The 57,014-nt window shown below is 39.9% G+C and overlaps 2 protein-coding genes, 1 long non-coding RNA gene and 4 pseudogenes across 3 annotated transcripts in view; 4 read left to right on the top strand and 3 right to left on the bottom strand.

Moving 5' to 3' along the window:
• The first annotated feature begins 1,536 nt into the window (after window positions 1-1,536).
• Window positions 1,537-4,368, top strand: LOC121759749 (outer envelope pore protein 37, chloroplastic-like). Its single transcript, XM_042155434.1, has 6 exons — window positions 1,537-1,952; window positions 2,570-2,659; window positions 2,846-3,022; window positions 3,294-3,388; window positions 3,657-3,777; window positions 4,081-4,368. Exons 1-6 carry the CDS (start codon window positions 1,569-1,571, stop codon window positions 4,210-4,212), a joined length of 999 nt encoding a protein of 332 aa, XP_042011368.1. The 5' UTR covers window positions 1,537-1,568; the 3' UTR covers window positions 4,213-4,368.
• An 11,898-nt stretch (window positions 4,369-16,266) lies between these two features.
• On the top strand, window positions 16,267-20,578 carry LOC121757754 (annotated as a pseudogene).
• A 3,661-nt stretch (window positions 20,579-24,239) lies between these two features.
• LOC121759306 lies at window positions 24,240-29,150 on the top strand (annotated as a pseudogene).
• A 21-nt stretch (window positions 29,151-29,171) lies between these two features.
• LOC121759307 lies at window positions 29,172-32,874 on the bottom strand (annotated as a pseudogene).
• A 2,664-nt stretch (window positions 32,875-35,538) lies between these two features.
• LOC121758469 lies at window positions 35,539-37,115 on the top strand. Its single transcript, XR_006041474.1, has 3 exons — window positions 35,539-35,695; window positions 35,857-35,913; window positions 36,880-37,115. It is a non-coding gene; the product is annotated as an uncharacterized LOC121758469 (long non-coding RNA).
• A 5,719-nt stretch (window positions 37,116-42,834) lies between these two features.
• LOC121757752 lies at window positions 42,835-44,348 on the bottom strand (annotated as a pseudogene).
• A 12,409-nt stretch (window positions 44,349-56,757) lies between these two features.
• The window catches only part of LOC121758154 (polygalacturonase-like), a 1,492-nt gene continuing 1,235 nt past the window's right edge, over window positions 56,758-57,014 (bottom strand). Inside the window, exon 3 of the mRNA XM_042153588.1 lies at window positions 56,758-57,014. This exon is cut by the window's right edge and continues 18 nt beyond it. Within this exon, the coding sequence (XP_042009522.1) occupies window positions 56,846-57,014 (169 nt within the window). The 3' untranslated portion in view covers window positions 56,758-56,845.

Raw genomic sequence — 57,014 nt, 5'->3', positions numbered from 1 at the left:
ATAAGGCATTCTCCGGATAATTCAAATCGAAGCAATTGGATGTCCAACTCGGGCCTATATGACCGATCAATAGAAATACTCCACCTTTGGGGTGTTCGATTGGTAAGATTAAATCTCATGATTAAATATGTATCATGTTTGGTTCATAAGATTGAAACCTTCAACTTAATCCAAGATGGATAGTCTCATGATAATTAGTCATAGCCTCCCCCCTCTAACTAAAATAATCGCACAACTTAATCCTAGATGGATAGTCTCATGATATTAGCCATGCCAACCGAACGCATACTATTCCATTCACGATACTATCCTTTTATACCTTTTTACTGAGTACAAATGTCATATTACCATAAGTCTGACAAAGATTTTATTATATTTGAAGTACTTTTGCACTATTTTCAGACATTTTCTACCCTTTTTTACTTTTTAGTTTTACGAAATCTTTATTTAACATTTCTATCTAATTAATTTTCTCTATTTTCTTTCCTTTTTATTGTTTATTTAATTTATCATTCATCTCTCCCATTATCCATTTATTCTTAATATAGTTTTTTTTAACTATAAACTCAGAGCACAAAACAAACTAAAAATATTATACTAAGAACTTTTAATATATACTTTTAAAATAAATTAAAATAAAAAAATTATAAATTTTTATACATGACCGTTTTGGCAAGATTTATTACTATGAAGATAAAATTATCGTTGTTCTTAATAGCAAGAACAAATATGAACACTATTATTAGGATATGCTAAGATAAATTTTCTTCTTGTACAATATTTATTTAAAAAGATTGGTTTTAATTTTTTCCAAAAACATATTTTTATAGGGAAATTTATAAAAATTAAATTACTATTATTTTTTTAAAAAAATTTATTTCTAAACAATACTCCTTATGTCCCACCGAAGATTACCCACATTTTTTTAGTTTGTCTCACTCAAAATGACTTATTACTAAAAATAGAAACTTCTTTATCTCTACTTTATTCTCACTCTTTTACTTTATCCTCTCCATCTCTAACACACAAAATATGCAAAAAATCTCGTGCCGCCCGAGGAGGGGTCATCTTCATTAGGACGAAGTGAGTATTATACATCAAATTTAAATTATATCTAATTCCATGCTAATTTAAGAGTATATCTTTTTTAAACTAAATAAAATTGAGAAAAATAAAGAAAAGAGGAAGAGAAAAAATTAAATAAATACTATAATAGAAAGAATGAATATAAATGTTAATCATAAAGATTGAAAATAAGTACCAAAATATCTCAAATATAACTGTTGATTATTTCATCTAAGTACAAAACAATATTAGGTACTTCACTAATGTTCTATTATAAAATTAATATAAAAATATGCAATTCATACTCTACTACCTTTTTTGACGTACCATTTTTTCCAAATTTTTGACGTACCATTTTTTCCAATTTTTTTAAAACTCTTGTTCAAACTGACTGTTCACACTGACTGTGACACCGAGATAGTATAAATTTCCACACATTTATTTTGAATAAAATCGTGACAGAAACAAAACTAAAGAAAAATTAAAAACGTTATCCAGCAGTGATGGTGGAACCAAAACCCGAACCGCCGTCCATTTCTGCCCCACCGCCGCCGCCGCTAACAGCAGACGGCGGCGCGGTGGCCCCAGGCCAGGGAAGTTTCGGCAGTCTCTTCAAAATTGACCGGCCGAAGTTGCGAGTTACATCCGAATACGATAGCGAGAGCTCCGTTTTCTTCAACAAAATATCGTGCAAATTACTCGACAATCTGGCCAAACTCAAGCTGTCTTTTCAGAACGCCAACAATGGGGAGGTTCTGGAGCCCCATCTGTATTTGAAATCCAAATTCTTTTCGCTACAATACGACGTCGAAGAAAACGATGCGTTGCTCAACACATCCTTAGAAATCGCACCTGGCTTGCAATTCAGGGCTGCAACCGAACTCAAGGTTTGATTTCTTTTCTTGGAAATAACGCCTTCAATCATACTCTTTTGTTGTTTTTTTACAAAAATTTTAAGTGTAATTTGTTTGTATTTGTGTTATTCTGAATGTGTGATGGTATAGTTGGTTTAAGTATTCCATATATGTGAAGAGAAGAAAAGTGGTTAATTTTATTTCATCTGTATAGAAATAATGTGTTCTACTGATATCTGCTCTTTACTTAATTCTTGGATAATCAAATTCATTTCCAGTTAAACTTTAGTTTTGCTGAAAAAGTCTTGCTCAATTTATTGGTGTGGTTTCATCCAATAAGGAATAGTATTTTGTAATATAGAAAGGCTCTTATACATTTTAGCAGTTTTATTAATTGGTCTTTCAACTGCAGTTTGGAGATTGACAAAGCAACAAATGGGCGGAGTCCATGTTTTCTTAGTTGATAGAACTTTGAATTTCATATTTCCTAGATTCTTAGCATTAGCAAGCGTGGTTAGATGGCTATATAACGGAAGCAACGGTCAGATGGATAGAAAAGCATTTCGGCAATGTTTGTGTTATACGCAAGAATCTATTATAAGTATGTTGTATGTTCCCTATTTCTTACAGTGCTTCTGTATTACTTTTAGGCTCGGCAAGGAGAAGTTGCAATGGTTGCAGATCTTGCAGGTCCGGCATACAAATTTGAATTGTCATCTGCAGTACCATCTATCGGCATGGTTAGAATGTTTTAGCGCTCCTACACTTCTTTTTAATAAAGCAAATGGTTGGTTCTTGTTTGAGTATATCATACGCATGAAATTTTAAAATTATAGTGTCATGACTGTTAAGAATATAAGATTGGTCACTTTGTGACCAGAATAACTTCTCATCACAGTTTTTTTTTTCTATTGTTGGAGTCGCAGCCGAGAGCAACTTTGAAATTTCCTCTTGGTGAAATTTCACTTGAAGAGAAAGATGAGGAGGAAGAGCAGCAGAAGAGAACTTTATCACTGAATGGTACTGTTAAAAGTCATATTCTGAATGGAGTTTATACTGCCCGGTTCAGTGATGAAAATCTGGATTTACGATATGCGTACAAGGTTATTTCCTTTGGAATTGTTTCTTTAAGGAATTTACTTTCATTTTCTTTTTTCACTTTGTCAAGAAATTTATAGTGATGAACTGAATGTCAACACTGGTTTTGAGAATTTATTCTTTTTCAGTTTTCCACTGAAATAAAATTTTTCAGTCAATTACTTGAAAATAGTATGTTTGGTTAAATTTTATTATGCCTCACAGAAATGTCAAGTTTGATTTCCATCTTGCAGTCTCGACAGTTTCTTGGTTAATTGTTTTACATTCTGTGTCCAGGATAGTGAAATGACGTTTATTCCAAGCTTATCTCTACCTTCAAATGCTTTGTCTATTGCATTTAAGCGGAGATTCAGTCACTCAGACAAGTTGAGGTGAGATCCTTAATCCTGCTCTGCACTATCCCTTCCCCCATTGCCTTAACTTTCTGAACACATACGAGTTTTTAGAAAAATCGAAAAATGTTTTCCTTGGTGCCACTGAATTGTTTTTCTTAGTAAGTACTATAAGATATACACCTGGTGACAATCAGGCTCACTATCATTTTACCTCAAAACTCTGTTATACTTGAACAACTAAATTATGTATACTGGTTAGACTGCTAATGTTTGTGTAGTAATATTTTTATGTGTTATTTGTTAGCTACTTGTACAAATTCGACACAGACAGTTGGAGTGCAGTATATAAACACAGAGTTGGGAACGATTACAAGTTAAAAGCTGGTTATGATACTGATGTACGCCATGGTTGGGCGGCACTCTGGGTAACTTTCTCATTTATATATCCTCAAGTTCTGAAGTTTAAGTGACTTTAATGTTCTCATCCTTCCATTGTCGATCATGCTTGCGACTCACGGATTTGAAATATATGTATGAATTCATTTAACCATGTATGATAGTGAAGCTTGGATTAAAAACTTGTAGCTGTAACTAAAAATGAGATAAGTTAAGCTTTATAAAGTGATTGGGAGTTTCATAATTTCATTGTAGGACCCCTTCATCATACATTAACACGTTATTTGAGCTCGACAACCTGAATTTGTTGTGTCTGATGATGAACAATTTAGGTTGGGAATGAAGACGGCAAAGCCAAGACTGCCCCGATGAAGATGAAAGTGCAGATCATGCTCCAAGTTCCTCAAGACAATATCAAATCAACGGCTCTGATGTTCCGAGTGAAGAAGAGGTGGGACTTTTAAATCTATGTAGTGAGAGAGCATCATCATTTGCACCAAATTTCTAGTCTTGAAAATACTCCCAGCTTTGCTAAATTGTAATATCTGTTGCAGTGCAAGTATATATACAGATATGTGGGATGCTTTTCATTCGTTTTATATGAGTATAGGTATTTGATATGGAGTAACGATGATTGAACACAAAACTAACGAGAACAAAGCAAAAAAAGAGGACATTTTTATTAATTGTGCAACTCCGTCTCCTTGCTAAAGCTACCATTAATATAACTTTCAAACTTTCGTTTATAACACATTTTTTAATTAGATCTTATTTATTTATGTATTTAATTTAATTTGGGACATAATTAAGTTACACAGTGCATTTCTAGTGTTTTGGTAAAAATGCCCCTAACTTGTGTTTTCTATTTTAATTAAAAAAACTCCCAAGATTGAAAGGAGTTCATTTGTACCCCGTGGTACTCCACAGAATATCAATTGGGAAAAATATTAAGACAAAACAAATTCTTAGATCCTTCTACTTTTATCATAATTTTCATTAGATTCTTGTACAATTTCTCATTTTTAATAAGTCCTTATACTTTTATCATGATTTTCATTATATCTCCATACAGATTTTTCGTTTTGATAGGTCTTTTTATTTTTATCTTGGATAACATACAATCTATATTTAATGAAACTTATGGAACTTTTAGATTTTTTTTAATTTAACTTAGCCTCATCTATAAAGACACTACTCCAATGGCGGAGGGAGTAGGGACAAAGGGTTTTTTTTTATTTGGCTACTCCAAAAACTACGCGGCCAAAAACTAATGCCCCCCTAATCCATATTTGGCTATTCCTCTAATAAATACTGGAAAATAAATAAAATACATTTAATAAATCAAAAAGGGGTAAAACTCAATTTTAATTCAACCCATTTTTTACAGAACACAATAAAAATAACAAACCTATTGCCATCCCCAATTGAAAACCGCCGACTGCTTCTGCTTCTTGCCTTCTTCCGCCGCCGACTACCGCTCTCCAACTCCGGTTTCTTGCCTTCTTCCGTGACTTGCCGCCTCAATTTTCATCATACACTTTGTTCTTTGTTGAAAAGGTGAGTGATTAGGAATTTAGGTGTAAAAGTTTAGTTCATTAAATAATTTAGGGATTTTGGCAGCTTGTGCAAAATAGAATAATGTTTTACACTTTATGACTCTCTCTTATTGTCTTGGAATTGGGGTGAATTGAAAACAGCCGTGCTTCCAATTATTTGTGGATGAGAAATTCTCAATTATGTATTAATTTAGGGATTATAGAGTATTAAATGCATAAGTATTTGATTTTAAATAGCTTAATTGTTGTTTTGGATAAGCGAGGCGATTCTTTTTCGCCCTCGTTTTAGAAAAATAATACTATAAAATATTTAGAGTGGAGAAAAAGTAAAGTAAGAGAAAAAATTTATGCAAAGAAGACTCTCCTCTACATAATTCTATCTCTTACTTTATTCTCTCTCCACTCTAACTATTTTATAGTATTATTTTTCCAAAACAAGGGCGAAAAAGAAGCGTCTCGCTTATCTTGTGACAGAGGGAGTATCATCTTTGTTACCCAATAATCTCAATAAGTTGGAGAAAATATTGAAGCTTTAACGATATTAAAACATCGAAGTTTATGGAGAAGAACTATGTGAATTTTCAATCGATGATTTATATTTAATGCATCAATTTATAATCATATTTATATTTAATTCATCAATTTATTATCATAGGCTAACTAATATAATGAAAAATAAAAAAGTTTATTAAGTTTAAATATAAATTTGTATGTTATTCAAGATAAAAGTAAAATGACCTACTAAAACGAAAATATGTATGAGGATCTAATAAAAATAGTAAGATGAATGTAAAAGACTCTAACAAAACTAAAAAATTGTAAAGGATCTATAATGAAATTTATAAAGAAAGTATAAAGATGTAGATAACAAAAAAATTGTAGGAAAATCTAATGAAAATTATAATCAAAGTATAAGGACGAATAATGTGTTTTGCCAAATATTCACATTCCAGGGCTGATAAAGCATGTACTCTTTTTTTTTCCCTTAAGACTCGATAATTAAAGCATGTATCACCTAGCTAGTAATTTATGAATTTGTGCACAGTTATTTTATATTTTGTGTAATAAAATATAGTTGGAATTCATTGAGATGTGCGCATACGTGAAACGTGATTAATTCCTCACCTTCTAACACTAATTAAGTTTAATTTTAGTATACTTGTCTCCGCCCTCATTTCCATGTTATTTCATTTTTGTAGGATCAATTACAACTGGTTTCAAAAATTTATTTTTATTATTTGATAATTATATACATAATTTTGTCAACAATGAAATAAAATACAATGGGTCCATTTGTTTGTTAGAAAAAAAATATTATTGGAGATTGTGATTCATAAAAATATAATTCCAGTGGATATGATTCTGGATGGACTTATCTTGAATTATTTGAAAATATTAAATAAAATTGTAAAGACTTTGAGTTTATAGCAATTAAATTTAATTAACTAAGTGACATAATAACTGAAAACTAGTAGACGTAATAACTGAAGTAAGAGGTTTTACTTAAACCTTTAATGGAAAAAATAATAATAACAATAATACTAATAATTCAAAATTACAATAAATTTTGCTGTACAAGGATTAATAATTAATTAATAAAATCTTATTATAATTTTATATTATGAGTATACTTAATTGTAATAATAATTATTATAATAATAGTAATAAAAATATATTTGTTATTATATTATTTAATATAACTTTTATTATGTTTTTTTTTCTCAAACACCATCACGGCGGGGGGTTAAGGCGGACCCCCAACCTGTATATATCAAAAATCACCAAAAGCACATACATCAGACGAGCCCAAAAGTGACTCGGTCCGCACGAGAGATACAAAACACAAGAGCTAACAAAGTTACTATGGTATCCCCACAGACCGGGTACTAACCATCTAACTAAAGAGAGGATAAACATAACAAAGCTATACATCATAAAAAGAACAAGGATGATGGCCAAAAGCGGGCCAAATCCAAAGGAAATCAAAAAACCATAAATCAAAACCACGAACCAAGTGAAGAAGTCATCCATCTCGATATCTGAATCTGAAGTTCGGATAGCCCAACTGGTCCATCTTGACGAGCGACTTCAAATACCGAGGCGCTGAATCCGCATCAAAGAAGGTGATGGCAGGGGTCTGGACCCCCCTACCTGCCAGAAAGTCTGCTGGCCGGTTGCCCTCTCGATAGATGTGAGAGAACATGAACTGTATCTGTGCGAGCAAAGTACGAATGCGAGCCATGTGATGTCTCACATCCGCTGCTCCTCCGCATCCTGAAGTGAACACCGCGACCACTGCTGCCGCATCCATCTCGACCCAGACATGCGAGGAGAATTGCATAGCCAGTGTCAGCCCGTGAAGAAGAGCTAAAAGCTCCGCCTCGAAGGCCGACCCAGCTGCGAGAGGCGTACAAAAGGCCCCCAAGAGAGAACCGTTTGAGCCCCGAACCACTCCCCCACCGCCTGCCTGTCCCGTCGAGCTAGTAAAGGCCCCGTCGGTGTTCAGCTTCACCCAAGGATCGTCGGGTGGATGCCAAAGCACTTGCAGGGACCTCAGAACTCGCCGGCGAGGAGGAGCCAAAGGCATGAAGTCAACGGCCGGGGTGCAACCGCGCCAATGAAGGGGGACTAGCACACCCGCCGCCACCAAGATCCGCAGGTGCCGAACAACCTGCCAAATAGCATGTGAAGAACGAAAAGAAATGCCGCGATGCTTGCAGCTATTCCTCTCCGTCCAGATAAACCAGTATACCAAACAGGGAATGATGAAGCTGATGTTCAAGACGGTGGCCCTGTGAGAGGACCTCCACCAAAAACCTAATCTATGTGCAATGTCAGTGCACGTGTGAATGTGTGTGCTGATGTAAGGGAACCAGCCATCAAAGTAATCCCAAACCGATCTCGCCAGAGGACTCGACACAAACAAATGCTGAAACGACTCGACTGAGAAAGAAGAGACACAACAGAGACACTTGGATGCAAGAGAGATACCCCGAGCCTGAACATAACACTCAACAGGGAGCCTCTGGAGGAGGAGGCGCCAGATGAAGACAGAGATGGTAGGGGTCAGCCCAGCATTCCAAACCATGCGAAGTCCGAAATGTCTAGGGGACCGTGTCCGGATGAGCTCCCAGGCTGAGGCCGTCGAGAACTCGCCATCGCCAGTGAGGCTCCATCGCATCACATCCCGCCTGCCCACCTCAATCGGAACAGCCCTGATAAGATCCAAAACATGCAAAGGCACACCATACAAAGCCAGATAATCATGCAGTTTTTCAACATGCCAAGTATGATCATGCCAGAACCTAGAAACCTCAGCGGCAGGAAGATCAGTCCCGGGCGGACAATAGGTCCTAAGGGGAAGATCCCCGACCCACACGTCATCCCAGAAACTAATCCGCCCTTCGCCGAGGGACCACCTAATGAGACCATGAACCTGACCCCTAATGTCCGTGAGACGATGCCAAATAGGACTATCATGCACAGAGTAAGGAGAAATGAAAGCACGACCAGCATGGAAACAATACTTGCGCATGGTGAACTGCGCCCAAAGAGAATCCTGCGCAAGAAATCTCCACCAGAGCTTGATGCTGAAAGCTTTGATGACCTCACGGAAACGACGGATGCCGAGGCCTCCCTCATCCATCGGCAGGCATATCTTCTTCTTCCAGCTAACCCAGTGAATCTTCATCTGCTCCCCAACCGTGCCCCAAAATAACCGGGCCAAGATCTGCTCCAACTCCCTCATCCAATACTGATACGGCTTCAGGACCTGGAAGATGTGAAGAGGGATGGTGACAAGGGTGCTCTTGATCAGAGCGAGGCGCCCTCCAAGAGAAAGATGTCTGTGAGACCAGCTGTGAATCCGGTCCACCATCTTCTGTCGGATATCTAAAAGGTAGGCGGCCTTCAGCCCCCCCTTATAGATAGGGACACCAAGGTAAGTAAAAGGGAGGAATCCCTGCTGGAATCCAATCGCCTCTGCCACCTCAGCTGCCCAAGCGTCGAACTTCTCAAAGAGGTAGAAATGACTCTTTCCCCTGTTCACCATCTGACCCGACACGACAGAATAGTGCTCGAGACAATGAACCAGCCTCTCCACGGACTGTCTGTGTGCCCTGACAAAAATGATAACGTCATCGGCATAAGACAAATGGGATATGGCCGGCGCGCGCCTAGCACATCTATACTCAATATCGGGATATGTGTCAACAAGCTTGTTCAAGCTCCTCGAAAGATAATCTGCAGCAAGCACGAACAGCGACGGCGATAACGGATCTCCCTGGCGAAGTCCCCTCGTAGACTGAAAGAAACCTGCCGGAGCCCCGTTCACGAGCACTGAGAACCAGCAAGAAGAGATGCATCGATCGACCATACTCACCCACCCCGGCGGGAATCCCACCCTCTCAAGCACCATGAGGAGGAAAGGCAACTGCACTCGATCATAGGCCTCAGCCATATCTAGCTTGAGGGCCAGATTAGGCGAGATTGCATTCTGAATGAGCGACCTGCCGATATCGTGAATCAATTCCTGAGCCAAGAACACGTTATCACTAAGCAAGCGACCCCTTACAAAACCGCTCTGGTTCGGCGCCACAACCTGAGGAAGCAGCGGCGCCAAACGCGATGTCAAGATCTTGGAGATGATCTTGTTGGTCACGTTGCAAAGGCTGATTGGCCTGTACTCTGCCCAGGTCGCCGGGCTTGCCTTCTTCGGCAAGAGAATGATGGTCGTGGCCGTGAAGCTGCGGGGCATGGGAGCTCCAAAGAAGAAGTCCGCCACTGCTGCCACCACCTCTGCTCCTACGATGTCCCAACAGTGTTGGAAGAAAAGAGACGAGAAGCCATCCGGTCCCGAGGCGCTGTCCCCACTGATGCCAAAGACCGCCGCCCTCACCTCATCATAGTCGGGAACTGCACAGAGGCCCTCGCGGTCCACGGACTCTGGGAGACCGCGCAAGAGATCAAGGTCCGGCTGCTCCAAGTGCTCAACGTCTGACGTGAGAAGCCGCTGGAAGTAGTCAACCGCCGACTGTCTGATGTCCTCCTCCGACGTGAGAGTCTGTCCTCCTGCCTGAATGGCGTGAATCCGGGACTTCACCCGCTTCTGTCGCACCCACCCATGGAAGAATTTGGAATTCCTTTCGCCTTCCGCCGCCCACCGAATGGCAGCCTTTTACTTCCAGAAATCCTCCTCCATCCTAGTGCGGAGTACGTAGAGGGTGGTGCAACGGCTAAGCTCACTCCTGTGGGCTCCTGTCGGGTCCCCGTCGTAAGCAGCCTGCGCAGCGGCAACCGCCTCCTCTGCCTCCCTCAGCTTTTCAAAGATGTTCCCAAAGACCTCCCTGTTCCATCCCTTGAGAAAACCCTTAACTCTGCTGAGTTTGAACTGAAGATTAAGCATGCCGAAGAAGCCCGTCTCCGCCGTCCACACTCTGGCAATCTCATCCCTGAAAGTGTGATGCCGCACCCACATGTTCTGAAACCTAAACGAAGGCCTCGGAATCTGAGTCGTGAGCTGGCACCGCACTAGCAGAGGGGCATGATCTGAAGAGATCCTAGGCAAATGAGTCACCCTAGTAGCCGCAAAGGCGGTCGTCTAGTGCTCCCCAAGAAGAACTCTGTCCAACCTCTCCCAGAGCCCACTCCTCGTCCATGTGAACGGTGGGCCATCAAAGCCTGGGTCCAGTAGCTGGCAGTCTGCTACGGCGTCGGCGAAGTCCATCATTTCTCTGTGCCTGTCAGTCGTGCTGCCCTGTCTCTCTTCCTCCAACAAGAAGATATTGAAGTCACCACCAACAAGCCAGGGGGCCCCGTCAGTGGCTAGAGAGATGTCCCTGAGCTTATTCCACAGATCGTATCTCCTCTCCCTCGAGCACTTAGCGTACACTACGGAGAGATAGATTGAAAAAGGGAATATCGCAGCAGTAACTCGGACGTGAAGGACCTGCTCAGAGTCGTCAATGACCTCGACCTGCCAGTCCCTGTGAGAGAAGATCCAAATCTTGCCACTTGTTCCCTAAACTGCAACCCAAATCGCCTACTAAAGAAAGAAGGCTGGGGATCCGTCTGGGGCTCAAGCACCTCGGCAAACAAAACACTGTACATATCTATCATATTTTGAAAGTGCCCTGGGTAGAAGTGTTCGCTATCCCCTGGGCATTCCAAATCATAAAGTGAGAAGACATGGGAAATTCAGTAGGCTCCCGAGGCCGAAAGCCTCGCCTTCTTCGATGAACCCTCTGCGGGTAACTTTTATTATGTTATCAGTAAATAGTTTATTAAAAATAATTTATTTATTAAAATAATGAATCAGAATAATAATGTAATGAAGGTTATCAGGTTCTTGATAATTTTTATTATTATTATTATTATTATTATTATTATCATTATTATTATTATGATAATGATAATGGTGTAACATAATAAAATTATAGTATTAAATATTTAAATATATAGAATCCTAAAACTGAGAAAAAGAATACTTAAAAAAAGTTGAAAAATTATAATCAACGTTTCTTATTTTTAGGATTCTAATTACTTTTAATGTTTAATTAAAAATCAAATAAACACCGAAATTTAAATATCAATGATTCAGATTACTTTTTTCAGACATAATATTGACAAATAAACATGTTCAATTAGCTTTCCTATCTTCACTTAACACTAATCTCTCTTATCGAAATTAATCGAAACGTTTCATTATGTCGCTGAATAAGGGTTTCTCTCGAAATACTTCTATCTGTCGTGTTAATACGGAGATAACTTATTATATACTTACTATTTCAATTTTAATTTGACCATGTAAGTTGGTATAGACTGTAGTATGCTTGCAAAGGTGGTGCGAAGGTTGAAGACGAAGCACCGAATGGCCATGCATGTAAATTGTAAAATGCAAAGCTTCTCAGACCTCAGCCATGGAATGAATCTTTACAATGACTTCGTTTCATGTTGTATTTGTTCTGTTGTGTGTATTGTATTGTATTTGTATTCATACTTGACCTTATCAATGTCAGCATAAATATCAAACCTACCATCTAGTTATAATGATATGGATATTATAAACTACTCTACTCTTAATTTTTTGCAAGTTAGGCACGCCGTTTTATTATAATTCTCAACCATATTCCTGTTGGGGTACAAACCCATCCCACATCGGATGAGTAGGGGAAGTTGGAAGGTGTATATAATTCATGTCCAACCCAATTAGTTTGAGGCCTTTTGGGAGTGACCCAAAAACAAATCCGTGCGGGCTTGACCCAAAGGGGACAATATCAAACTAATGTTGCAGTCGATGATCCTAACAAGTGGTATCAGAGCCCAGGTGGCTATGGGTTGTGCCTGGATGAGCCCCGATTGGGGTCGGGCCCTGAATGACTCGGGTTAGAGTCGGGCCCAGGATGACCCAGGGGCCAGGGCTGGAACGACCCATGTTCGTGTCGACTGCGTTCCCGATGTGGTCTCGGTTTGAGGGGAGGTTTGTTGGGGTACAAACCCATCCCACATCGGATGAGTAGGGGAAGTTGGAAGGTGTATATAATTCCTGTCCAACCCCAATTAGTTTGAGGCCTTTTGGGAGTGACCCAAAAATAAATCCGTGCGGGCTTGACCCAAAGCGGACAATATCAAACTAATGTTGCAGTCGACGATCCTAACAAGTGGTATCAGAACCCAGGTGGCTATGAGTTGTGCCTGGATGAGCCCCGGTCAGGGTCGGGCCCTGAAGGACTCAGAGTTAGAGTCGGGCCAGGATGACCCAGGGGCCAGGGCTTGAACGACCCATGTTCGTGTCGACTGCGTTCCCGATGTGGTCTCGGTTTGAGGGGAGGTTTGTTGGGGTACAAACCCATCCCACATCGGATGAGTAGGGGAAGTTGGAAGGTGTATATAATTCCTGTCCAACCCCAATTAGTTTGAGGCCTTTTGGGAGTGACCCAAAAACAAATCCGTGCGGGCTTGACCCAAAGCGGACAATATCAAACTAATGTTGCAGTCGACGATCCTAACAAGTGGTATCAGAGCCCAGGTGGCTATGGGTTGTGCCTGGATGAGCCCCGATTAGGGTCGGGCCCTGAAGGACTCAAAGCTAGAGTCGGGCCCAGGATGACCCAGGGGCTAGGGCTGGAACGACCCATTTCGTGTCGACTGCGTTCCCGATGTGGTCTCGGTTTGAGGGGAGGTTTGTTGGGGTACAAACCCATCCCACATCGGATGAGTAGGGGAAGTTGGAAGGTGTATATAATTCCTGTCCAACCCCAATTAGTTTGAGGTCTTTTGGGAGTGACCCAAAAACAAATCCGTGAGGGCTTGACCCAAAGCGGACAATATCAAACTAATGTTGCAGTCGACGATCCTAACAATTCCAGAACCTTCTCACATACATTTTTTAATCAAGTCCCAAATAATTAACTTTATTCCCTTAATATTCAAATTATATGACGCAACACAAATTACAATTGCTGAATTTGTTGTAATCGGACGTGAAAATATGTCCACATGTGACATTTTTTGGGATAATAAAATTACATGACATAATGTTAAGGATGATCTCCTTAACGTCGGATTAACTCCTCCGTGAGGTCGCGGGAATCGTTTGCCCGTCGATCGCACACAGTAAGAATTAGGGTTCCTCCGTGAAGTCGCGGGAATCTTTGCCCGACGATCAACAACGACAAGATCTAGGGTTTGATATTGAAGAAGAAGAGAAAAGCTACGTGAATAATATTCTATTTCATGAATGATGATTATGAAATATTCCCACATATTTATAATGTGGAATCCTCAACAAATAAATCTAATCTAATCTTAACCAACTAAGCAAAATATACTATAAAGATATTAATTACTAAATTGTGGGAGATATGGAAGATATGTCTCGTATCAACTCCCCACGGTTGAAATCCACCTTGTCCTCAAGGTGGAAATCGCGAAGCAACAACGAGAGTTGAAAGCCAAAAATTGTTGAGAGACGTATGAAAGCACCCGTTGTTAAGGATAATCTCCTTAACGTCGGATTAACTCCTCCGTGAGGTCGCGGGAATCGTTTGCCCGTCGATCGCACACGGTAAGAATTAGAGTTCCTCCGTGAAGTCGCGGGAATCTTTGCCCGACGATCAACAACGACAAGAACTAGGGTTTGATATTGAAGAAGAAGAGAAAAGCTGCGTGAATAATATTCTATTTCATGAATGCTGATTATGAAATATTCTCACATATTTATAATGTGGAATCCTCAACAAATAAATCTAATCTAATCTTAACCAACTAAGCAAAATATACTATAAAGATATTAATTACTAAATTGTGGGAGATATGGAAGATATGTCTCGTATCAACTCCCCACGGTTGAAATCCACCTTGTCCTCAAGGTGGAAATCGCGACGCAACAACGAGAGTTGAAAGCCAAAAATTGTTGAGAGACGTATGAAAGCACCCGTTGTTAAGGATAATCTCCTTAACGTCGGATTAACTCCTCCGTGAGGTCGCGGGAATTGTTTGCTCGTCGATCGCACACAGTAAGAATTAGAGTTCCTCCGTGAAGTCGCGGGAATCTTTGCCCGACGATCAACAACGACAAGAACTAGGGTTTGATATTGAAGAAGAAGAGAAAAGCTGCGTGAATAATATTCTATTTCATGAATGATGATTATGAAATATTCCCACATATTTATAATGTGGAATCCTCAACAAATAAATCTAATCTAATCTTAACCAACTAAGCAAAATATACTATAAAGATATTAATTACTAAATTGTGGGAGATATGGAAGATATGTCTCGTATCAACTCCCCACGGTTGAAATCCACCTTGTCCTCAAGGTGGAAATCGCGACGCAACAACGAGAGTTGAAAGCCAAAAATTGTTGAGAGACGTATGAAAGCACCCGTTGTTAAGGATAATCTCCTTAACGTCGGATTAACTCCTCCGTGAGGTCGCGGGAATCGTTTGCCCGTCGATCGCACACGGTAAGAATTAGAGTTCCTCCGTGAAGTCGCGGGAATCTTTGCCCGACGATCAACAACGACAAGAACTAGGGTTTGATATTGAAGAAGAAGAGAAAAGCTGCGTGAATAATATTCTATTTCATGAATGATGATTATGAAATATTCTCACATATTTATAATGTGGAATCCTCAACAAATAAATCTAATCTAATCTTAACCAACTAAGCAAAATATACTAATTACTAAATTGTGGGAGATATGGAAGATATGTCTCGTATCAACTCCCCACGGTTGAAATCCACCTTGTCCTCAAGGTGGAAATCGCGACGCAACAACGAGAGTTGAAAGCCAAAAATTGTTGAGAGACGTATGAAAGCACCCGTTGTTAAGGATAATCTCCTTAACGTCGGATTAACTCCTCCGTGAGGTCGCGGGAATCGTTTGCCCGTCGATCGCACACGGTAAGAATTAGAGTTCCTCCGTGAAGTCGCGGGAATCTTTGCCCGACGATCAACAACGACAAGAACTAGGGTTTGATATTGAAGAAGAAGAGAAAAGCTGCGTGAATAATATTCTATTTCATGAATGATGATTATGAAATATTCCCACATATTTATAATGTGGAATCCTCAACAAATAAATCTAATCTAATCTTAACCAACTAAGCAAAATATACTATAAAGATATTAATTACTAAATTATGCGAGATATGTCTCGTATCACATAACTGGAGTAAAGTACAAAAAAAGGACTAAGCTTTTTGGGCTACGTTCATGAACCAATACTTTTATTAGATTGAGCAGCTTGTTTTAGATTCGGCTACAATATGGATCTAGAATATTTTCAAATATTTTAGAAACACATATTACAATTTATTAGTAGCTGTTAAAATCTTGCAGCTAGCTAGCAGATTAATGTAGTGTGTTAACTATATTAGAGTACTATAAATATCTGCATAACACAATAGTACTATACTCTTCATAAATAGTAGTTTACGTTAAAAGCTAAGTAAATAGAATGTTGATGAGTGCAGCAACTGGTTTCTGTTCTCCAATCAAATCATCAATATATCTTACAAAATTTGGTGCCAATCATCCAAAATTGAATGCTTTTAGTGGTAAATATCAACAAACACATTCCTACTCCACTAAATTCTGCCACCCACCGGCGTCGCAACTCACTGCGGCGGCAGCGGCGGTGGTTGATAATAATGGGCATGGAGGAATAGGTATCCTTGATTTTTATAAAGGGAAGAATATTTTTGTTATTGGTGCAACTGGTCTCCTTGGAAAAGGTAGTAAGTTCTATACTACATGCATATGCGAAAGTTTTCTATTCCATTGTCGCATATATCTATATTTTGGGATGAATCATAGGCTAACCTATCATTATTCTAGTTTTTTTAGTAAAGTTGATATTTATATGCATGCATTCAATTAATATTGCTTCCATGTAGTTATTTTAAAGCAAAATTTCACAAAAATCATGAAATTTGTAATTTTATAACACTATTAATAACATGCTAATTACGTGACAATCATAATTTCCCTCTAAATCTAAACAAAATAATAATAATAATAATGGCTACAAAATTGATACCTTTGATACTTAAGATTGAGTTTGGTAAAATCTTGATTTTACAATTTTTTTTAATAAATATATGGAAATTGAATGGAATCAATTATTATATATTCCAAACTCAATCAACAAATAGTAGAGACTTAATCAGTAGAAACTCAATCAATATAGTATAGTATTAGAAATCCAATGATCAGTATATATTACAAACTCAATCAGCATAACTATAGGATATTACTGAAATTTTCTGTATATGAATGTAAGGAATTAGGATTTATTATAATCCTCATATATTGTTTCAAAACTCTTGAGTTTGAAAATATTAATCTTGCAGCTGTTGTGGAAAAGCTATTGAGATCAACCTCGGTGGACAAAATCTACTTGCTAATAAAGGCAAAAGACAAGGAAGCTGCACTTGATAGATTACAAAGAGAAGTACAAAACCATAAACATCTTTATGTTATTGATATACCTTTTGTTATTTAATTTAATTTGGGGGAGAATTAAGTTGCACACGTACTTATAATTACCAGACCCATACCATATTAGATATAGTACACAATTAATTAATAAATATGGACTTTTTGTAGATAATAAGCTCGGAGTTGTTCGCATGTTTGAAAGAAAAATATGGTACAACATATGTAAAGGAGAAGCTAATACAAACCAAATCTGGGAATGGATTGTAAATCTATCGATGCAATTAGGAAAAATGTACATGTAATTATCCAATCTGCAGCTTCCACAACCTTTAATCAGAGGTTAGCTTTCCAGTCTTAATATACTTTAAAAATATATTTAAAATGCTATGTTATTCATGTATACAGACATGTACATACATAATACACATACACGTGTAGGTACGAGTAATGAGGTTTGCCAAGACATGCAACAAACTCGACCTCTTCACACATATATCTACGGGTATGGATTAATTTACAAAATATTACTAGGATATCTACGGGTATGGATTAATTTACAAAATATTGATAAATGGCAAAAAAAATATATCATGAAATTTGGTCAAATTCTGGTTTATTTAATAATTTTCAAAATTTGTGAATTAAAATATAACTTTGATATTTTTCTTAATTGTCCAATAAAAAATTTCAGCATTCTACTTTTCTAAATTTATCAAGCAATATTTACATATATAAAAATTAAAGACATAATTGACTAAATGTATTAAATAATGTTGTTCGAATAGCTGGATGTTTTGTTCGCATGATATAATTTGTTTGCAAAAAAAAGCATACATAAATTTCCCCTAAATCATAGACTGTGGGACAATTAAGAAAAATGTCAAAATTACGGTATAGTTGGCCATTTTCGAAAATTGCTGGATAGACCAATATTTGAGTAAACTTCATGGTATTTTTCATTCATTTACCCATATTACTATTTTATATATAATGGATTATAAAAATGAAATCTTCGCCTCTAGCTATAAGATTCAAACTCAAAAGTCAAAACCATGAATTCACCTCTTTATTGAATGAATTCGTGATCCTAGGTTCGAACTTAGTAGAACGAAGATTTCATTTTTCTCCAACCTTTTCCCTATATATACACATAAAATGTAATGTCGGCGGGTGTTATTGGAATTGATCACTAGTAATAACGATATGTTTGGTGACTACTATGTTTCACCATGATAATAATATTTATCCTACTTTTACATGATGTTTAGTATGCGAGTTGAATTATCTATTGGTCCGTTTTAATATTTCGACATGCCTTGCTTCTCATGTATGTGTTAAACAAACCCAACAAGTAAGTCATGCATTAATTCATTTACATTGAAAACTCAATCATGATAACTAACTTAGGATTATCTAATTATTCTCAAATTTTACATCTTTCCGCTTTAATTGAGATATACTAAGGGAATTTTGGTATGATTACAACTTAATTAAACTTTAATTCGAGTTTTTTTGTAGCTTATGTTAATGAAAAAAGAGAAGAAGGTATAATATTTGAAGAGCCATTGATTATGGGAGGAAATGATGGTGCGGTTAATGTATCAGATGAGATTAGCTTGCTTCTCAATTCATCCCCAAACAATATCGATGCCAACAAATTTTTCAGACAGCTTGGCCTTCAAAGGTTGTATATATTTCAATTTCTATGTTTTTTATAAAAATAAATCGAAGATTATGTATGTTAATGTTTAATGTAACAGAGCCAAAATGATGGGATGGAGTACCACATATCAGCTAAGTAAGGCTATGGGTGAAATGGCAGTGAATGAAATTAGAGGAGATATTCCACTACTTATAATAAGACCATCTATTATCGAGAGCTGCTACAATGAACCTCACCCCAGTTGGATATGAGGTATGTATGAACTGAAACGATCTTAAAATGACTTTCGTATTCGTAAGAACAAAAATGATCTTAAAATGACTCTTTTAATTTCTTATTCGTTTCTTTTATCGATCTTGTATATCTACATTTAATTGTTGCATATTATAGGATGTGTGATCCAGTGATCCAAAGTTATGGGAAAGGACTTATCCCAGCTTTTTGTTCAAATCCTCGAGCACCTTTGGATCTTGTAAGTACTATATACTTCCTCCTTCCTTTAAAAATATAAACTATTTTCATTTAGGTACGTCTCTTCAAAATATACTCCATTCGTCCCATTAAAGATGACCCACTTTCCTTTTTGGTTTATCCCAACCAAGATGATCAATTACTAAAAATGGAAACACTTTTTCTCTCTACTTTATTCTATCTCTCTTACTTTACTCTCTCCACTTCACACACAAAATAAAGTTGCATAAATTCTCGTGTCGCCCAAGGAAGGGGTCATCTTCCTTGGGACGGACGGTGTATTTTTTTTATTTTAGGAAACATCCATCTCTCTAATGAGGTGTGACTCATTATACTTCAATCATTTTTTTCCATCTTACTTTACCAATTATGCATTAAAACTCATGTCGTTTCAAAATTTTCCATTGTTTAAAAGACGAGGGAGTGTTTTATTTCATTTTTATTTTAGTTTTAGTTAGATGATGCATGTAGTCATTTCAGATACCGAATTGCTCTTGATAATGACCAAATGGTTCTCGAGGCCACACACTTGTATCAATTTCTTTTACAATTTGTGTATATGTTTTTGTCAGATACCGGTGGATTTAGTAGCAAATACGACGATTGCTGCAACTGCAAAGCATGCAAGTAGATATATGCAACAACCCAGTGTGTACCATCGCATCTTGTCATTCGAATCCTATGACAGTATTCGACTTTTTTGAATATCTATATGAATACTTTAACACAACACCTTTGGGAAGTGAGAAATCACATATCACAAAAGTCGAAATTTTCGATAATTTTGATGAATTCTCCAAATGCACAAGAGATGAAATTTTGAAACGATGCAAAGTTGGTGAAGATACAAGGAGGATTCGAGAGTGCAATGCCAAAGTTGAATATACTGAGCAACTTTGTAAGATGTATGAATTCGCAACATTCCTCAAAGCCAGGTATGGACCTATCACCTATGCGCATTCGTTGGTACTCTATCCGTCCGTCATTATTTGTCACTGGTTTCCTTTTAGGTCCGTCCGTCAATACTCGTCACACTAATCTTTTATTATTTTTGGTAATAGACCTCACATTCCACTAACTCATCCAGACTCGCATTTTATTATAACACTATGTAAAAGTATGATTCACATTCTGCTAAGCCTTTCAATTCACTTTCCATTACATTTCTTAAAACTTGTCAAAGTATGCCAGCTAATGTATGACAAAGGGAGTATAATAATACATCTGGCATTGAAAATAATCAACTTTTTTTTATCTTAATTTTAGTCTCTTATTTTTCATCAACCACTAGTTTTCTCTATCTCATTTTTAACTTTATCAATTTTGCATTAAAACTCATACCGTGCATTAAAAACAATGTTTTTATAGACATAGTTAATACTCTCTCCTTCTCACTTTAGGAGTCTCAGTTTACTATTTTTGGGTGTCTCACTTTAGGAGTCCCGGTTGGAATATTCCATAAATGGTATTAGGCCCTACATTCCACTAACCTTTTTCCACTCACATTTTATTATAAAACTAATATAAAAAAGGTAAATGTGGCTGTGAATGGTGGACAATCCGAAATAGCAACACGTGTTAGGTTTTGGTGGCCAGGGGGAATATAGTATGTATTATATGAAAAATTCAATTTATCATGTGTCACATATTGATGCGAACAGGGGTGGATCTACACTTATAGAAAAAGGGGCAATCGCCCCACCTTATATTTTCATATCCATGTATATATTTTACTTCCTTCGTCTCATAGTAGATGTCACACTTTCCTTTTTAGTTTTCCCACAAAAGATGTCACATTTCCTCTTTTGGAAAAAGTTCATTCTCACATCAATTATAAATTTATATTTTCTCTCACCACTTAACACACAAAATAACATCTCCTAAAATCTCGTGTCATCTCCCAAGTGTGACATCTATTATGGGACGGATGAAGTATATTTTATCATTTTTTCCAATTTCTCACTAAATGTCCCTCCTCAAATTTTTTAAAATTTCCTTATCAATAAATTTGCCTCTCTCCCTATAAATTTCTGGCTCCACCCTGGATGCGAATATTTTATGTCAATATTAAACTCAAGTTTAATTAATCAAACCTAATATTACAACAAAACTGGAAGAATATAACAGTTGTTGAAGACAAGTGAATTGTTTAACTTGTAAAGAAATGAAAGCATGTAAATTCGTTTATGGTTTTGATCAAGATTGTTTTAGATTACTAACTCAAAACCACTATAAGAAAGTAAAGACAAAGATTAAACAAGTATTGAGGAAAAATGTTACCCATAAAAACATAAGCACGACGGATGAAAACCTTAGTCAATGAAAAGATTAAAAAGTTATTTGTTATTGTTTTGAATATGAAGTGATATTTTGAGGGATCGTAAATGATATTATTCTTGCATAAAAATGATATATCCCGTTTATAAAAATGATATGGTGTTTTATCACACAAAAATAATACTATCATTGTATATATCCTATAATATTTTTTTTCAGCCTTTGATATAATATCATGCAATTAGGATTTCGTTATAATCCTCATAAAATTATCTGTAATTTAATATATATTTTTTATATTAAATTGAGAAATTATAAGATATATATCCTCAAAAAACATATATCAAATTGAGAAAATTATATAAAATTTAAAGTTTAAAGATAATTTTGAGGAGAGAGAAAGTGGGTAGAAAGCTAATGACGATTGGATACGTAATTGTTTATTCATCCCCTTTAATTATGTAGTGACTAAAATACTCTCCTAAATTCTGAAAATGATAATTTTATGGATTGAATATGGACACCACAATCCAAAATTAGTCATAGAAATAAAATATTTCTTTTACATCTAATTAATATTTCCAATTAATTGCTAGTTAATTTAGGGAAAATATATTATAGCTAATTAATCAAAATGATCAATTAATTAATGACTAATTAAGAAATGTCTCCTTCCATCAATATTTTCAAATGATAGCTGAATATGCGAAATTGTTAATTATAGCTAATTAATTAGAAAATATTATCAAAATGATTAATTGAGTTATGCTTAATTAGAAAATGTCTCATTTCCATCAATATTCTCAATTGATGGCGGAATATTCAAAATGGCTAATTGATAGCTAATTAATTAGAAAAAAAAAACGTATCTTACCAAAGTACTCCCTCCGTCCAATAATAGATGTCACACATTCTTTTTTAGTTTGTCCCACAAAAGACGTCACATTTTCTTTTTTGAAAAAAGTTCTCTCTCACATTAATATAAATATACTATTTTCTCTCTCCACTCAACACACAAAACAACATCTCCTAAAATCCCATATCATTCCTCAAGTGTGTCATCTATTATGGGACGGAGGGAGTACATATATTCTATAAAAAAAATCTAATTCTATTTAACATTCTCTCATGACACACATGCCCCGTTTGTAAAGTTGGTTTTGTATTAGATATGGAGAAGAATAGTACTCCCTCCGTCCCATAGTAGATGTCACACTTTCCTTTTTAGTTTGTCCCATAAAAGATGTCACATTTCCTCTTTTGGAAAAAGTTTCCTCACACATCAATTATAAAATTATATTTTCTCTCACCACTTAACACACAAATTAACATCTCCTAAAATTTCGTGTCATTTCCAAAATGTGTCATCTTCTTTAAGACGAAGGAAGTAGTTCATTTTATGATGTCTTACAAAAGTGGAGAAGAGTTCTTAGTATAGGTGAACCTCTCCCCCTACTAACAATACACCACTGGTAAGCTCGTTGTCCCCTACTTTAGAATTTTTTTTACCTTATTTATTTGTTAAACAACCTCGTAGTTCTGAAATGGATATTCCCCGACTTCTGGTAGGGCCGCCACCTCGGCCATCTCATGGTCTGCCGCCAATAGCTTAGGGATCTTAAAAAATCATGATGTGTTTCTTTTTGAAACCACTCCTATATGTTATACTCACTCCGTCTCGTACAAATAGTTCATATTCATTTATAGTAACATTTTTCTCCTTCTCTTTTACTTTATTATTTATGGCCCCACTATCCGCTACATAATTTCAACTACTTTTTTCTCCTTCTATCTTACTTTATCAATAATAAATTAAAATTCATGCCCATATCAAAAGGCATATTTCTATAGGATGGATGGAGTAAAATACTGCACAAGTGGCTATTGCCTTGAGGTTTCTCCATGACATATGACACATATCTACTTGTTATTAACTTCCAAATAATCTGGGATATCCTACATAGTAAGAGAAATTGAAAAAGTTAGGAGTATTGTTGGTGCTCTCCTTGTGTAGGATTTGAGTTCACCTAAGAAAGGAATCTTTTCAGCAGTACTACTCTATCCGTCCGCCATTACTTGTCACTAATTTATTTTTTAATCCGTTCGCCAATACTTTTTACACTTACTTTTTACTACTTTTGATAATTGACCACACATTCCATTGACTCATTCACACTCACATTTTATTATAAAACTAATATGTAAAAGTAAGACTCACATTCCATTAACTTTTTTAATCTACTTTCTATTATATTTTTTAAAATTTGAGTCGGGTCAACTTGTGCCAAGTATTGGCAGAGAGAGGGAGTAGTATTTGAGTAAACTAGGTAGATTTAAACTTATATTCATTCTATAGTAATATTTGAGTTTCCATGTATCGAAAACATATATTAAAAAAAGTTTAGTCATAATGACTTTCTAAATGGTTATTTGAGTATTGCAATGAATATGTTACTCAAGTTCTGTGCTTTATGTCTCTCTGTATTATTTGTTAAATACGTAACGTAGTTACCATAAACAATGCTAAAACAATATATTCATTGAAATATGAAATACTAAAAAGACTATTATTCTGTGCCACCAAAAAAAGAAAATTTATAAGGAATAAAAAACAAGTGCCTTCAAGAAAAGAAAATAGAAAGTGAAGCTTGGTGAATGAGAATGTCCGTCCACATTCTTCGCCTGTCTTCCCGGTCTTCCTTTGCCACCATCATCACCCTCCATGCTCTCTCTCTCTCACACACTCTTCTCTTCACTCTTTCTCCCTCTCATTTTGACTGTTTCATGGATCTAAAACTATCTCCATCAATGCATTTCATCACGACGATAATGAAGAATCATCTCTCCATCTAGACACCACGAGAGGCGCCACAACAATGAATGACAGATCCAATGAAGACGATCGAAGGCACCCTGCCCGCAAAGAAGACGACAAAAAGACCCGCAAAGACGAAGACAAGAGGACCCACAAAGAAGACAAAAGAAGCTCCCCTGCCCGAAAACACAACTCCAAAACCAAAGACAAATCCGACGAAGAATCTCGAAAAGCCCCTACCGGCAAACACGCACCCAAAGGCGGCCACGCCAAACTCGAAGAACATAAAGCTAAAGCGCATGACAAGCTCCAAGGAGACGACCGGACCCGAAAACACAACGCCAAAACGAACGACAAGTTCGAGCAAGACAATAGTCGGAAACCGAATGAGAGGTTGGAAGATGACAATAGAGGCAAGATTGAACAAGCTAGCAAAACTAAACTTGTCCAAAAGCATAATATTAAGACGGCGGAGAGATGCCAAGAAGATGCCACGGCCCCACAGGACGAGGACAACAGGTGCATGCTAGCGGGGGTATCCACCTCGCCTCCGCGGCAGAAGAGTCAGTCCTACAGCCACCAGCTGAGGACGAACACAGCGCCGCACAACGCCAACAAGCGCCAACACCAGCTCCGGAAACACAGCCTCGACGAGAACCGCATCTTGAACCACCACCAAGGGGGCAACGATTCCTCCGAAGAAGACGATTTTTATCCCTACTCTACTGTTACCGGCAATGCAGCCAATGTTGATAACCAGAGGATTGAGGTCGACGGAGGCAGAGGCGGTGATGACCCGCATCAGCCCTTGATGGAGTTTATGGGTAATGGTGGCGGTGTCGGTCTATTCAAGGCGCCTAGTAGAGCACCCGTCAACCCCAACCGCCCACCTTGCATTGAGCTTCGCCCTCATCCCTTGAGAGAAACTCAGGTATTTGTTTTGGATAATATTAACAAGCATGGTACCAAGCGAATTCATGGATTGATTATGTATAGGTGGGGAAGTTTATAAGGACAATCACAAGCACAGAAGCACAGTTGTGGGCAGGCCAGGAATCAGGGGTGAGAGTGTGGAATTATGCAGATGCATATAAGTCCGGGATAGGGACGAGTGGGAGGGTGAGGAGAGGTGACGAAGATGCTGCACCATTCTACGAATCAGCAAGCACACCCCCAACGACATGCCTCATTGTTGATCAAGGGTGCAAGCTGGTGTGGAGTGGCCACAAAGATGGTAAAATCAGATCATGGAAGATGGACCTCAATTTCTCCGACGAGAATAGCTTCAGAGAATATTTTTGTTGGCAGGCACATCGAGGCCCCGTTCTTTCAATGGACGTTTCTTCTTATGGTAGCATCTTGTTTCTCTATGTCAAAATCACATTTACTCCTAGTAACAGTTCGTAGCTATTCTCGTGTGTCTGTCACGTAGGTGATATATGGACAGGATCTGAGGGCGGCTCTATAAGGGTCTGGCCATGGGAAGCTGTGGAGAAATCGCTTTCTCTCCCAGCCGAGGAAAAACACATGGCTACTCTGTTGGTGGAGCGCTCCTGCATTGACCTCAAGAGCAATGTTACAGTTAATGGCGCGAGTAGCATTTCTTCTTCAGATATCAAAGCTTTGTTGTGTGATCATGTCCATGCCAAAGTTTGGGTTGTTGGTTCATCATCCTTCTCCTTATGGTACCTTTATAGGAATATTTTGATTTCTTGACAAGTTATTGTTAACACTCATAATTGATTATGCCTCTTGAACCAGGGATGCTCGTACAAGGGACCTTATAAAAGTGTTCACCGTGGATGGTCAGACAGAGAATCGTCCCGAGGAGAAATCATCCCAAGACCAACCGGTTGAAGATGAGGCAAATGTTAAGCTTGTGACCAAGTCGAAGAAGGAGAAGTCCAACTTCTTGCAGCGCTCACGTAATGCTATCATGGGAGCTGCGGATGCTGTCAGAAGAGCAGCAAAGGGAGGCGGGACGTCTGAGGATGGAAAGAGAACAGAGGCCATAGTACTGGCATCCAATGGAATGATTTGGACCGGCTCTTCAAACGGCACACTCATCCAGTGGGATGGAAATGGCAACCGTCTGCAAGAGTACACTCACCACCCTTGTGGCATCCTGTGTTTCTGCTGTTATGGTGCACGAGTATGGATCGGATACGTAAGCGGAATGGTGCAGATCATTGACCTAGAAGGGAATCTGCTAGCCGGTTGGGTCACACATAATGGGCCGGTTATAAAGTTGGTTGTTGGCAATGGATGCATGTACAGCTTAGCGACTCATGGAGGCATACGTGGATGGCACGTCTCCTCACCCTCGCCAGTGGATGAAATACTACGAACGCAACTATCTGATAGGGAGATCATATACACGAGGCTGGAGAATTTGAGGATTTTGGTCGGGACGTGGAATGTTGGCCAAGGTAGAGCCTCCCACGCTGCCCTCATGTCGTGGTTGGGGTCTTCTGTAGCAGACGTGGGCATTGTTGTTGTAGGCCTACAAGAAGTGGAGATGGGAGCTGGTTTTTTGGCAATGTCAGCTGCAAAAGAAACTGTAAAGAAACCAAGTTAACATAATACATATTTGTTGTTGATTTGTTGTATATTCTTGTAATAGTAGCCATCCGTTTTAGGTAGGGCTAGAAGGAAGTACTATTGGGCAATGGTGGCAAGATCACATCGGTAAGGCATTGGACGAAGAAAATACCTTTGAACGTGTGGGGTCTCGCCAGCTAGCCGGGTTGATGATAGCAATCTGGTATTGTTTGGTCTTCATATATACAACAAAAACAAAAACAGTTGTGTAGAATTTGAAGTGACAAGGTCTTTTCAGGGTGAGGAAGACTCTACGAAGCCACGCTGGGGATCTTGACGTTTCAGCAGTTGCATGTGGTTTGGGTCGAGCGATTGGTAATAAGGTAACTAGCTATTTTGATTGGTAGAAGTTAGGTTTGGTTCATCTCAGACATAATAAATGTGGTGTAGGGAGGAGTAGGGTTACGACTGAGAGTGTATGACCGGATAATGTGCTTCGTTAACTGCCATTTGGCGGCGCATTTGGACGCAGTGAACAAGAGGAATTCCGATTTCGATCATATATTCCGGAACATGACATTCACAAGATCATCAAACTTGCACAACAACTCTGCAGGTACCACCAAGCTTTGCATCACTATCTTCTCTTACACACGCCTGTTTTAACTATTTTCTTTTCACGGATGCAGCCGGTGTGTCATCAGCCGCTCAGATGCCTCGTACCTCCAATGTATATGCATCATCATACCTAATTCTCTTTAATCATTTCTTTGTTTTCTGGAAATAAGTTACAATCTCCTTTTCTTTTTCTAATCACAAAAGAGTGACAAGAGCCCTGATGATGGAAAGCCTGATCTTGCTGAATCGGATATGGTCATCTTCTTTGGTGATTTCAACTACCGTCTCTTTGGCATATCATACGACGAGGCAAGAGACTTTGTTTCTCAAAGAAGTTTCGACTGGCTTCGGGAGAAAGACCAGCTCCGGGAAGAGATGAAAGCCGGTAAAGTCTTCCAAGGGATGCGTGAGGCGCTTGTTAGGTTTCCACCCACCTACAAGTTTGAAAGAGGAAAACCAGGATTAGGAGGTAACATGTTGGTTATTGCTTATATATCGGCTTCTTTCATCGGGACTAACATCTTTCTTCATTCAAGGCTATGATTCGGGTGAGAAGAAAAGGATCCCGGCCTGGTGCGACAGAGTTCTATATCGCGATAACAGATCAAATCCGGCAGATGAATGCAGTTTAGAGTGCCCCGTTGTGGCTTCCATATTCCAGTAGGCACATTTATTTCTCCATTCATCATCATATTCTTCTTTCAAAGCATTCATCGTCATTCATATTTCTCTCTCTTAAAAAGGTATGAGGCACGTATGGATGTGACAGAAAGCGATCACAAGCCGGTGCGATGCAAGCTTAACGTAGACATTGCTCACGTTGATAGATCAGTGAGAAGGCAGGAGTTCGGAAAGATTCTTGAGTCGAATGAATCAATTAGACCACATCTCCAAGCACTACGCTTTGTGCCTGAAACCAATCTCAACACCAACATGATAATACTCAATAATCAAGATACAATCAGCTTCAACATCACAAACCAGAGCATGGAACACTCTGCCTTCTATGAAATCCTATGCCAAGGTCAGACCACCGTCAACGAGAACGAGGTAGCATCTGATTACCGCCCTAGAGCCTCGCTTGGTTTTCCGAGATGGCTTCAGGTACATCTCTCATTATCATATCTCCATTTGTGATTGTATCTAGTGGAAACTTGAATCCTCTGAGATTCGTGTAGGTCACTCCTGCAGCTGGCATGATCGCACCCGATCAAGTTATAGAGGTGGCCGTGCATCACGAGGAGTTCCACACGTCCGAGGAGTTTGTTGATGGGGTCCCTCAAAGCTGGTGGTCTGAAGACACCAGAGACAAAGAGGTGATCTTGCTGGTAAATATAAGAGGAAGCTGCACGGCACAACCAAGAACTCATCGGGTGCACGTACGCCACATTTTCTCCGGGAACCTTTCTTTGGCTATTGTCCCCGCAGCTCAACCTTCCATGGAACCAAAACGGAATACTTCCAAGAAACATGGAGGTTCCCACAGAGGAGGTCAACATTGATGTAGCTTAAGACAAACCTCAATTTACCAAGACTCTCGTCCACTCTCCTCAGGCTTGCCGATGCATACAGTCAGCATGTAAAATTGTACATAGTTACCTAGCTATTAGTAGAAAATCATTTTCCAATTTCTCAAGAGGGTGGCTATCTCAGTAATATGAAGCATGTCATCAGATTTCGATGAGGAATATATACGATGAACAAACAAATGAGGACTTCAAAATCAGACTTTTCTATTTCTGATAATATGTTGTACACATGTACCAAATAATATAGGTAACATCAATTACCAAAATATAGCTAATAGCATCTTATGGTAGACTAATAGCTCCTACTTAGAACTTTCAATATTCTCTACCACAGTGCATAGAAGCGTGGAACTTTCGATATGCAAGGTGACGTAAGATATATGTTTATGTCTGAGCTGCCAACATCAGGTGGTTCGTAGTACTTACAATCACGTTTGAGCAGCCATTTTTTTTCCTCTAGAGATATCTCGTGAATATGAATGTGGTGTAGACGACAGACATCCGTTTATATCTTGTACTGTACAGATCAGTGTCGGATACCATAGACAGAGACAAGGAACGGGAAAGAATACTTACGTTTCTCATCCTTGAGTATTCCAGCCTATGCCAAACCACACAATACCACATGGACGCAATTGTAGTCAACATTATCGTACCACCAATCACAGTAGCACATAATGCAAGCCATTGCTGGTGAGTTCCAACAACAATGTATATATGAAGAGACAAGCCAGCCACATGAGCTTGTTTATGACAAACATGAGTTGCTTCCTGGCCTTCTGCTCTATCATGACAACATATGTTTGTACAACAGCCACGGCCAGAAAGATGAATAAGACCACACTGCCAAACAAAATGAATACTATGAAAGCTGCTTTGTTCGCGATGTGAGCTTCCCCTACCGAAAACCCTTCCTGTAGACCCTCAACATACTGACCAGGCACGATGAATATAGCAGCAAAAGCAATAGTAGCAATGTGAACAGCAACGACAGTGGCAAATGATGGCATTGTTGAGACCCTTGATTTAAAGCTTTTCACTTTCTTTGCAATGTTCTGTACCCTGAACCTCTTCTGACAGGCCTGCTGGAGTTGGGACTGGACGTCATGCTTGATATCACTAACCGTCTGTTTGAGCTGCTTTGCTGAAGTGGAGGAGGGGGGGTTCCTTGATCTTTGGAATGAATGGCTCCCGCTTCCTTCATAAGGTGACTAACTCCGGAGTTCCAAACTTCCCTATGATATCTAGAGGAGTCTCTCTGCACTGTTAGTCGAGTTCACGTTGGTCACCTCCGCGGATAGTAAACATTGCACCATCTGCAAAGATATGGTACCATATATCAACATTTGTATTTGAACTGAATATCAGTCAGATCATACTATGAGAGAAGGAAGCTACTAGACCTGATTTCGCCCCTTTCTTGTTGCTATGTGAAGTGTAGTATTTCGCTTGTTATCTTCAACATATAATGGGTCGGGTTTTATGAGCTCTCTTACAATCTCCACATTCTGCCCTTTGATGGCCATGTATAATGCTGTCTGACTTTTTGTATCAGTTTTAAAGCCGATGTTTTGATTTTTATCCAATAGAGGCTTCACCACTTCCAAGTGCCTCATTCTAGCAGCAGTATGAAGCACACTCTTTCCATTGTTTCAAGCATTCTTAGCTGTTAGGATCGTCGACTGCAACATTAGTTTGATATTGTCCGCTTTGGGTCAAGCCCGCACGGATTTGTTTTTGGGTTACTCCCAAAAGGCCTCAAACTAATTGGGGTTGTACATGAATTATATACACCTTCCAACTTCCATCACTCATCCGATGTGGGATAGGTTTGTAAAACAACAAATCTCCCCTCAAACCGAGACCACATCGGGAACGCAGTCGACACAAACATGGGTCGTTCCAACCCTGGCCCCTGGGTCATCCTGGGCCCGACTCTAACCCGAGTCCTTCAGGGCCCGACCCTAACTGGGGCTCATCCAGGCACAACCCATAGACATCTGGGCTCTGATACCACTTGTTAGGATCGTCGACTGCAACATTAGTTTGATATTGTCCGCTTTGGGTCAAGCCCGCACGGATTTGTTTTTGGGTCACTCCCAAAAGGCCTCAAACTAATTGGGGTTGGACATGAATTATATACACCTTCCAACTTCCCTCACTCATCCGATGTGGGATAGGTTTGTAACCCAACATTAGCTAGGTTTGAATCAGTTCCCAAAAGAAAATTTACCACGCCAGAGTGCCCCTGGGCAGTTACTGTGTGCAAGGAAAATAGAATTGGTGAGATCTGTCGACATCACCAGGCTAGGGAAGAAACAGAGAAACTCCTTCTGTAGATTCACACGAAAGTTGTTCTCATCAATTATAAAAGCAGAACATTAACAGGTTGATGGTTTTGTTTACCCCAAATCAGTGGAGATCAATCTTGATTCAATAAGAAAATAAGATTCATTTCCGAGTTATTGTTGTTTATCCAACAGAAGATGGTCAGGAAAAAGGTCAAGAAAATGATGGCAACCTGAAAGGGCCTATTTGAACATTCATGTTAACAGTAACATGTCAGTATAAGTGAAGCTCAGCAATTTATCGAGCTCCATAGCACGCCTAATTTGATTTATTGGTCAGTCAATATAGAGTGGTTTTAAGTAAGTGCCAGCCTATGAAAAGCAATGGCAGAATCATGTACTCAAGGAATAAAAAAGAAGAATAAGGCCTCACTAGGTTACTACTTACTAGAAGAGTGCGAATGAATTTAATCCGATTACTTGCTATGAGCTAAAATCAAAAAATAAGACATCAATGACGAACTCAACATATAGAGTGAGCAATTTGCATATAAGCCTGATGAAAAATTATCTGTCAACAGAAACAAATCCATTTCAATCAATCTTGAAGATTTAATATTAATACCTTCAAATCCTTCTATAACACAAAAATTTATCTGGCTGTTTAAAGTCATATCAGAAACCAAAAAGGTTCAAGCCCCTGGTATTGGAAACTAATAAACTATAATTTACATTTTGTAAATTAATCGACGATATCATCATATTCCATATTCGAATAAAGCCATGTCAATAACAAATGCAAGCAGACACCATATCATGGAAAGAGCATATAATTTCTTAAGAAGAAGCAAAGAAAACCAATGCTGCATCAAATCTGACTAGCACATTCTTCTAGTTTCAAACGATTGGAAAATGAGCAGCATTTGAAACACAATTGAGCTAAAGATCAAATTTTTACCAAGATGGCCATGCTTGTCAGCCACATGGAATGGATATTGGCAGGAATTGCAAAAGTCTCAGCATCCGAACGCTTCAAGAACTCCCCCAAAACCATTCTTTGCAGCAACATAGAGAGGTGTCTCACCTTCTTGGTTCTGCTTCAACACCAAATCCCTCACATAATTGTTGATACTCTCCAACTTCTGAAGGGGGTATCTCCGCCAAAACTCATCTCCCTCTCCATCGCTATCCTGAAGCTCTTCTGCTTCTCCATTGCCATATTTCGAAAACTCTGCTGTTTCTCCATTATATTTTCCATCATCACACACTCCTTTATTCAATCGTCAGACCCATTCACTCCTAAAAACTCTGCAACTAAACAATAGTTGGATAATATCATGTGAATTTTCATTCAAGGATCAAATTAAAGCTTCTGAACCTCTCAGGCAGATCAAAGATCCTTTATCTTCCAAGGGTTTCTAGATTAATAATAATTGGCGCAAAAGCCCCAAAAATCTGATAGTTGAACTTAGGGTGTCACTATAAGGCGGACACACCCAATAGCCCCGCCCCAGTTTTTGTCCATATCCTCAATTTTGTTATTCACAGCCCCAAAATTCTATTTCCGCCACTATAGTGGACACCTCCAATAGCCCCCAAATTTTATAATCAATTTTCATTTTAAAATATTTTTAGTTTCAATCAAGTGTAATTTAAATAATCGCAGTGTAAATAACTAGAAAACGAGGTAATTAGGGCCGAATATTCGTTGTATTGCAAACCGGTAAAATTATACAACGAATAATTAAAATAAAATACAACTACAAAACTCCGCCACCGTCTACTCGGTGTCGGAGTCGGCTTCCTCGTCTTCCTCTTCTTCTTCTTCTTCTTCTTCTTCTTCTCCTCCTCCTCTCTCGCTGCTGCCGGTCGCGGTATCCCCAGGCGCATTATCAACCAACCTCAGTCGACTCTCAATCCGAGTGATGAGTCTCTTGTAGACGTTCCTGACGTACGGGTCAGTTTCCCCTGCGCATGACATGCATACGTCTTGTAGTTGTTGCATCAACTGCACGTCTATGGTATTGGCCAATACCTCGTGGGGTTGCACCGTGGGCTGTGGGATTGGGGCTGGCTGGTGGATGCGCGATCCGGACGCGCCCGCCGATAGGCGGGAGGCACTTCTACCCCCTCTGGTGCTGCGGATAGAGGCCTGTTGTCCCATGGGCCGTCGTCGCCTAGTGTTAGTATCGGCTGGCTCTTCGACTTGTTCGTCGGACTGCTCGAACTCGTGCGAGCCGCTTCCACTGCTGTAGTCGCCGGCAAGGTTGTGCCTTGTGCGCTTTGGCCCAGGAGCTGTTCCCACCTCGTGTGCCACGATCGACCTGAATTTCGGACAATCCGCGAGGACAAGATACTCTTCCCACAAGGTGAACTTCGGGCAGCCCTCCATGTGGTATTGGCCCTCAGACAGGTTCTTAACATCTGCTGCGCTGCGGCCACTCTCAGCGTGGCGAGGGTTGTTCTCGTATATGGACGCAACAGCTGAGAAGCATATCCGCCAAAACCCGATGGCTGCGAAGGATAGGCCGAGGGGTTTGATGGATTGCTGTCATATCCCGATTCCTGAGAGTCGGGTGATTCGTCGTCTCCTCGGTGCATTTTTTAGAGAGTGGTTGTGTAGATAGTGAGTGGATGGATTTTATGAAAATGGTGAAAAATAAGTGGTGGGGAGTGGTATTTATAGAGGAAAAAAATAAAAAAAAATTAAATTTTGACCGCAGGCGCCGCGGCGGATGTCCGCACTATAGTCGCCGCGCCTATAGGCGCGGCTATGTCTAGGGGTGGGTCGGTACGGTATACCGTACCGACCGTGCCATACCGCATACTTTACCGGAAATTACGGTATGACAAAATTTCATACCGATACCGTACTGAATTTCCGATATACCGGAAATTCGGTATGATAATTTTTGATACCGTTACCATACCGTTATTACGGTATACCGTACCGTGTTTCGGTATACCGTAATAACGGTATGCGGTATGGTAACGGTATACCGCGGTATACCGTGGATTAGAAAATTCTATTTTTTAATTTTTTTTAAATATAATATATATAAATGTAATATATATATATATATATATATATATATATATATATATATTATAACATATTTATGAAAAATGAACTATATTTATGAAAAAACATTTAAAATAATTATAATGATTAGAAGTTTCAAAATATCTTTATATTTTTTCGTATTGTTATTTAGAAATTCGCATATTGCATGAAACAAAGCACTAGTCAGATAAATGTAAAATGAATCCTATGTATTTTTGTTATATTTCAAGAATAGATGTGAAGAAGTTTAAGGAAAAACTAATCAAAATTAAAAGTATTATAAGTTCCAAATTCAAATATAATCAAATACTACTACATAATCTATTCGGAAATAGACATCTGTACAAAAATGAAAATGAACTATATTTATGAAAAAACATTTAAAATAATTATAATGATTAGAAGTTTCAAAATATCTTTATATTTTTTATTTAGCAATTCGCATACTGCATGAAACAAAGCACTAGTCAGATAAATGTAAAATGAATCCTATGTATTTTTGTTATATTTCAAGAATAGATGTGAAGAAGTTTAAGGAAAAACTAATCAAAATTAAAAGTATTATAAGTTCCAAATTCAAATATAATCAAATACTACTACATAATCTATTTGGAAATAGACATCTGTACAATATGTTTCATGTCCCGACATTTTTTCCTTTGCTAATTCAAAACCCACCATAAACCCCACATAGCTAATTCCATTAACATATTTAATATTAATATATATATATATATATAGGGTAGTGTTAAAATCCTATATACCACTTAGATTTAAGTTCCGTTTTTATTGGGATCGTTGGATCTTGAGGATGAACGATCTAGATTTAATTCTTATAGTAGCATTCCGTAGTTCATTATTTAGTTTATTTCGTGCATTATGAGGGTGAATTAGTAATTATATGTGCTCAGATCTGGAGAAACCGAGGAGCCGAGATTTTAGCGGGATACACCCACTACTTTCCATGTACTCCACGCCTCATTCATCATCATCCTTAATTACTCCAGCTTCTCTCTCCATTTTTGACTTCTCAAATTCCAGTCAAACCCTAGCCGCCTCCACCACCGTTTTCGCCGATACAAGCTTAAATTCATCCGCTGTTACCTTCGATTTTCAGTCATCCGTTCTGTTCTGAACAATACTCCACCGCCACCATCACCGTTTTCGCCAATAAGAAGAGGTAGGGTTTTCGAATGTGTATGTACTAGTTTAATTTTCGAGTTGCAACAACCCTTTCTCCAAGTTTCGCCTGTAACACACCACAATTCAACTGCATACCACCGACCGGCCGTATTTGTTAATACAGTCTAATTCCCCTTTGTTTGTTGGATTCCTTCGCAGTTCTTAAAATGACAAAAAGAGGACGACCAACAAATTCACAACAATCCCAGCAAGAGGGTGAGCCTTTGTTTTTCATTTGCAATTCGAATTGATGTTTATTTTTGGATTTTACTCCGACATGGTTTAACATAATTTTGCAATTCGAATTGATATTTTATTAGCAAAATATCTGCTTGTTCTGTACTTGTTAAAATCTCTTCATTATTTGCCAATGTTACTACATTATTTGAATATGTGAATGCATTATGGTCATTTCTGTTTTAAATTGTCAGATAACAAATGTAATATTAGTATACTCATTAATTCATATAATCTCTGCATTATGTTCAAATGTGATTGCATTATTTTACTATATCCTTGAATTATGTGTAATGCTGTTTTATACAGTAAAAGAGGAAAGGTATTTAGTGTTACATTCTGTGTATTAAAACTGTATATCAATGCATTATTTACCTATATGATTACATTATGAATGTTGTTGGTGTGGTTATAGATTGCAGAAGAGTAAATTGAAAATCTGCTTGTTCATTAATTTTTAAAATCTCTTCATTATTTGTCAATGTGTCTACATTATTTTAAAATGTGAATGAATTATGGTCATTTCTGTTTTATATTGTCAAATAAAAAATCTAAAATTAATATATTCATTAATTCATATAATCTCTGCATTATGTTCATATGTAAATGCATTATTTTCATATATCCTTGAATTATGTGTAATTCTGTGTTATACAGTAAAAGCGGAAGGGTATTTAGTGTTAGATTATGTGTATTAAAACTGTATATCAATGCATTATTTTCCTATATGATTACATTATTAGAGTTGTTGGTGTGGTTATAGATTGTGAACGTGTACATTGAAAATCTGCTTGTTCATTACTTGTTAAATTTTCTTCATTATTTGCCAATATGACTACATTATTTGAATATGTGAATGCATTATGATATATTATTTCATTATTTGGATTTGATAGTGCATTATGTAGCCTGTTTTTTTACATTACGTTTGATTTTGATATGCAGAGATGCAATTGTGTATGAGGACAACTAAAAACAAACGGTGCAGAGTGAGTTCCTTTCGTTGGAACCGTTCAAAGCTGTCAGCCCGGTCATTATAGACACTTGGTGCTCTTACTTGAATAACATGGAGAAGCTGAAGGCACCAGATAGTAGTTGTCATTATTTTGATTGTTGTAGGAAATACGAACTATCAACGGGCTGATGAGTACTTCAATGAGTTAACCGCACAGTTATTAGAGTAATTCAGTGTTATAGAATCCAATAACGAACAAAAATTCGGTGCATGTATCAGTTTAAACGTTGTTATTATTGAGTGCGTACTACACCCTAACCCCTACACTTATTAAACCCTTAGGGGTAACAAGAAACGTGTGGCAAACATCGAAACACGCCACATCTTATTCGTATACATTGCAGTTCAAATATGGTGCATTATATAGTAAATAAAATCCATTACTCGTTAACATTCGGTGCATTATTCGTATCAGTTCGTTTCCATTCGGTGCATTATTCGTATCGGTTTAAACGTTGTTATTAATGAGTACGTACTATACCCTAGCCCCTAGGCTTATTAAACCCTAAGGGGAAACAAGAAACGTGTGCCAAATATCGAAACACGACACATCTTATACGTATACATTGCAGTTCACAAATGGTGCATTATATAGTCCACAATATCCATTACTCGTTACCATTCGGTGCATTATACGTTTATGTTTAAACATTGTTATTAATGAGTACGTACTATACCCTAGCCCCTAGGCTTATTAAACCCTTAGGGGAAACAAGAAACGTGTGTCAATCATCGAAACACGACACATCTTAATTGTATACATTGCAGTTCATATATGGTGCATTATATAATCAATAATATCCATTATTCGTAACCATTCGATGCTTTATTAGTATCAGTTTAAACGTTGTTATTTATGTGTACGTACTATACCCTAGCCCCTAGACTTATTAAACCCTAAGGGGAAACACGAAACGTGTGCCAAACATCGAAACACGGCACATCTTATTCGTATACATTGCAGTTCACATATGGTCCATTATATTGCCAATAATATCCATTGTTCGTTAACATTCAGAGCATTATTTGTATGTTCATTACTTGACTGTTTCTGAACATTATTTGGCTATTTGAATGCATTATTTATCTTGTTTTATGCATCACGTGGTTGCTGTTGTACGTACTAGACCCTAGCCCCTAGGCTTGTTAAACCCTTAGGGAAAACAAGGAACGTGCACCAAACATCGAAACACGGCACACCTTAAATGAAACGGGGCTGGATAAATGTTCATTACATATCACAAATAATGCATTACAGAAACTAAAACCACGCATTACACTACATAATATGTACATTATGTATATCTGTTTTAAAAAATGCCTACGCGCTATGCATGTGCAACCCCGAGGAATTACTGCAGCTCGTGTATTTGGACAACATTTTTTAGACTTAGAACATACTGCACCCTAGCCCCTAGGCTTGTTAAACCCTTAGGGATAATAAGAAACGTGGGTAAAACATCGAATTACGGCACAACCTAAACTAGGGGCTAGGATAAATGTTCATTACATACCACAAACAATGTTCATTATAGAACCTGAACTAAACGGGTAAGGATAAATGTTCATTACATACCACAAACAATGCGTTACAGAAACTAAACTACGCATTATACTACACAATATGTACATTATGTATATCTGTTTTAAAATATACCCACGCGTTATGCATGTGCAACCCTAGACGAATTACCTCAGCTCGTGTATTTGGACAACATTTTTTAGACTTAGAACATACTACACCCTAGCCCCTAGGCTTGTCAAACCCTTAGGGCAAACAAGAAACGTTCGCCAAACAACGACACACGGCACAACTTAAATTATAATATTGTCAAGGAGTTGATCGATTATTTGTTTGTTCATTACTTGGTATAAGCTGTTCATTATTAGGCGATGTGATTACATTATTTGCCTATGTGCATGCATTATGTTCATTTCTGTTTTTAATTGTCAACAGCCAAATGGAATATTTGTTTATTCATTACCTCATATAATCTCTGCATTACGTTAATATGTTAATGAATTATTTTCATATATGCATGAATTGTCGTTGGTCATTGTTGAAATAGCTTATGCTCATTAAGTAAATGATTATGTTCATTAATGTGTATATTTGTATTCATTATATGTCATGTATCATGCATCATGTCAAAGTTTTTTTATATTGTCAAGGAGTTGATCGAATATTTGTTTGTTCATTACTCGGTATAAGCTCTTCATTATTAGTTGATGTGCTTACATTATTTGCCTATGTGCCTGCATTATGTTCATTTCTGTTTTTATATGTCAACATGCCTCCTTCGAAGCTAAATATGGCTGAGATTAAAAATTAAACGAAATCTGCATAAAATAATATGAAAATCTGCACAAATACTTAGTGGGAAATCTGCATAAAATAATACGACTAAAATTATGGAGCATTCCATAACTAACTACAAATGTTAATCTCTATTATGCCCTTTAAACGTTTAAAATTTAAGAAATTAACTAATTATCTGTCAATGTTTTAACCATCCGATCACAACAAATCCACGGCTGAGATTAAAAAGGAGATTGGATTAATAGTGGAAAAAGGATTTGAATACAATACTATATATATATATATATAGGGTTGCGTTAAAGATAGAACCATTCTTAAGTGTAGAACCTAGAACTCTATATATTTTATTCATTGGATGAGGAAAAAATGACGGTCAAGATTAAAAATCATACATATTAGACTATGTTTTCACGACATTCCGGACTCAACATGTGAAAAAACTCACATGTTGATGGAAGAATGAATGAAACGAAGAAGAGTCCATGCATGCTTTATTTTTTCACTTCTCTGCATTCACCCATTAATAATAGTTTTGGTTGTAATGGGAAGTTGCTGTGCAAATCAACACCATTGGATTAAAAGATCTAACGACCTCCGTTTGGCATTTGTTCTACGTTTAAGAATGGTTCTATCTTGATCACAATCCTATATATATAAATGTATCGGTATACCGCGGTATAGAAAAATTGATACCGTTACCGTACCGAAACACTGCGGTACGGTATCATACCGTACCGGAAACTCCGGTATACCGAAAAATCGGTATTTTCTATATTTTTCCGGTACGGTAAGTCCGGTATTTCGGTATTTCGGTATAATTTCCCACCCCTAGCTATGTCCCCCCGCCGCATCCTCGCCCATCACCCGGCGATCGCACGTCCGCCGTCTCTCGCCACGTCCTCCGCGTCCGCCCCCGAGACGGACAACCTCGCCACTATAGTCCGCCCGCCGACCGCCCACCCTCGCGGCTATAGCCGCGTCCACTCCATAGTGGACACTCTTAATATAATCCAAAAATTAAGAATACCTCAGTTGCCACTGGAAAGAGTTTCATCCTATACTGTACCACTTTCCAATAAAAACTCATGAGTAGTAATCCATTTATCCACATAAAATAATCTTATTTACCATGAGATTCTAATTCATAACTAATAAAATAGGATAGAGAAGTGAAAAATTAAACAATGCATGAGAAAAAAATGATAAAATAAATGATTTTGATGGTTAGATAACAGTAGAATACTTCAATCCGTCTCATATTACTTGCACTTTTCATTTTAAGCAGTAAATTTGGGATTGATTTTTTAATCTAATGAAATTAGAATTTTAAGTGTAATGAGACATCACTTAATAAAGGAGCTCTTAACTTAATCTAACATATTAATTAAATACATTAATTCTAACTTAAACTATAAATAGTGTAAGTAGTTTGTGACGAGCCGAAATGGAACATTGCAAGTAACATGGGACGGATGGAGTAAGATTTTATTTATTTGAAAGCCAATACTCTCTCCATCCCACTTAGAGCATTTCTTCCGTACATAATTTTATGCAGTATTATTATATGAGTTAAATAAAAAAATTGGTGAAATAAGATTCAAAAAAATTAATTGAAAGAGAAAAATTTATATTTTAAAAATGTTTTATTTAGAATTGGACATCTCAAAAAAGGAAATACTTAGAATAAGAGCGTTTTGAGTATAAAATTGAAAACATAAGTAGAAGAAGAAATTGACAGACTGCGCCAAATGATACTCCCTAATTTCCTTGTTAGTTTAGTAATTTTTTCATATAGGTAAGTTACAAGATAATTGAATTATTTTTATTTTTAGCAAACAAAGATCTTTTCACTTAAACATCTCTTTCTTACTCTCAGTGGTATAAACTATTTATTATTTACAAATGATTATCTTCATTGAGTTTTTTAAATAAGATACCTAGAAATTATTGAAATTGTAAGATTTCAATTCATATTGTAGCGACATAGATATGTAAAAAGTGATGTTATCTGTAATTTATTTGGCGTTTAGATGCTGGTCGAGAAAAAAGGAGTGTTACTTGTTAGTTCTAACAACATCACTATTATTTTTTCCAGCAATATCGAATCTTTTGACGTTGATTCCATTTCTACAACAACAATTATATGAAGTATACCTCTTGTGTTTACCAATAATTACTCATCTATATCTCTTACAACCCTCTCGACCGTCATATTGCAGTAGCTTCTAGCATGCTGACACCGAAAAATACCTCAAACTTGGACTCGAGAGTAACAATTTTGGGTTCAGTCACTGCTAATAAATATGTCCACAATATTTGATAACTAGGATAATCATAAATATTTACTAATAACTTTTAATAACTAAGGCCATCCACAACGCTGTCTCTATACCGTCTCTTAAACCGTCTCTTAACTACTATTTGAGCACTATTTGAGGGCCCCACTGTCCTTTTTTCCTCCATCTCTTAACTAAGAGACGGAACCTGCAACGCTCCGTCTCTTAACCGTCTCTATATCGTCTCTTAATTACTATTCATTCAATTTAATTTATAATTTTTTTTAAAACCCAATTCAATTTAAACAAACACACTTTATTAAAATTAAAACAAAAAAAAAAACACACAAAATAAAAAAAACACACAAAAAAAAAATTTAAAAAAACACAAAATAAAAAAACACACAAAAAAAAAAAAACTAATCGGAAGGGCTAATCATCCTCCGGAGGCGGTCGAGGTTGAGGGGGAGTCGGAAGGCCAAGTTGTGCTGCCATATGCACAATTCCGTTCCACCAGGCCGCGAATTGGGAGTGCGAGAAGCGGGAAGTGTCCGCCATTGTGGCGGTCATGTACGCCACCATAAGTGTGTCCGAGCCTCCTCGCGAGCCCGATCCTGAGGCCGACTGGCTTGATTCGCCTCGGCCCTTCCTTGCTCTAGCCGCTTTCGCCGCCTTCGTCCCTTGCGGCCGACGGCGCCCACTCGCGGATCCTCCTGCAGCGCCGACTGTACCCGCAAACTCCTGGGATTCAACATCATGTTGGCTGATGCCTTCGCCGTCGCCGGACATCTTGAGTTGGGTTATGAAAATTTCAGCGAAAATTTGAGAGAAAATTTAGATGATAGGAAGAATAGATGTGTAGTTGTGTGTAAATGAGGATGGGTTTAGGAGTATTTATAGAGTAAAAAATTTAATAAAAAACAAAAAAAATATAAAAAAAAAACAAAAAAACGGTAATAATACCGTTACAAAATTTTTTTTTTATTTAAATTCGAATTTTTTTAAAAAAAAATATTTATTGCGTCAGCACGTGACGACGCCCACTCGCGGGCCGGCGAGTGGGAGTCACGCACGACGCCGGGCTGCGCCACGTCGCCTAGGCGCGTGGCGAGACAGCTCGTCTCGTGGCTCGCCGAGGCGAGACGCGCGACGAGACGCGCGACGAGACGGGACGAGATGGAGGCTGCAACGCGTCTCGCTGAGACGAGACGCGAGACGCCGGCGAGACCCGTTGTGAACATAAAACCACCGCAGCCTCCCTCAACCAAACTACACCACAGTTGGAATCATCAGTACAAGCAGCTCGATGGTTCGATTCAGCCATCAGCCGTCCCCGCAGCATTGGAGCACAATGCTCGAGCCCGTTGGTCTTTGAAACTCAAACGAACGTTTTTGAGCTGGATTTCCGGCATGGATTAGCCTTGCTACAATCAAATTTCACCGCTACTTCAGTTGCTGGTGTTCCTCCAATGTCTAGGTAAGTCACATCACTAATTTTGACTCCCGATACCTAAGTCACAAGCAATACAATTTAGGACATGTCACACAAATAAAATTAGAACAAAATAATGATAATTAAGAATATCAATTTTGATTATTTGGGCAGTAATTTTGGTCAATGATAATGGGGTTTTGGACATTGTTCATGGTGACATGGCCAAAAAACACATTTCTCACAAAGCCTTTACTCGGTCTCCCTCCCCCACGTCTTTATTCTCACACCATTTTGAGTGTTGTCAAACTTTACACTTCTAACCGTCACATTTTGTACACCGGCTTCTTCGAGACCCTTGCCCAGGCTTCCGATACTGTTTTGAACGATAAAATATAAAAATGAAATACGAGACAAATTAAAAAAAATGATGGAACGAACATATCGGATGTGAATTGACCTAATGCCATCGCCCGGGCCGGGCCGCAGTGGATATTTTGGATCCACAAATTGGCGGCGCCAGTGCTGATTATGGAATTCAGAATGGTGACGCCCTTGGAGAGCTGAACGTGGATTCCGTCGGTGTTGGGACTATCTCCCGGCGCCGTTACTTTGGCGCCTTGTAACTTCACATTTTGCCTTTGGCATCCATTTATCACTATGTGGAACATTTGGCTATTTATGGATGTCAATCCACTTATTTCAATGTTCTTCGATTTCCTAATACCTAATGTCTACACATCATGAGATTATTAAACCCCAATATTCAAACATTCATCCTCTCACCAAATTATACATCAATTATCAGTTGAAAATTAATTCCTTTTTCGTCTCATCTATATATAGTATGCACATAATTTGTAGTAACCGTGACCCCTCCACTATATCACTAACCTCGCATTAGTTATCAACAATTTCCGTGGCAGTTAATTTCTACTATTCTCATTAGACCATAAAAGTTAACCTATAATTCGAAATAAAAAAAAATTTAAAGAAAAGAAATAGTGAAGCACGTACCGTAGCACCACGAGGGCAGTTTCCGCCGGATTTCTTACAGGCCCACAAGCTGCCGCCGCGGATGGAGACGCCATCGAAGAGAAGCCAGTTGGCGGCGCTGAGGTCGGGCGGAGCGAGGAGGGTGCCGGCGATGGCGATGGTGATAGCTCGGTTGTTGCATGGACCATTAAAGTGGAGATTCCGAAGAAAGAATCTAGCATGGGGAATGTAAATGGTGGAGGGTTTTGTGGAGGCACAAGCTTGTCTCCATGCTTTGGCGACGGTGGAGGTGGAGTCGGTTTTTCCGTCACCCTTTGCTCCTAAATCGACCACATTGTACCATGTCTGAGAAGCCCATGATTGGGGTAGAAACATTAATAAAATTAAAACAATTGGATTTTCCATTGAGATCTTGGGAGTGGTAGTTTTGGGGATTGGTGATGAGTTGAAGAATTTTTGTGAAGAGGAGTTAAAACTACTACTCCATGTTAGTACTTGTAAGGAGAGGGGGATGGAGTATTTTCTATGAAATAGTAATACAATGAAGCTAAATATTAATGATAAGTTGCTAACCGTAAATTTTTGGGTATATGTATTAATATTACGAATGATTTTTTATGTCTGTGGAGCCTAAAATCTCAATCGAAAACCGCCTGAGTATGTGTTTTAAGTTAAGGGCATTATCGTAATATTACGTGGTACATAATATTTTGACAAACAATTATGAATAACTAACTCGAGCATATAATATGTTCAAGAAACAAACAACGATATTGATGGAGCATATGACGAGCCTAATTAGTGAAAAATTCATACAAAAGAAAAAAAAGTGAAGAATTGATTTAGAGCATTTCAAATTCAAATGAATTAAATGTTGATCAGCATTAACTATTACTCCGAAAGTGCATGGAACTAATGAAAGTATTCCGACGAGGCAAATGCCAAACACTTTCGGTTCTCGGCGAGTACTCGATGTCGACCGTTTTACTTAACAGTTTTGCCTTTTATCTAGCAATTCGGTGCTAGATATTTTTTGTAGTGTAAGGTGGCGTTCGGTTGTCATGACTAATATCATGAGACTATCCATCGATTTAGGATTAAGTTGTGAGATTATTTTAGTTGGAGGGGGAGACTATGACTAATTATCATGAGACTATCCATCTAGGATTAAGTTGAAGAGTTCAATCTTATAAACCAAACATGATACATATTTAATCACCTACCAAACACATGCTTTAATTAGCAGGAATATCAGCATAGCTTAACCGGCGTAACATAAGCATGACTAAATCAAATTATGAGAATTCCACACTTCCTCTAAGAAATTAAACGGCATTAAAGTGTGATATATAAATCGTCACACTAATAAATAGCAACTCAAACAGATAACACGCAGAAAAAAAAAGTAAACATACATCTTCCTTCATTACAAAGTAAAACCTGCATTACATTTACATATAAATTATAAATTGATGATAACAAATCTTACAACACTCCAAAGATTATCTCGACAAACCGTAGCCGGGCTACGTACCAGCCACGTGCGATTTCATTTTTTCTTATGTCATATAAACTCACAAACTTGCATGAAAGTCTCTACATGTCATGCATAAATTTCTTTCTAGTTAATTTTGTTAACAGTAAAATTATGCTCTATAATCTAATTAGCCTCAGTAAGTATATATTAGTAAAACTTATAAGCAGCTGCTAGGGTTGACAACTCCATCAGCTGAGCCACCAGCGTTGGAACACGACGCGGTGGCTGTTTTGTCTTTGAAAGTGAGGTTCACATCATCCAGCTTGATTCCACTGCAAGGCCGCGTTTGACTGCAATCGAATTTTACTGCAACTTGTGTCGCGGATGTTCCATGTATATCTTCATATCTTACGTTGCTAATTTTCACACCCGAACCCTACAAGTATTCCAAAATTAACAATTTTAATTTCAAATTCCAATTTTCGAACGAGTACGAAAGTTTATTTGCTGACCTGATGGGGACAAGCTTGATGGTCAGGGCAGTAATTCTGGTCAATGATAACAGGATTTTGGACATTAACTGATGGGGTACGGATGGGGTACGGACTAAACAAGCCCAACAGCAGTGACGGCCCATCAGCCCAAAGCCCAAGGAAGAGTATCAGTTCGGCATTACCAAAGAGTTCGGCCCCAGCCTACAGCTCGGTAAAAGCCGACCAGTCAAGCTCTACTCTCAGATCGGCTAAAGCTGCTCGGCAATAGTTCAGCAGTTCGGTCTCAGTATTCGACCGAACTGGAAGATAGTCAACTCATGCAGGATCACATGCAGGATAGTGGACCAAGTACAGAGATAGTGGACTCATGCAGGATCTCATGCAAGATAGTGGACCCATGCAGGATCTCCATGACCTCCACGACATCCACAACCATCATTAGTGGTGATGCAAGCCACGATCTTAGTTCAATGTATAAATAGAACTTAGATCAGATAGAAAAGGGTTAAGTTCTAAAGAAGCTCTCTAGACATAATAGATCATATAGCAAGTTTGTATTGTAAGCTGTAGAAAACAGATCAAGCAATACAACTCTGCCCTCTTTCCTTCCCGTGGACGTAGATTTACCTCAGTAAATCGAACCACGTAAATCTCTGTGTCGTAATCTGTATTTTCCTGCATTCATCACCATCAAAAATTCGCCAAACCATCACTGGCGCCGTCTGTGGGAAACAGAGAACCAAATTTGTGATAAAGCGAATTTTTGACCCTTTTTCCACCCCAAAAAAAAATGCATACCAGATCACATACTACCCGTAATACCGTTCGTGAAAACCATGAGGAAGCTAGTCCAGCCCGCAGGTCCGGAAAACAGCCTCGGGAGACATCTACTTCCAGTTTTCACGATGAAGGAACAAGCCGCTCAAAAGGTCCACACACCGAGTCTTCCCAGCAGCCTGATTTGAATGAGGCTGTCAAGCTGTTCTTGGCTGAGAAGCAGGATGAGTTCTTAGCCTTCCTGCAAAAGAGCCAAGAACCGAAGACGAAAACGGTGGATTCTCCTTCCTCATCCAGACATGAAAGTCACTACCGCAGTAGTGCCGTGTCTTCCAGGAAGAAGAATCCTCAACCCCGACATGTTCCTATTCCTCCTCGGTACCGGAATCACAGGAGATCTCCATCTCCTCCACACCGAAGAGATGCCGGGTTCGCCATGTACGGAGCATTGAAGACTCCGTTCTCGGACGATATCACCCGAACTCCCCTTCCACAGAACTACCGAACTCCGTCGATGACTTATGACGGATTGGTGGATCCTCATGACTTCCTGGGACGCTATCAGTATAATATGGCGAACCAGGGTCTCAATGAGGTCCATATGTGCAAGCTGTTCCCCGAGCTGCTTATCGGGAACGCGAGAAGGTGGTTCGATAGCCTCCCCCAAGGCAGCATTAGATCTTACCGAGATCTAATGGATGCTTTCCACAGGAGGTTCTTTCAGAAAGCGCAAGCCCGGATCACTTCGGCTCAGCTGCTTTCTATACGTCAAGGTCGCGACGAAAAGATCAGCGACTTCATGACGAGATTCCACAAGGAATGCCTACAAGTAGATGATCTCAACGATCTACTTGTCATTTCGGCATTCCAAAATGGAATCCTGCCCGGAGCTCTCTACAGAAAGCTCGTGGAATGCAGTCCGCAAACAGCTCAAGAGATGTGGGACATTGCGGACCAGTTCTCCCGTGCCGATGAGGCAGACCGTCGCAAACGGTCTTTAGACAGCTCATCCCGAGGAGACAGGAGGAAGCCCGATCATAGCGATCAGGGACATCCTCGCCGAACTCCTTTTGGCGATCAGGGACATCCTCGCCGAACTCCTTTTGAAAGGATTCAAAGGACTCCGGTGCAAGACCGATTGGGGCCACGTCTCAATCCTGAGAAGCCGCCCGCTCAGTTCGTACCATTGAACAAGTCAAGAGCGGAAATTTTCGAACTGCATTCCGATATGTTCGAAAAACCAAAGCGGATGACGAAATCGGCCGCGCGTCGACCTCAGGATCAATATTGCTCCTTCCATCAAGACCACGGTCACGATACCGAGGAGTGCCGACATTTGGCTGCAGGTATTGATGCTCTTGTGAAAGCAGGGACATTAAAAAAATACCAAAGCAAGCAGCCGAAAAAAGAACAAAAAGCAGAGAGGTGCGAACTGCGCTCCTCAGGATCCGAAAAGGCAACAGGATCCCGAAGACGATGACGAGCAGCAATATGATGGAGTAATCCTGACTATTGATGCTCTCCCTGCCGGGAAGACTAAATCGTCCCTGAAGTCAGAGCGCAGAGGCTTCAATCGAGAGGAGCCAACGCATAAAAGGCTGAAGCAGGACGAAGTGATTACATTTTCAGATGCAGATCCCGTCCCGGCCATCTCTCCTCATCAAGACGCTATTGTCATCCAAGCCGGAGTGGCAAACAAACTAATCCACAGAGTGTTTGTGGATACAGGAGCGTCAGTCAGCATTCTTTTTAAAGAATGTTTCGATAAACTAGAAGTGGATCCAGCTCGGCTTAGTCCGGCACCACTTCCTCTGAAAAGTTTCGCCCAGGAGGACACCCGCCCTGAAGGTATTATCAGCCTTCCGATCACAGTGGGAAAAGTGCCTACCAGCTCCAGTACGATGATCGAGTTCTTTGTAGTAAAAGCTCGGTCTCCGTACAACATCATCCTGGGAAGAGACTGGCTCAACGCAGTTCGGGCCGTTTGCTCTACTTATCATCTCACCATCAAGCTCCCCACTAAAGGGGGGATAGCGGTCATCCGAGGTGATCAAAAGAGAGCAAAAGAGTGTCTGCAGATTGCGCTTAAAAGCGCCGAGCAATCAGATCGGCATCATCAAGCATAGCAATCACAGCAGCCGGAGTCAGAGGCAAGCGAAATGACCGAAGTCACACCAAAGCCGAACTCAATGACCGTTCAGTTATACGAAGATGATCCATCCAGAACGGTCAAGATCGGTTTCGCGGGAACGCCTCTACTCCGGGAAAAGACCATCCAGCTCCTCAAGGAGTACAAAGATGTCTTTGCATGGTCTCCGTTGGACATGACCGGAGTGCCCTCTGAGGTAATCACTCATCGGTTAAATATTGATCCATCAGTCCGGCCTATAAAACAGAAGCAAAGACTCTTTGCGGCAGAAAGAAATCAAGTCATCCATGACGAAGTCCGCCAATTACTGAAAGCGGATGTATTATTCGAGGTGAAATATCCCTCTTGGGTGGCCAATCCTGTGATGATCAAGAAAAAAGAAGGAGGATGGCGGATGTGCATAGATTTTACCGATCTAAACAAGCACTGTCCTAAAGATTGCTATCCCCTTCCGAACATAGACAAAAAAGTAGAAGCTTTGATCGGCTTCGAAATTTTCTGTTTTCTTGATTTATACAAAGGCTACCACCAAGTCTTAATGGATGAGAATGATGCTCCAAAAACGGCTTTCATTACTGACTTCGGCATCTTTGCTTATAAAAAAATGCCGTTCGGTTTAAAGAATGCCGGAGCCACATATCAAAGGATGATAGATAAGCTTTTTCGGCATTTGATCGGAAAGGAGGTTGAAGTGTATGTTGACGACATAGTCGTTAAAAGCAGAAGCACTTCGGAGTACAAAGACAATCTCAAGTCCACTCTCGACGTGCTCCGAAAAGCCAACCTCAAACTCAATCCCCAAAAATGTACCTTTTTGGTAGATTCGGGAAAGTTTCTAGGTTGTTGGGTTTCAAAGGAAGGACTCAAGGCAAATCCGCTAAAAGTTCAAGTTGTTCAGAACATGGCAATGCCGAAGTCCATACATGATGTGCAAAGGCTAACTGGATGTCTAGCCGCACTGAATAGATTCCTTTCCCAAGCAGCCGAAAAGCAAATGCCATTCTTCAAAGTGATAAAGAAGGCACCAAAGTTTGAGTGGGGAGTCGAGCAGAAAAAGGCTTTTGACGAGCTCAAAAGTTATTTAGCCGAGCTTCCTATTCTCTCTGCTCCAACAGATGCTGAAGTGATATTCTTATACTTAGCGGCATCAGATCAGACCATTAGCGCGGTGCTTGTACGAGAAGAAGGCCTAAAGCAGCTTCCCATCTACTTTACAAGCCGAGCATTAAGAGGTCCAGAAACAAGGTATCAACCTCTGGAAAAAATTGCTCTGGCATTAGTAAATGCAGCAAGGAGACTGCGGCCATATTTCTATGCTCACAAGGTATGCGTCTTAACCGATCTTCCACTTCGGCAAGTTTTGACCAAGCCAGAAGCATCAGGCAGAATCGCCAAATGGGCCATAGAGTTGGGAGAACACTCAATCGAATACCTACCTCGGAAAGCCATCAAGGGACAAGCCTTGGCAGATTTTCTTGCAGAAGCAAAGTTCGATCAAGCAATCCCTGTCATTGCAGAACAGAAAAATTCTACCAATGCCGAACTAGCACAGCCCCTGGAATCCGAAGTAGAGCCATCGGACTGCTGGAGCGGGTTCGTAGATGGAGCTTCGAATAAAACGGGAAGTGGAGCTGGTATTTTACTTATCGCTCCCGACGAACACGAGGTAACTTACTCACTTCGGTTCTTATTCCCAACTACTAATAATGAAGCCGAATACGAAGCTCTCCTTGCCGGACTCAAGCTAGCGCAAAGTCTATTTATCAAGTCTCTCAAAATCCATTGTGATTCACAAGTCGTAGTGAATCACATGTTGGGTACAAGTGAAGCCCGTGATGAGAGGATGAGGAAATATTGGGACAAAGCGCAAAGCATTAGCCGAAGTTTCTCTTATTTTCGGATAATCCTCATTCCCAGAGCGGAAAACAGCCGAGCAGATATTTTAAGTAAGTTAGCCTCATATCCAAGTTCAAAGGTGGAGGAATTGATGCACAGAAGCATTGATGAAGCTGAGGTACATTCAGTAACCAGCTCGCCGAACTGGATGACGCCGATCTTACAGTATCTAAATCAAGGACAACTGCCCGAGGATAAGAGAGAAGCTCGGAAAATCACATGCCGAGCACTTCGGTATGAACTTCATGAAGGAGTCCTATACAGAAAGTCCTACCTTCAACCGTTATTGCGATGTGTAGGACCAGAAGAAACGGACTACATCCTTAGAGAAGTTCATGAAGGATCTTGCGGTAGCCACATCGGAGCTAGAGCTTTAGCTAAAAAAGTTCTGAGATGGGGGTATTATTGGCCAACTTTGGTACAAGACGCAGTGCAGCTCGTCAAGACATGCACGAAGTGCCAAATCCATGCAAATATCCCAAAGATGCCGCAAACCGATCTATATGCTATGCAAAGCCCTTGGCCTTTTATGCAATGGGGCATAGACATAGTGGGACCACTACCACAAGCTCCTCGGCAAATGAAATTCCTTATCGTTGCCGTGGATTACTTTACAAAGTGGGTAGAAGCTGAACCATTAGCTACGATAACGAGCTCGAAGGCATTGGATTTCGTCTGGAAGAACATAGTGTGCCGATTTGGCTTACCCCACATCCTCATTTCGGATAACGGGACTCAGTTCACCGACAAGACATTCAAGAATTGGTGCCAAGAGCTGAATATTCAACAGCGGTTCACTTCGGTCTCCCACCCACAAGCAAACGGACAAACGGAGGTAACAAACCGTATATTGGTGAAAGGGTTAAAAGCTCGGTTAGAACAAGCCAAAGGACAATGGGTAGAAAATCTCCCTCAAGTCCTATGGTCCTACCGAACTACACCCAAAAAATCCAACGGTGAAACTCCGTACAGTCTGGTGTACGGCACTGAAGCCGTGATTCCGGTTGAGATCGGCGTACCCAGTCCCCGAACTCTAAATTTCTCTTCAGAAATGAATGATGATGGACTGAGAGCCGAACTAGATCTGGCCGAAGAAAGAAGAGAATTGGCCTGCATAAAAGCAGCCAAGTACAAGGAGCAAGTAGCCCGGTATTATAACCAAAGGGTGAAAAAGCTGCAATTTCAAGTGGGAGATCTTGTCTTGAGAAACAACGAAGTAAGCCGAGCAGAAAAGCTGGGCAAGCTCGAACCCACATGGGAAGGTCCATATCGGGTGTCAGAAGTCCTCGGCAAAGGGTCTTACAAATTGACTCACATGTCAGGAGAACAAGTACCCCGAACATGGCACATTTCCAACCTCAAGAAGTTCCATTTGTAAGAGACAGTCCGGTCAGTCCGTCTTGTGTCTAGTTCGGTCCTAGAGGTATGTGTTTTCTTTGTTTTTTTTACTTTGTCTATGTGCTTTTTGTTTGTCTATGTGCGTCTCGTTCGTTTATGTGCGTCTTGCTTGTCTAGATGTGTTTTGTCTGTCTATGTGCGTGTCGTCTCTTACAAATGTTACTGAGGTATCTTGTTCTTCAAAGGCTGATCCCCTTTTTAGAACATATATAAGCCAACGATTGTGAGTCCAAGCTTCTAAGGAGGATACAAGACCACAATTCAGCTTAAAAAACAAGCAGTTCGTCTGAAACGAACTACAACAATAAGCCAACGATTGTGAGTCCAAGCTTCTAAGGAGGATACAAGACCACAATTCGGCTTAAGAAACAAGCAGTTCGTCTGAAACGAACTGCAACAAAGGGAAAGTCCGATCCACGCGATAAAACTCGCCGAATTAGGACAAGGGAAAGTCCGATCCAAGCGATAAAACTCGCCAAATTAGGACACAAGCTTAGTCCGGTCAAAGAAATTTACTTCATAAGACCAAAGACGAGTCCGGTCAAAGAAGTTTACTTCATAAGACCAAAGACGAGTCCGGTCAAAGAAGTTTATTTCATAAGACCGAGGACCAAGTCCAGTCAAAGAAGTTTACTTCATAAGACTAAAGACGAGTCCGGTCAAAGAAGCCTACTTCATAAGACCGAGGACGAGTCCGGTCAAAGAAGTCTACTTCATAAGACCGAGGACGAGCACGATGAAATTTTTTCGCTGAGCTGTAAATACGCAGTGATAGAAGCGAAATGAAGATTTCATTTATTAAAACTTGTTCGGCATACAATTCTGCTGCCCTACGAGAAGACGTTACGCCATTACAAAGGACTATTCTACTGTCCCTGGTTGCTAAAGTTGAGCCATCTATTCACAAAATCCTCGTGAAGCCGAGTTCGGGCGTTCTCGGCAGCTGAAGAATAAGCAGGTCGACGAGATGCTCTAATCGACCTACCGCCTCTTCCCTGAGCCCGAGAAGCTCTAGCACCTCGGCGGCGAAGAGTCTCTTCACGAAGCATTTGTTGATCTTGCTCACTCATAATCACAGCTCCTCTACGAACTTCAGTCCGTCCTTGTCTTGACGTTTCCGGTTGCTCCTGAGTCCGTTCTCGTCTTGACGTTTCCGGCTGTTCCTGAGTTCGTTGCTGACTTGGAGTAAGGTTTTGAGCAAGTGAATCAGGGGTTTGAGCTGGAGTGTGACCATCTGTTGACGGGAAATGCCTAAGGAATCTCTCGATTGAGGGACGCCGGGAAAGAATGATGTCGTACCGAGAAGCCCAGCGCCGCAATGATTTCACGACTTGTTGGCAAGCCGAGCTCTCCAGCGCATTGTTCCTCCGGAGTGCATGATATTCCTCCCACAGTTCGTCAACTCGTTCCTGAACTTCAGAGATGGTCATTCCCCCGCGCCTGCAGATGAAATCCTCATACGCAGTCCTCTCAGCGACGGCGGTATTCAGCTCGGCCTCCAGATCTTTCTTTTCGGACTCTAAGTCCTTATTGTCGGCCTCCAGCTTCACTAAACGAGCCAAGAGTTCGTCATTCTTCACCTGGTCAGCTATGGCTCTTTTCTCAGCTTCGTCTAAAGCCGAAGAGTACAGCCGCTTCCAGTGAAGTACCTCCAGCTCCTTAAGAGTTCAGAATATAGAGCAGCTATGTCAGTTCGGCATTTCAGATTACTGAGCAGGTAGTAAACCACAACAGGAGTAAAAGAGAGTACGAAAGGCTATACGAAGACACAAGAGCAGAAAGAAGAATTTTTTCATTCATAAGAAAAAATTTTTCTACACAAGGGCTTCAAGGCCGTTTTACAAGAAGGAAGAAACTAAACTAAGAGAAGGGAGACGAAATCATACTCCGCCAGCTTCGTCTCCGCCTTCTCGGTGAGGTTCAGCTTCCTTCTCGTCTGCTTCAGCTTCAGCCTCGGCCTCCCTGCTCTCTCCAGCCTGCTCGGCGCCACCGTAGCCGATCTGCTGCGCCTCCTGCTCGGCCTGCTCATCGCCGGTCTGCCGCTCATGCTGCTCGGTCTCACCCTCTCCATGGAAAATTGGAGCGGGTGAAACTGACCCTATGGAGGCAAAGATAACCTCCATGTTCTCATCGCGGTCAGCTCGGCAACTACGAACTTGGTCTGCAGAAAGCAGGACCGAGGACGAAGCAAGCTCCTCAAGCACCGGCAGACTCTGAAGCCGAGCTGCTATCTCTCGGCCGTACAGCGGCAGGATGACTTCGGGACCCTGCTCGGCTTTATCGGTCATCAGTTTCAGCAGATCACCGACAAAGGCTGAAAATTGGTTGCTCAGAAAGAGTTTCTCCGCGAAAGCACGGAGAACCTCCCCTTGGGCAACCACGGCGGCAGCATCCCTCCGTTTCGTCTGCTCTCGCTGGATGACGAGCTGGTTTTTGGCAAACTGAGCTTCATCCTGGGCCGAAATCCTAGCAGCTCTGGCTTTCTCAAAGTTTACCTCAGCTTGCTCGGCCCGGTGACAAGCAGCCGCCAACTTCCTCTGCATCTCAGCATAGTCGTTGGACGCTTTGGAGAGTTCAACGGCGACGAGCTTGGAGAGCATATCGTTCCTCTGAAAATGGAAAAAGCAAAAAGTCAACAGAGGGGCCACAAAAAATACAGGAAAAAAGCAAGGCCAGAAAATCAAGAAGAGAATTCACCTCGGCGAAGTCCGTGGGCCATAAAAAGGGCTCACAGATATGTTCCGAAGGAGGCGCCAAGACCACGTCTTTCTCTGGCGCTCTCGGGGGCTTCTGGGTCTTCCCCTTCCTACTTGCCGAAGTCGACTCCGGCTTCTTCGGATCCGAAGAGGTTTTTTGCCTCTTCGGAGTCCTCTCGGCATCAGACGCAGAGCTGGTGGTTTTCGGCCTCTCCGGCTCCTTGGACTCCGAAGATTTGCGGCTCAGCTTATTCAATATGTTCACTACCGAAAAACAAGGAAACAAGGTTAGTTTTCGCCGCTAAAGCAGTAAGGCATAAAAAAGAAATCCTCACCCTCAGTCTCTTCGTCCGAAGACGAGATATTGAACACGAGGTCGCCCTTGACGAGCTCAGTTTCCGAGTATTGTTTCCTAATCATAGGAATCTTATTGAGCTCGCCCTCGAGCTCGGCCAACGGTTCTAACCGAGGATGGGGAATCACGGACTTCGGCCCTCTCCAAGGAAAGCCCGGAGCCGAAGTCCTATTATAAAAAAAGAAACGGTTTTGCCATTTCGGCCACTTGGTTTTGCAGAATGCCCTAAAAGGCTGTAAGGGGATCAAGTAAAACCAAGATCCCTTCCTTTTAAACTGGAAAAAATTAAGGATTGCCCGCAGAGACAGATCCTTATCTAGCCTACGGAGTTCGGCAGCAAAAGCCGACAAGTGCCTCCAAGAATTCGGAGTCACCTGACCTAAAGGGAGTTGAAAAAAATCAAGAAGCTCTACAAAAGGTGGGGGAAGAGGGAAACGAAGCCCGCATTCTAAGCAGGCTTCGTAAACGGTGGCATAACCCTCCGGCGGGTCGTTAGCCCTATGATCATCGTCGGGAACCACCGCCTTCCCCCCGGGAAGAAGATATTTTTCGTGTAGAGATATCACGGTGTCCTTACTCAAGACGCTGTGAAAGTATTCTACAGTCTTCTCCCCGGACTCTTTCCGGCTAGAAGACCCCTTGCCCCCTTTCCTACCGCTACCTAACTCAGAAGAAGAAGAAGAAGACATGGTTCTTACTCTTTGCAAAATCTGAAGAAATTCTGAAGAAATTCTTGAAAGCGGAAGGAAATTTTTACGCAAAAGAGACAGAGTACAGAAGAAGCAATAGCAAAAGTACTCAAAGGATGAAGAAAGGGCGTATTTATCAGATTCGGAGAAGATTTCAAAATCATCGCACCGTTTCGAATCCCACCTTTTTAGGATTCAACGGCCGGATTTTACTGTCGCATTTAATGCAGTCACGCGCAAGGCACGTCCCCTGACGTCAGCCTCCCCCGTACCTTTATCAAAATGCCGAAGTGACTCGCTTCGCCGAAGTGATTCACTTCGTTTTTCGGGGGGGGTAGTGATGGGGTACGGATGGGGTACGGACTAAACAAGCCCAACAGCAGTGACGGCCCATCAGCCCAAAGCCCAAGGAAGAGTATCAGTTCGGCATTACCAAAGAGTTCGGCCCCAGCCTACAGCTCGGTAAAAGCCGACCAGTCAAGCTCTACTCTCAGATCGGCTAAAGCTGCTCGGCAATAGTTCAGCAGTTCGGTCTCAGTATTCGACCGAACTGGAAGATAGTCAACTCATGCAGGATCACATGCAGGATAGTGGATCAAGTACAGAGATAGTGGACTCATGCAGGATCTCATGCAAGATAGTGGACCCATGCAGGATCTCCATGACCTCCACGACATCCACAACCATCATTAGTGGTGATGCAAGCCACGATCTTAGTTCAATGTATAAATAGAACTTAGATCAGATAGAAAAGGGTTAAGTTCTAAAGAAGCTCTCTAGACATAATAGATCATATAGCAAGTTTGTATTGTAAGCTGTAGAAAACAGATCAAGCAATACAACTCTGCCCTCTTTCCTTCCCGTGGACGTAGATTTACCTCAGTAAATCGAACCACGTAAATCTCTGTGTCGTAATCTGTATTTTCCTGCATTCATCACCATCAAAAATTCGCCAAACCATCATTAACCATGACTAGATGTTGGAACACAACATTTGTGACGAATCCGTTGCTAGGCCTTGCCCATGTCTTCACCCTCACACCATTTTCGGTTCCGGTAAATGTAGCTGTTTTTAAAGTCACATTTTTCACCCCGGCTTCGTTCATATCC

Source organism: Salvia splendens, chromosome 12 (assembly GCF_004379255.2).
Source record: "Salvia splendens isolate huo1 chromosome 12, SspV2, whole genome shotgun sequence".
NCBI classification, from domain to species: Eukaryota; Viridiplantae; Streptophyta; class Magnoliopsida; order Lamiales; family Lamiaceae; genus Salvia; species Salvia splendens.
The sequence above is the reverse complement of the archived record's forward strand: the minus strand, read 5'-3'. Positions and strand labels throughout refer to the sequence as shown.

Coding starts and splice junctions, on each gene's coding strand:
- LOC121759749 (XM_042155434.1), top strand. CDS start 1,569: ATGGTGGAACCAAAACCCGAACCGCCGTCCATTTCTGCCCCACCGCCG. Junction 3,389..3,656: donor AGTCACTCAGACAAGTTGAG/GTGAGATCCTTA, acceptor GTTATTTGTTAG/CTACTTGTACAAATTCGACA. Junction 3,778..4,080: donor ATGGTTGGGCGGCACTCTGG/GTAACTTTCTCA, acceptor TGAACAATTTAG/GTTGGGAATGAAGACGGCAA.